The 69,858-nt window shown below is 39.8% G+C and overlaps 8 protein-coding genes across 10 annotated transcripts; 3 read left to right on the forward strand and 5 right to left on the reverse strand.

Moving 5' to 3' along the window:
• Positions 1–4,839: 4,839 nt before the first annotated feature.
• On the reverse strand, positions 4,840–7,539 carry LOC102711368 (sodium channel modifier 1-like). 2 transcript variants are annotated; one of them, XR_005812333.1, is made up of 4 exons: positions 7,300–7,539; positions 6,004–6,489; positions 5,249–5,452; positions 4,840–5,167 (listed from the first exon to the last, which is right to left on the reverse strand). XR_005812333.1 is itself a non-coding variant. In XM_040526826.1 (3 exons), exons 1-3 carry the CDS (start codon positions 7,486–7,488, stop codon positions 5,405–5,407), a joined length of 723 nt encoding a protein of 240 aa, XP_040382760.1. In that variant the 5' UTR covers positions 7,489–7,539; the 3' UTR covers positions 4,844–5,404. The 2 variants fall into 2 exon arrangements, 1 of the variants encoding a protein (XP_040382760.1); XM_040526826.1 differs by having other exon boundaries at positions 4,844–5,452.
• Positions 7,540–9,602: 2,063 nt separating this feature from the next.
• Positions 9,603–11,362, forward strand: LOC107304742 (vegetative cell wall protein gp1-like). The gene has a single exon (XM_015840153.2). The coding sequence runs from the start codon at positions 9,695–9,697 to the stop codon at positions 10,829–10,831; it is 1,137 nt and encodes a 378-aa protein (XP_015695639.2). The 5' UTR covers positions 9,603–9,694; the 3' UTR covers positions 10,832–11,362.
• A 3,501-nt stretch (positions 11,363–14,863) lies between these two features.
• LOC102711723 lies at positions 14,864–20,993 on the forward strand. Of its 2 annotated transcripts, none has more exons than XM_015840630.2 (8): positions 14,864–14,958; positions 16,013–16,172; positions 16,525–16,610; positions 16,700–16,742; positions 17,915–17,971; positions 18,054–18,111; positions 19,507–20,354; positions 20,437–20,993. In XM_015840630.2, exons 2-8 carry the CDS (start codon positions 16,029–16,031, stop codon positions 20,569–20,571), a joined length of 1,371 nt encoding a protein of 456 aa, XP_015696116.1. In that variant the 5' UTR covers positions 14,864–14,958; positions 16,013–16,028; the 3' UTR covers positions 20,572–20,993. The 2 variants fall into 2 exon arrangements, with proteins under 2 accessions (XP_015696116.1, XP_006659500.1); XM_006659437.3 differs by having other exon boundaries at positions 20,442–20,993.
• Positions 20,994–26,802: 5,809 nt separating this feature from the next.
• LOC102699617 (transcription factor bHLH30-like) lies at positions 26,803–27,588 on the forward strand. Its single transcript, XM_040526582.1, has 2 exons — positions 26,803–26,973; positions 27,076–27,588. Exons 1-2 carry the CDS (start codon positions 26,803–26,805, stop codon positions 27,586–27,588), a joined length of 684 nt encoding a protein of 227 aa, XP_040382516.1.
• Positions 27,589–31,330: 3,742 nt separating this feature from the next.
• LOC102712001 (IMPACT family member in pol 5'region) lies at positions 31,331–33,729 on the reverse strand. The gene is made up of 7 exons (XM_006659438.3): positions 33,374–33,729; positions 32,810–32,851; positions 32,614–32,729; positions 32,291–32,396; positions 32,131–32,184; positions 31,767–32,006; positions 31,331–31,632 (listed from the first exon to the last, which is right to left on the reverse strand). Exons 1-6 carry the CDS (start codon positions 33,668–33,670, stop codon positions 31,851–31,853), a joined length of 771 nt encoding a protein of 256 aa, XP_006659501.2. The 5' UTR covers positions 33,671–33,729; the 3' UTR covers positions 31,331–31,632; positions 31,767–31,850.
• A 104-nt stretch (positions 33,730–33,833) lies between these two features.
• LOC102712283 (ATP synthase subunit d, mitochondrial) lies at positions 33,834–36,703 on the reverse strand. Its single transcript, XM_006659439.3, has 5 exons — positions 36,418–36,703; positions 35,711–35,792; positions 34,827–34,891; positions 34,580–34,666; positions 33,834–34,241 (listed from the first exon to the last, which is right to left on the reverse strand). The coding sequence occupies exons 1-5, from the start codon at positions 36,580–36,582 to the stop codon at positions 34,140–34,142; spliced, it is 501 nt and encodes a 166-aa protein (XP_006659502.1). The 5' UTR covers positions 36,583–36,703; the 3' UTR covers positions 33,834–34,139.
• Positions 36,704–39,919: 3,216 nt separating this feature from the next.
• Positions 39,920–41,169, reverse strand: LOC102700174 (AT-hook motif nuclear-localized protein 17-like). Its single transcript, XM_040526668.1, has one exon. It carries the CDS (start codon positions 41,161–41,163, stop codon positions 40,201–40,203), a length of 963 nt encoding a protein of 320 aa, XP_040382602.1. The 5' UTR covers positions 41,164–41,169; the 3' UTR covers positions 39,920–40,200.
• A 6,886-nt stretch (positions 41,170–48,055) lies between these two features.
• Positions 48,056–55,792, reverse strand: LOC102700455 (ubiquitin carboxyl-terminal hydrolase 17-like). Its single transcript, XM_015840155.2, has 11 exons — positions 55,325–55,792; positions 52,506–53,409; positions 52,351–52,433; positions 52,020–52,105; positions 51,771–51,933; positions 51,139–51,259; positions 50,871–51,028; positions 49,800–49,884; positions 49,416–49,631; positions 49,034–49,095; positions 48,056–48,862 (listed from the first exon to the last, which is right to left on the reverse strand). The coding sequence occupies exons 1-11, from the start codon at positions 55,756–55,758 to the stop codon at positions 48,178–48,180; spliced, it is 2,997 nt and encodes a 998-aa protein (XP_015695641.2). The 5' UTR covers positions 55,759–55,792; the 3' UTR covers positions 48,056–48,177.
• Positions 55,793–69,858: the final 14,066 nt, after the last annotated feature.

Genomic DNA, 69,858 nt, shown 5'->3' on the forward strand with positions numbered 1-69,858 from the left:
GCTTCCACTGCTTGTTATCTTATTAATCGCTCACCCAGTTATGCCATCGATAAGAAGACTCCAATTGAGATGTGGTCTGGTTCCCCAGCTAATTATTCAGACCTGAAAGTATTTGGTTGTACCGCTTATGCTCACGTTGACAACGGTAAATTGGAGCCTGAGCTATTAAGTGCATATTTCTTGGTTATCCTTCTGGTGTGAAAGCCTACAAGTTATGGTGTCCTGAAACCCAAAAGGTTGTGATTAGTAGAAATGTCATCTTCAATGATAAATCTTCTACTAATGTTCTTGTTGAGAGTCAGCAGAAAGCAAGCGTGCAGGTGGAGCGCTTGATCAGTTCAGGACATGTACCAGAAAAGGAGAATATTGCTAGTAACCAAGATGCACCGGTTATTGAAGAGTCAGACTCTTCTGTTGTTGAGCAGTCACCAAAATACTCTATTGCACAAGGCAGAGCTAGGCGAAATATTAAAGCCCCTCAAAGATTGATCGAAGAAGCGAACATAGTTGCTTATGCTATGAGTGTGGCGCAAGAAATCGAAGGTAATGCAGAACCTTCTTCATATTCTGAGGCTATTGTTTCTGCCGATAGCAATAGATGGATAGCTGCCATACATGACGAGATAGAGTCACTTGAAAAGAATCATACTTGGAAATTGGTGGAATTGCCAAAGGAGAAGAAACCTATCCGTTGCAAGTGGATTTTCAAAAGAAAGGAAGGTATATCTCCAACTGATGGGACAAGATATAAAGCAAGGTTAGTTGCTAAAGGATATAGCCAGATTCCAGGTATTGATTTCAATGATGTGTTTTCCCCAGTTGTGAAGCATAGTTCAATTCGCACTTTACTTGGTATCGTTGCAATACATGATTATGAACTAGAGCAATTAGATGTGAAAACTGCATTTTTACATGGGGAGTTAGAAGAAGACATCTATATGGAGCAACCGGAAGGTTTTGTTGTTCCTGGTAAAGAAAACCTTGTCTGTAGGTTGGATAAGTCCCTTTACGGGTTGAAACAATCACCTCGGCAATGGTACAAGAGATTTGACTCTTTCATGCTTTCTCAGAATTTCAAAAGATCACAATTTGATAGTTGTGTTTATCTTAAAGAGGTTAATGGTTCAATTATATATCTGCTTCTTTATGTTGATGATATGTTGATTGTTGCAAAAGACAAATCAGAGATAGTAAAATTGAAGGCACAACTGAGTAGTGAGTTTGAGATGAAGGATTTAGGTGCAGCAAAGAAAATCCTCGGTATGGAAATTACCAGAGAAAGACGGTCTGGCAAGTTGTATCTTAGCCAGAAAGGTTATATTGAAAAGGTCCTTCGTCGCTTCAATATGCATGATGCAAAACCAGTAAGCACTCCTTTAGCTGCACATTTCAGATTATCTTCAGATTTTTGTCCACAATCAGAAGTTGATATTGAGGACATGTCTGGAGTTCCATATTCAAGAGCAGTTGGTTCACTTATGTATGCCATGGTATGTTCGCGTCCTGACTTATCACATGCATTGAGTGTTGTCAGTAGATACATGGCTAATCCTGGCAAAGAGCATTGGAAAGCAGTTCAATGGATTTTCAGATATCTGCGTGGTACTTCTAATGCTCGTTTGCAGTTTGGAACGTCTAGAGATGGACTTGTTGGTTATGTGGATTCAGATTTTGCTGGAGATTTGGATAGGAGAAGATCGCTTACAGGTTATGTTTTCACTATTGGAGGCTGTGCTGTTAGTTGGAAGGCAAGTTTGCAAGCAACTGTTGCCTTATCTACTACTGAAGCAGAGTACATGGCTATTTCTGAAACTTGCAAAGAAGCTATTTGGCTCAGAGGCTTGTATACTGAGCTTTGTGGAATTACGTCTTGCATAAATATATTTTGTGACAGTCAAAGTGCAATTTGCCTTACAAAGGATCAGATGTTTCATGAGAGAACTAAGCACATTGATATCAGATATCACTTTATTCGAGGTGTTATTGCTTATGGTGATGTTAAGGTATGCAAGATAAGTACTCATGATAATCCAGCTGACATGATGACAAAGTCAGTTCCTGCCACTAAGTTTGAGCTTTGCTCAAGCTTGGTTGGTGTTACGGTATAGTCCAAGAGACTATTTGGCGCGCAATCAATTTGACCTGTGAGGTGTATATTGGTGATTGATGATTTTTGATGCTACAAGAGGAAATTCGTCTCAAGGTGGAGATTGTTAAATATGTGATCCGAATTGTAACTGGAATTATATCCGGATTAGTTTCCTAGTAGGTTTCTCCCAGTTGTTTCCTACTAGGAGTCGGATTAGTTTCCTAATAGGATTCTTTCGCCTAATCCTACCAGGACTCTTAGATTTTCCCCTTATATATACTCTTGTAGTTTGCACGGGAAGAGTAGAGTTCTCATTGTTTCCCTGCATTGTAATCATATCCTCATAGTGATTATTGCCGGTTAGCGCCCGTGGTTTTTCCCGCAAGGGTTTTCCACGTTAAATTCGTGTCTCGTTTGTGCCTTTGTTTCTAACATGCTGCGTCAACGAGAACAAGTGATATAATTTTGCAACGCGCGCAGATGGCGTTTTGGATCGGATAACATACTGAGGCGTGCTTAAATATTCCCTCCATCCTAAGTGTTTGACAGCCTTATTTGACTACTTCTTTTATTCAAAAAATATATAATTATTAATTATTTTTATATCATTTTATTTATGGTTAAATATACTTTTATGCATATATATATATATATAGCTTCACATATTTGATAAATTTTTTTTGTAAGACGAGTAGTCAAACGTGTATAAAAATGTCAATGGTGTCAAACATTTAGGGACGGAGGCAGTATATATTTGTATTTTCCATCGAACAATCATGAAAATGATAAAAAACATGGGACCAATGTTGGAATGGAAAATGTTCTAAAATAAGACAGCCAAACTGTTTTCACTTTTGCAATTGATTAAACGTTTGATTTTTTTTTACAACTGTTTCGGTTAATTTGCATAGTTTGAATTTGCATAGTTTGCCATCAACAGTCCAGAATGGAGGAGGATGAAGAGAAAAGGAAAAAGGATACGAAAAAGGTTAAAGGAAAAGAGAAAAGAAAATCCTGGGCTGGTCAACCTGGTCACAATCGTTCTGTGGATGGTTAGTTGGGAAAATATATAATTGACGCCCAACTTAGGTAAGAAAACATGTAAATTAACCACGACTAAAAAGTCATCTAAAATTACACAAAGATAACTCATGTAACCATCTTTAGTACGTGATGGTGCCACATCAGCATTTATGTTGGCATGCCACATCAGATGTTGGATCTCTAATTAATTATACATTTAACAACTTTAGAGGTTTAAATATAATTTTTTTTCAAGTTTATAGTTCTAAGTTTAATGACCGCTAATGTATTTGAGTATTCTACATTTTTACTAGTGCCAATGAGCATCACATGACCACATCCACTCGGAGAACTTAAAGAGGATATCAACACAACAATGGAGAAAGAAGAAAAACGGAGGATATATATTGCATATTTGCTACAATAATAGTCTGGTTAGTTTCTATCTGTATTTATTGCTATGCCACATAAGCAATTTGATGATATAGCAAGTTATTTATTAAAGAGGGTGAGGCAAAAATAAAAAAACTAGTTCTAGATTAAGAACTAGTGTCTTCACGTAAAACAAGACTGATTGTGAGAGATGAGTGGGCCATGTGATAACAAGATACAAAAGTTATATGGTAGAAGATAGTTTCTTAACACGATGTCCTATAGTAAAGAAACCATGGTAGTTTCTAGCATTAAGAGTGCCCTAAGCCGCATCCATTTTTTTCTTGTGTTCACTTGGCCTTGGTTCCAAGACAATAAATATAAAAGTTTTGCCCTAAAATTATGTTTTTGTTTTCTTTGTTCATGAGTTGTTGACTTGTAAGCCCTAACCGTAAAAATACCTTCCAAATTGGCCCATTGTTGATTGATCATATATCCTAAATGACTGGGTTATCTAAAATCGCATAAGAAATAGAAGTGCATTCTAGTTCCTTCATATACGAGCACATGTATTAAACTAAGTTATGCTGTTGCGTGGAAAAATTCTGTTATTTTGATTACAAAATTGAACGCATTGTCGGAAGTTATAAACATTCAAAGGATGAGATAATGTTACAAGTACTTGCATCGTTATCGTTAGAAAAAGTCTGAAGGTTCTTAACAAATGAGGGCTTTTTGCTCTCATATTTTTTTTCTTATGCTAATATATACTTATAAGCCAAGATTTAAATTTAAAATTAATTTTGGGTTTTAGTTATCGTAGTTTATGTTCTAGCCTTTGCACTTAGATCCTAAAAATATCATAAATTATTTTTAATTATTAATGAGCCATTTGGCATATACTTATAGAAAACGAAAAGATTAGGCTGACAAAATAGAGCTATGCAGTACCATGTGAACGTGTTTATAACGAGAAACAGATGTAACACCACCGACTAATAAGATGTAAACATAACATTATCTTCTCAAAGTAGAACGCGTGAAACAAAAATATACCCTATACATACAGCTATACGATATGCTGTTATCTTGTGTGTTTTGATTTGTGATAATGATCATACTACATTAGATGAGAATCGTTGTTGTTTATTGACTACTTTGAACCGTGTTGGAATTGAGCACAAAAGAATATTCGAGATTGTTAACCTGATTGTTGAGTGGAAGGTAAAGAAACTAAGATGTGAATGACTATTTAATTAGTTGTTTTCTCTTTGTGTCGCGGCAATTTGTGCTTGGAGATGAAGTCGGTTTGATTTTGACATCAATTTCAGTTTTACAAGTCTATTGATGCAAATAGCAGGCACACTTCCCTTCCTTCACTTCATGAATCACGGCCAAAAAATTCAGTGTTGTACTACTGCGGAAACAGGCAATGACAACATGGTGGCCTAAATAAAAAATGACCCCACAAAAACATTATAAATGCCGGTCATCTTCTGTGATAAATGTATACAGGCTAAGAGCAGGTCCAGAAATGAAAGCCTTCCGAAATTATCAATCTATAGTAACAACAGAATTACACTTTGTTTCTTGAGTTCCATAAGTTCATTACAGAGGCTTTAGTCCACCCGCAAAGACCATAATCAGTTCGGTAGGGACATTATATTCAGCAACTTATGAATGCTGGGGAAAAGTTGGAAATCAGATAATACAACAACAATGGAACAACTAATAATCCAGCATTGAACCTGTTAGACAAGATACCTGTAGTACAAGTAGCCAGAGAGTATGGCAGGCTGACAACACTGATGAGCAACAATCTTTGAGGGACTCAGAATGCTTTTCATCTGGAGTTGAAATAGCAATTTGAGATTAAAGTCAAACGCATTATCCTGTTGCATCCGAAATGCCCTTAAATGGTTAGCCGAGGCATATGTTGGGATCATCTTCGTCCGAGTCAAATTCTACCTGTCATCAACCATTGCATTCTAATAATCAGTGTAAACTAAAAACAAAGATACTGCTATAAATTTGGATTGCACAGCGCAGAGGAGGAATGAGCTATTCCATTTCAGATTATTTGTCATTCTAGAAAATCTCAGGCCAAATAAGGAGCTGTGGAAAATTACATCATTGACCTCATTAAGTACATCGCAATTGTTTTCCCCAAGCAACCATTGACTCTGATTAACAGTGTGGCTGCATTGATGAAGGGCGGAGAGGGAGGTCACCTCTAAAAACCCTTTGGAATATGAAAATGACAAGTATTTTAATAAAAAAAGTTTAATGTTGGAATGAAAAGTAATCCAAAATGGAGAAAGTATCCTCTATTAGGCCATTGGTCAAAGAAAATTACATCTACTGATGCCACATACCTGTGCGCCATAAAAATATGATGTGCATGATGAGGCTTAGTGTGAAAAAGCTTACTAACTGGGAGTCATTCGTTGCCTATATTATTTTTCTTTCTATATTGCCTAATAACAATAACAAAGGAAAAAGAAAAAAATGTTACTCACATTTTCATCCCTGTACCATCTTCCATGGCCATCTCGTTTCCATCCTGAAGCAGTGAATTTGAGCTCTTGCTCCTGGCGTTTTTGGAAATCTTTTTGCTGTGCAATCATTTTGGTTGCAGTTCTGTCACCAACAAAGAGTTCTCCTTTCACAGTATTTCCACTCCATTTTTTGATTGGAGCACTAGGAGTAACATGGGAGTCACTCAGCGAAGAATTTGATGCCCTCTTCAGATCATGAGATTTCTTGTTGACGTGGTCAATGATAAATCTGCTGGATTGTGCTTCCAAAATAGCTTGTCTTGTCTGCTCAATCAATGGTTTTTCCTTCATATCACTAGACCTAACGTCATTACGTTGATTACCACAATATGAAAAGGAAGCTTCTGGAGAAATAGCTAATCTCTTGTTGATCTCTTGTTGCCTTGATACTTCTTTCTCCCTCAGCTTAGATTGTGCTGCAATGTGCCGTGAACCTTTATTATGCATCTGTTCATGTTTTTTCATTTGGAAATGCAAGGCCAATCAAAGAACACGTGGTCATGATTTTCAACAAGGTAGAACCCAAAAGTGATGCATAAAGAATAGATCGTAGACTAACATCTATATACTTTAAACCAAAGGACCAACTTCACCCCAAGCTCCATTTGTCGAAAAAGAAACTGCATAGCATAGTCTATAGAGCCATACCACTCGATATTTGGAGCAAAAATAGCTAACACACACTTTAAAGGTAACATGGACAAACGAACCAAACCAACCATACACACACAATGCTGCTAATTCAATATGTATTCATGACAATCCAGGAAATTTCACAGCAGAGCTTCACAAACAAGATTTTTTACATTATTCTAGACGGCAACAACTGACAATGATTGTGGCAAAGAAATTCAATACGACAGAACAGCTCCACATCACATGACACCATAGCTTCACAGTGCTAGCCTCTTTAATCAAAGCATCCACCTCATCATACTTAACTTAAGGGGTGGTAGATACTGGCTCATGACACCTACTTCTCTCATACCAATCCAAATTCTGAATCGTTCTTATCGATATTTGGAGCAATCTATTCAGTGGACAGTTTTTTATCGATATTTGAAGCAACCTATTCAGTGACAGTTTCCTAAACCATGGTTCATTCAAACCCCCCAAATAATATCGATTGGTCAAGCCTAGATATTCAACGAACCAGTCCTCGTGCTCACGCACCGTAAGAACACTGCGCGCCAATATCAGGTCGCCAACTACACGATTAGAGTAAAGGCAGGAGGGGGACGGAAGGGGATCGCTTACGGAGAGCATGAGAGGGGAGTCGAGGACGGGGCGGTGGGGGCAGACGAGGCAGGCGAGCTTGCCGTTGGAGAGCCTCTTGAACGAATCGGGCGCGGACGAGGACGGGGAGGAGGGGAGCATGAGGTCGTCGAGGCGGCGCTTCCGCTGCTGCGCGTCGCGCGCCCAGCTGTCCCCGCCGAACACGCTCATCGCGGTGGCCGTGGCCGGCGGCCGCCGCCGGGAGGAGAGGCGCTCGCTCGCTTGACCGGACCGGATTTCGCGCTCCGCTTGGGCTTTTTAAGAAGGCTCTGACTTGACTACGATGGGCCGCATCCCGAAGTGGGTGATTTGGGCCGGGCCCATGATGTGTCAATGGCTCAGTTAACTTTTTTTTTTTTGAAAACAGCTCAGTTAACTTAACTGGGTCAGTCTGGTCTTTAATGCTGTATAGATTAAAGTTTTTTTTATTGGGTTAGTGAAGTAGATTAGTGATAAAATCTATAGTTGACTTGCATACCAAAACAGGCTTGTGTTTTTCCGGTAAAACAAAATCTGATTTTGAACTCTAGAAAATTTACTTGTTTATGTTACATGTACGTGAACAATTTCTTAGCAGTTTGTAGATCGTGGCCACACAGATGGTATTCTTCGAGCGATTTTATTTTGAAGTTCCATCCATGCTCATCAATGCTAAGTAGAGGAAATTTAGTGAAAACTAGAAAACAAACTCAAGGAGAAAATAACTTTACATTAACTAGGTGATATCAAACGTCGGCTCGATCTAGCTTGTTAAAACAATAACATATAGTTTGGCTTGGCTCGTTATCATAATGAGTTATAAGTCTCACTCAACTCAGCTCATTTATCTCACGAGTTTGATCTAAATGGCACATGTGCATGCCATCTCTCTCCTCAGGCACATGCAAGTTGGAGAGTGAGCGGTCGACACAACTAAAGCATGCGTAAAACAAGCAGGGGACAAACAGATGACGATACAATGTTGGTCGAATCACATATAAAGGAGCACTACTCTAGATCGGGACATTCGTTTTCTAGGATGGATTAACATGACCCCTTTGAGATTTCCTCGTCGCTAACAACTCATCTGTTATGAGGCCTACCTCCATAACATGATAACAAACATGCGTTAGCACCCATCCTCATAAGGGGATCATGATAGTGGGGTGGGCTCTGCGGGCGAACCTTGTGGATGATTAAAAGCTCATCATTCTTTCGTAGTATTAGAGTCTTATCGATGACACCTCAGACTCTTATACAGAAGGAGAGTACACGAACAACGGTGGGAAGAAGAGGTAGGATTGTGAAGCCTAGGCAGCAATGTAGGAGATATATTTTCTGCTTGTTGTTTTACCTAATCTCTATTTTCTTTTGTTTCACGTCATTGGCTTTTGGATGATCATTGCATCTTATTCAAATATTTTATATAATTACTAATTATTCTGTTATTGTTTGATTTGCTATTAAAGAAACTCTAAGAGCTATATTTTATATATATAAATCAAATAAGATAAACGATCAAATATAAATCTAAAAATCAGTTTATCAAATAAAAACGACGAGAGGCGCGATGCACTATGCTATACCAATGATTGGCTTAATATAGTCAACAAACTACAATCTTACTCCAGCCTAACTCATTAATAAATTCAAAAGAGATGAGCCGAGCCAAGACGAATAATAGGCCATTCTCAGTGGCCCTTTTATTTGACATTAATTAGGTATCACATCAGATTTTTTTATGATATGACAAGAATTTAATTAGGAAAGAGAAGAAAATTCTTTCATCATAGTGAGAGGCTCATGTCGTTGTTTAGTAAATAAAAGCCGAACGATAGTCTATTGAAACCAAACATTTCTTTCATCTAGATCTTATACGGGGTCCACCTCCTATTTTTCGATCATGTAGCAATTTATATGACATATTTGATCATACTCTCCTGCAGCCTGCAGGAATTTAATGGTCAATCAAGTCTAAAAAACCGTGAAATGAAAAAGATCACCGAAAGATATCTTCTATTTTATAAAGCAAAACTAGAACGCTGAAGTATCACATTTTAGAAACTACCGCGTATGAAATAAAAGGGACCTTTGATAATGCCCTAATACCGACAGAATTTATTTCCAGCCCTGCCATTAACCGAGACATTCCAAACAGTGGAGTAGCCTTTTTTTCACGAGGAAAAATAAGGAATGTACGGGGTGGACGGAGCAGTTCATCCCTATACTGCGACACGGAGATCGAAGCAAAAAGCACAAAACCAGAGATGCCAACGAAAATTGCTGGCTGCTGGGTGCACCCGCAAACCCCACCAGCAACGGGCCCCCCCTCCCCCTCCTCCTTCCATTCCATTTCCCCCGTCCCAGTCAAAATCCCCTGTGCGGCGGCGACGAGGCCATGGATCCCGCCGCCGCCGCCGCCGCGGCGCGGCGGTGGATAGGCGTGGCGGAGAAGCTCCTGATGGCGCGCGACCTCGAGGGGTGCAAGCAGTTCGTCTCCCAGGCGCTCGCGGACGACCCGACTGCCCCCGGCGCCGACGACCTGGCTGCCGCCGCCGACATCCTCCTCGCCGCCCAGCGGCGGCGCCTCCCCTCGGGGGGCCCAAACCCCTACGCCGTCCTGGGGCTCGACTATGCGGACCCGGCCTCCCGCGACCCCGACGCCGTCCACTCCTCCTACCGCCGCCTGTCTCTCCTCCTCAACCGCTCCCACCCCGACCGCCCATGCTTGCATGCCTTCGCCGACGCCGCTCGCCTCGTCGCGGAAGCATGGGCGTTTCTGTTTGACCCCGTCCGCAAAGCCTCTCTCGACTCCGACCTCGACGCCGCGGCGGCAGCCGCACGCACGCCTCCCGCCCCCTGTCCGGAGAAGCAGCACCCGCCGGCACCGCGGCAGCCGCAGCCGCAGCCGCGGTCGCCGCCGCCTGTTCCCGCAGCGCCGCAGGCGTCCTCGGCGGTGACTCCGCCGCCGAAGCCAAAGCGCGGGAGGCCGCCGCGCGCTAAACCCCAACGGACGCCGGAGCGGCGGCAGGAGGCGGAGGCGCCGACCCCGCACGCGGCGACGTTCTGGACGGCCTGCCCGTCCTGCTGCAACCTGCACCAGTACAGCCGCTCCTACGAGGAGCGCACCCTGCTCTGCCCCAGCTGCCGCAAGCCGTTCGTCGCCGCGGCAATGGCCACGCCGCCGCCCATCGTGCCGGGCACCGACATGTACTACTGCTCATGGGGTTTCTTCCCGCTGGGGTTCCCCGGAGGCCCCGCGTTCGCCGGACCAACCAGCTCTTCCCCCACGCAGCAGCAGGCGCCCGCCGCCATGGGATTTTATCCAATGGGGCCCTACCTGCCATTGCCAGGTGAAGGCGGCGCTGTCGAAGGCAATACTGCGGTTGGTGCCACCGCGGACGTTGCCACAGTGAAAGCGCCAGCGCCGGCGGCGCCATTGCCGGTGAAGCCCAAGCATGTAAAGGTTGGGGCAAAGAAGCGAGGGCGGCCCAAAGGAAGCAAGAACAAGCATGTGGTGATCGAGATCAATTAGAATTTTGGCCAAATTTTGCTCTTTGCTAAGCTGATGGTTCTGAATCTGTGTGATAGATTCTCGTTTGCTGATGAGAGTGAGAAAGTGAGGTGAAGAGGATTGCAGCTTCTACTCCAGCAATTTTGGTGATGAACAATTTCCCACTTCTTTCAGTTGGTTGTCAGAACTTAGCTCAGCTGACCCGTGGTAGGTTTATTCAGTGTCCATTAGATGGTAGATTTTGTGTTGTGCCAAGCCACCTCGAGAGCAAGATTTGTTGTAAGATTGTCAAATGGGTAATTCGTAGTTTCGCAGTGCCAAATGTACATTACTTAGGATGATGCAACTGCTTTTAATCTCTGCATGTGTAGCTGAAAATGTACACTAGCAATGAGGTTGCGAGAACTCTGGCTAATTCGGCAGTTTTGAGTTCAATGGCTATGTTATGGAGAACTATGATCTCTGTTTCATATCATAAGACTTTTTAATCTACTGATGAATGTATATAATTTATATATATGTCTATGTCTTATGTTGTGAAACAAAGAGAGTGCAACGCAATTTACTGTTTCCAGTTTCTAATACAGAGACAACCAATGGAGCAAATTCATCAAGTATTATGAGCGAAAACTATTCTCGCTGAGTTTTTTATCCTTGTTAGCTATAGAGATCTTGAAAATTACATCAACTATATATTACTAACTTGTATGGGGGTATAAATAGGTATAACATGTTACAAATTATTCATTCCGGTGGAATGACTTGCCTAATCCCTACTAACCAAGACTAAAATGGTCCACGCAAACAAAATGATATTAGCTTGTACAACGGTTAGGGAAAACAAACAGAGTGAGAAAAATGTTGGACATGATCTGGAGCTTAACATTCTGAAAAGTAATAGGAATCGAGAAAAATGTTGGGTTCTGAGCTTTTGGCTTCTACATTTTCTAGATTGTACAATTACATATTCTCAAAATTTGTGTAGCAATATAAACTATTTAGAGAGCTTTTTAGAGAAATTACAGTTGATAGAAGCTCCCTCGGAGACTCAAATAGGGCCTTAAGAGTCTTAGCGTCGTTTATTAGTAATATTTGCTAACATGGAAGAGAGAAGAGAGATGTCATTCCTATGGTTAACAACGGCTTAACAAAAATTCTTATCCTCTATAAAATGTAAACTTGGTTGCATGAGGGCGGGAAAAATGAAATAATAACAATAAAAAATTATTTTTATGTATTAATGGAGTCTTTGTTGTTTTAACTGTTGTAAGGTACAGTCTCAAAATAAACGTGTATCGTCGGATAGATTATATTGAGCTCTACCTTCATTATCTTATAACAACAACTTACAAATCCATACTTCTTCTGTCACGAAAAAACCAAAGGCAAAATTTGCTACAGGGCATAAAAAACGTGTAATTAGTCGGTGGACACCATAAGATCACGAATTTGCTGCAGGACACCACAAAAATATGGTAATTAGCTATAGGGCACTCCGGCCAATTTTTTATTATTTTCAGAGTCAAAAATTTTAAAAATGACGAGATTGCCCTCGGTAGCCAACCTGTTATGCGCCCTCGCCGCAGCTGGGTCGCCGCCTGCTCACTTGCCCTATAGGCTAGGGTTCGGGTGTGGTGCGGCGCCAAAACCGATTGGGTCTGGTTCGACCGAACCTAGTTAGTATAATGGGTTGACCACTGAGGGCAATCTCGTCATTTTTAAATTTTTTTACTCCGAAAGTAATAAAAAATTGACCGGAATGCCCTATAGCTAATTACCATATTTTTCTTATAGCGTCCACCGGCTAATTACACGTTTTTTCGATGCTCTGTAGCAAATTTTTGCAAAAAACAAATGTATAAATTTGAATATGGACATAGCACATAATTTATTTTTTCTTGAACGGACAGAACTGGGTTTGAGAATTATGTAGGCCGCATTCTTCTCATCAAATTATTCTTAAATTTTTACTCGATTTTTGCACACATGTTTTCTAAACGCTAAATTGTGTATTTTTTTTGCAAAAAAGTTATATATAGAAGTTCATCGTTCACATTTCTAAAGTAGACTTTCATTATTACAACAGTTAATTATATCGAAATACCATTAAATAACTATAAAAAATCAGATAATTTTTAATACTTCGTCTAAACCAAGAACATAGTCGTAGCATTTTCAAATATAAAAAACTTAGGAAATAAAGGATGACCAAAATGCCCCCGCCCTATATTTGCCATGATGTCTCGTCACTTCTTTCTCTCACCCCTCTCTCCACTTGGACACTCCTGCAAGCAAGCATGGGTTTATGCCCCAATGTTCTCCTCCACCTCGTCTTATTAAATATAATCTCCGTCCCAAAATAAACGAATATCTGCGATTTTATTTAGAATTTTTGACTCTTTATTTTATTTGAAATTTTTTTATGATTAATATTTTTATTATTACTACTCCCTCCATATTTTTATGTATGACACCGTTGACTTTTAGGATTATGTTTGACCATTTATCTTATTTAAAATTTATATCCAAATATACAAAATTATAATGCATACTTAAAGATCCTATAATAATAAATCATATTATAACAAAATAATTAATAATTATATATTTTTTGAATAAGACAAATAGTTAAACGTGGACCTAAAAGTCAACGGCGTCATATAAAAAAATATGGAGGGAATACATGTTTTAAAACATGAATAGTACTTTTAGGATTATGTTTGACCATTCATCTTATTTAAAATTTATATCCAAATATACAAAATTATAATGCATACTTAGAGATCCTATAATAATAAATCATATTATAACAAAATAATTAATAATTATATATTTTTTTGAATAAGACAAATAGTTAAACGTGGACTAAAAGTCAACGGCGTCATATAAAAAATATGAAGGGAATACATGTTTTAAAACATAAATAGTACTTTACATGTGACTAATTTTTTAATACATTTTTTAAATAAGAGAATGGTCGTACCAAACTCAGAATTTTTTTTTTAGGAGTAGTAAGGTATAGAGACTCGAGCTCACTCAGGGAGGCATGGCGTGGCTGGCCTGCCCCCACCACCCTCCATCTCGGCTCAAATCAGACCGAAGGCATCCACCACTACTTTAGAATACAGATTAGATAGGAGTGGCAGAAACATCCCGGTGTAGGTCCATTTCTCCCCCACTCAGTTTCTTCTGGTGGCGGATGTAAAATTTTATAATTAGTGGTTTGGAAAATTAGTTGGTTTATAACACAATAGATTATATTTTTATTATTAATATTACAAAAGTATTTCAATTTTTTATTTAATTTATTGTTTTACTTCTAAATAGATATTGAAATTAAAATATTTTTGTTATTAATCATTATATAAGATTCGCACTATAAGCCACTTAGTTTTTACCTAAATTAAACTTCACTAAGTTAAACAAAGTTTATTAAAAAACACACCAACGTCTGCAATATCGCATGAGTTCCTTTAAATTTACAACAAAATATGTCGTTATGATGCATTTATTAGTTAATATAAAATATTTATTTTTTCTAGAGCTCCACAACAATGTTAATGCAATTTTCTATTATTTAAAATTTTATAATTAGTTGTTCGTTAATATCTTCTAAGTTTGACTTATATAAAAAAATAAAAAGTACTACCTCCGTTTTATAATGTATCCGTTTTATAATGTAAGATGTTTGATTATTTTGATTGCAACATTTGACCATTCGTATTATTAAAAAATTTAGTACAAATATAAAAAATGATAAGTTGTGTTTAAAGTTCTTTTGATAATAAAGTAAGTCACAAGTAAATTAAATGATATTTTCATAATTTTTTGAATAAGATAAATGATCAATCAAACATTACCTTATGAAACAGAGCGAGCATGAGGTAAGTATATATTTTTTCTGTTCTAACTCACGATTTTTTTGTCAAAAAAACAAAATGCCGACCAAAAAAAAAAATGCCGCCAGCCTTTTCTTTTCTCCGTCTTCTCTCTCCCCTACGTGGCGGGGCAGCCGGCCGGCGAGCTCCACCTCCGCGCTCTCCCTGGCGGCGGCCCAGGACGGCCTCCTCCTCCTCCTCTCCCCTCCCCTCCCGCCGCCTGCGCCGATCTCCCGCGAGCAGGGGCGCTGTCCTCCTTCATCCTCACCGGTGAGCATCCGTCCATCCACATCCTCTTCTCTCATTTCTCTCTACCCACGCACTTTTTCCTCTTCTGGGATCTGCATGATGAACCCTAGATAGGTTCTCTTCTGGATCTGGCTTAATTTTCCTTAATAATAACCTTAAGGGAGACTAATAGCTGGAACTTTTGTTACCAAAAAAATTGGGGTTCAGCTGAACCCCCATGTCCCAAAATAGATCCAACCCTGGTTTCTCTCCGATTTGCTCGATGGATGTTGAGGTGCTATGTACCATTTCATGGCAGTTCGTTTCAGAATAAGAAAGGAGTAGGGTTCAGCGCCCCCGCGTTCGGTCAAACCATGTCATAGTGATTATAGAAGTTCATTCTGCCTGTTGCATTGATGACGTGGCATCTGGCTGGGAAAACTGATTTGAATGAACATTTGCTTTAGATTGTGGTTTGTAGCGTTGATTTTGGTATAAAACTAACCCTTGAGCATGAAGTCAGCAAAATTAGCTTAAGGCCCCATTTGTTTTAGCTTAGGTTTATTGGCTTAAGACTTTTAAGCTGACTTTTTGGTTTGCACGGTTTGTAAGCATCAAGTTTAACGGTGAAGCCCTACCTTGTAGTTTATATAAGCGTAAAAACCTACTCAGACCTTGCTTTTGGCTTAACAATGTAAGAGTGGCTTATGGCTTTAAAAAAGCCCAATGAAAAAACTGATTATTTGTTTAGGCTTAGGGTTTCTAGGTTATAAGCCGGCTCTTAAGCCCAAACAAAGAGGATCTTAATTAGAGGGTGACTGTGGATAATTACATTTTCTGCATTTTAGCTTTGACCAAATTCTGATTTAGCCTTGGATGTCAAGTGTTATGCTCTTTTTTTATATCTAGGATGCAGTGAGCTTTGCCCTTATAAGAATAACTAGCTTTTATATAGGCCTTGAAGCCATGTTGGTCTTCCTTTACAAATGATTCAAGTTGACCTTGTGATATAATAACATCTTTCCATCAAGTTGATCAGCAGTTACTGTGGAAAATCTATATAACAGTTGTTCTTTCTTACTCTGTGCTGGTGCAGGTTTGAACTGATCATCATGGTGAAAGGAAATGCAGAGAAAGATGATGGCATTCATGAATGCCAATCGATTTCTGATATTTCAGAAGATAACTTGAGGCACAATTTCCGATTAGGAGACATTGCATGGGTTAAGCACAATGGCTCATGGTGGCCAGCACAGGTGTGATGCATACATCCTCCAAACTTTTGCTTTGAGTTCCAAAAGCATCATTCTTTCATAAGATAACGTATGTCCAGTTAACGGCACATTAAAAGCTAGAACAATCTTTCAAGGACGTTATGCAGGCTATATTCTAAGACATAAAAGATTAATGTTGGCTGGGATAACAGATTGACATTTTTAGTTATATGGAATCGATATGAACTTATTTTTAAGGTTCAGATGCTAATGCCACCATGTATATGCATATATGATTCAGAAGCCAAGAAGTGGACTTCTGCTGGCTGCTACTTTGTCCATGAGCCTATTTTTCAAATGTGTATATTTACACTGCTTTTCCCCTGAATTCAAGGTCGTTGATAATTCATGTATCAACAGCAAGCGTAAGAAGGCAACCAAATATCATGTTCCAGTTCGTTTGTATGGCACATGTGTATAGTAAGGGATCTTACTAATGTGTTATGCCCTCTTTTTTGTTCTATGATGATATTCTATTGACAAAAGTGTATTTCTTTTACTATTTTCAGCTTGTATGTAGATCCTTGGAAGTACAACATGGAATTCAAAATGGTATGCACAATCTCTAATTATAAGGATGCTGATATACTTTCACCGCTTCTGTGCTGCTCATTGGAGGTTTGGAAAGAAGCATGTGACACAGTAGACCATGAGTTCCATAACTAAATTCATTATTCAACTAATCGACTCCCAACTGCATTTCAAAATATCAACCATAAAATTCCCAACATTATAAACCATGGTTCAAGCTTTTAACTACATAAATAAAACAAATTTTAACTGCAAATCACAACTTTCAACTACACAAAGCGATTGCTTTCAAATCAACACTTCGATTGCTTCCACTGTGATGTTGGATCTAAGGGCAGTGGTAGCATGTGCAGGACATGAAGTAGCAGTATGACAGTAGAGGAAAAAAATGTGCCAGATCAAGTAAGTGTGAGATAAGAGTGAATGGTGTAGGGAATAGAGAAGTGAAAGGAGATTCACGTTTGATCACAGATAATTTAGCTCTTTGGGGTATAGCCCACTGGATGCCTCTAAATCACAGTTGGACTTCTCTAATCTTCTACTTCCTCTGTCCCAAAATAACTTCATCTTTCAACGTCTTATTTGTTCCAAAATAACTTCATCTTTCAAAAAAATTATTGCATTGGAGTTTGTAAAAGTAGGGGAACAAATGTATTGGGACTAGATAAAGTAGGGATAATAGCATTGAAATTTGATAAAGTGGTGGGCATCCTAGTCCTTTTGCTTTTGTATTGGTACATGTAGGATGGGTGAAAAAATGAAGTTATTTTGGGATGTAGGTAGTAAATGTTATTCAAGGCAACCATGAGATCACTAGTTGCTTGCTTAGCTGCTTGTTGGCTTATAAGCTGTAGCCAGAATTTAAATTGTAGAACTTAATTTAGAGTTGATTTTGGGCTTCTTTAGATTTTTCTATTTTTTAGCCTTGGGTTTTGGACCACAAAGAATATAAAAATAGATGTCCTACCCTAAAATTACTTTTGGTTGCTTTATTTATTTTTCCTTGGCTCACCAGGTTATTGCTTGTATGATAGCAAAACCCAGTTTAGAATGGTTATAATTCAGATGCTTGAAAAATCTGGTTTGGGCTTTCAAACTTCTGAGAAAATATGTGCTATTTGTCTTTTCTCTTGGAAGAGCATCAATCATATTGATATCATTTTATATTTCACATATGGGTTTATTGCATGCAGATGCTGAAGCGAGAGAATAAAAGTGCAATGGAAGCATTCCATGAGGTCTTTAAGAAGGTAGGGCAGTCACCTTTGCATTAAATATGTTATGAGGTACATATTGTTAGCTGTTGAAAACATGTTTAATCCCATAATGCAGGAGCTGTCCTATGTTAACCCACCTTGCAATTCTACCGAAGAAGCTGCCAACTTGAAAGGTGATTTTCTGTTTTTACCTGAAGATATATCATTTACAGGTCCTTTTGTGCTCAGCATGGTGGTGGTTGTGGATATGATCCCCTCATTCCCTCTTTACTACTAGAGTAATTTTTTTCTTGTGTCACCCAGAATTTACACATCTTTTTGCTACTACTCTGTCTGTTATACTTTATGAGTTTGTAAAATGACCATTCCAACCCTGCCTTGAAGCTAAGCATTGTAGACCTTCTGTCAGTGGGAAATAATATCCAAGCGGGTGACTGGATGAGATAGTGAGGCTTATAAAACTGATATATGTAAAAGGATTTGTTCCTTTTATTGTTCTCGCCCTTGCCTTGGATTCCCCTCTTTTGCATGAGATAGAAATAAGGAATTGCAGACAAGACATCTCGCAAACAAAAAATAGTCTAAACAAAAAAGATTTCCAAAATGGATCATAGAGAATTCTAGCAATCGCCAATAAATCGCGGCTTTTTACCAACTTGATGGTAAGAAATCCCGGGACCTAGAAATTCATGGGTCACATTGTCCAGGACTCTGTCTGGTATTTTGGTCTTTTCTGGAATCAACAAGAAAATGATAATCAACTACAGAATAGTAGTGGTAAACAGAAAAGAGCCCTTAATATGTTAATTTGGTAATGATAACAATAGATGAGCAAAATTTAGATGACAGAAGAAAGAATAAGTGCTTTACTAGGGAAAAATAAAAATGTATATGTCAACCGTGCTATTTTCTGTTAATAAAACCCTTGTAAGGGTGCTATAAGAACTTGCTGTATGGAGCAGTGTCACTTCAAAGATAATTGTTTTACATGGTCTTCAAAGTTCAAACATCAGATAATATCAAATATTGCTAAATTGGATATCAGGAACATAACATGCGAATCCACTCATTTTTTATGAACTAGAATTATTTTACGTGTCATCACACCATCTATAAAACAAAAGTGTTTTTTTTTTTTGCTTGGTAAAATTGCAAGCATGTGTAAGTTTAAAACTGTCAATAATTTTGATGATGTCAATTGGGTTCTACAGGTCACATGCCAATGGCACATTGGTATCATTTCCAAACTCATGCCATCTGTTTAGTATTAATCAATTTACCCCTAGAAAATAGTTTTGCTTTTTTTTACTCCCTCCATTCCATAATATAAGGCATTACTATTTTTTTTCTTTGTCCCATAATATAAGGCGTGCATGTGAATATGCATTAACTAACACATTTTTTATCATCAAAACATCCAATCACATTACATGCATGCTTACATGCAAGGTAGTCATAACTCTTTCTTGGTCATCGGGTTAGTGGTGGTTGTGCCTTATATTATGGAATGGAGGGAGTACTTTGTACCTAAATTTATTTTCCTGATGGGGTGACTAACTTGGCCACAGAAAAGACCTCTTCCAAGAAAGTCAGAAAGCAAAAGAGCCTAAAGGAATCACCAGCCACTAAACATATGGGAGAAGATACAAGAGATCAACATAGTGCAGAGCAGCACCAAGAACTTGGGTATACTGCAACAACTGGAGTTGCCACTCGCAAAGGAAGAAGAATGCGAGAACGTTTAAGTCCTGATGGTGAAGGTCAAACCAGTGGTAAAAAAGCTTCTATTGAGGGTTCAAGTTATAAGTCAGAAAAACAAGTTGATTCTGAATATGATGAGGAGCCTTATAAGATGATGACAGGAGGGAGTTCAGTGGCTAGAAGGGAAGGACTGAGACAATCTGCTCGCAAACCCATGAAAGCGTATTTAGATCCATTGGAAGATAGAACATCACCGCTCAGTGATACAAGTGCAAGTGAAGATGCAAATGTAGTGGATAGAACACCAGAGAGTTCAAATCAGCACGAAGATGGTTCAACGGTAGATGGAACTTCGGCTTCTCATGCAGAAATAAAGGCTATGGTTAGGGATATACTGTTCAGTGACATTATTGCCAAGCAGCATGCTGCTGAAATGGCATTTGTAGATGAAGTGATCAATGGAATTTGTGGTACTAGTGAACTAAACATAACTGGTGATAATGCCGCTGTTACAGAGGGTGGGCGAGGCGTCAAACGAAGAGGTAGTAGGGTGGAGGCCAAGTGCAGCAACCTTACGCAGAGATCTAGAAAAGGGCAAACAGATCAAGGAGGTACCAATGGAAAGAAAAGAGCCAAGGACACCCAACAAACCATGAATCTTGGCAGCTGGGAGATTGGCAATTCAGACTCTTTGAAAGGGGCTTTTGATAGTACTGTAAGTAGATTCCCTTGCTAACACCCATACTTCGAAATCTTACAACTTCAATTTAAACACTAACTTGACCACAATCCACCAGAGCAGGGATGCAGCGATGGAGGAACTGGGGCAACTTAGTGCGCGCCAAATCAGGATTATGCAGAGTCTCGCACTGATTGCTCCATCAGGATCCCCGTTTGGCAAAAATGGACCGTTTGCATCAACCCATCGATAATTCTGATTTACTTCCAATGTTCTTGAAAGGTTCAGAGCAGTACTTCTTAACATTTTGCAGTCCTTGGTTCCGCGGCATTTTGGATACAGAGAACCAAAAGCGATCACAATTTATTAACTCGAAGCCGTACACCTTACCGGCTGTTCGCTCAGGTTTTTTTTGGGGTACCTCACGTCGCTGCGTGGTCTACTAGAATGTGGTGCGGTTGCTTTTCTCCGCACAAGAATCGACTGAATTTAACTGGGGGTTAATTGTTAAGCACAGCATTGTATCTGTAAGGCCACAAGATGGTCCAAGTATGGTTGGTGCCAATTGAACTCAGGCATGATACAGCCCTAATATTAAGTTACTAGTAGTACTTAGTCTCTAATTAATGTATCCTCCTTGTCTTCAGATATCAGAATGCACTACCGTTTGAACGAGAGGCTGGCATCAGTTGCTCAATAATGCGTTGGTCTACTGGTAAAAGTTCCACAGTGCATGCAAGAGCTTGCTACAGCAAAGTTGCCATGCCTTGCAATGCAAAACCAGTGTTGACCATTGCAGATTTGCATGTGAGAGTTTCACTTGAGCTTGAAGTGACGACTTTAAACCTAGGAGCAGTGTTTACTCTTGTCTGCTCCTTGACCAACAGAGGACTGATGGATGGTGAAAATCTTCTCTTGAGAAGTTTTGGGTGCCGGTGATGAACGTCGTCAGAGGGACTGTTTCCTCTTCATGCAGAACAATACGCATCTGAGAGCCTGTCGGCATTGACATGACGTCACGTCTGCAGATGATTCCTTCCCTGAACGATCAAAGATAACACGTTCCCCTGTTGGCTGCATGGCGATTGTCAGCTCAGGTCTCCTCACCAGAACATTCCAAGTGCTCACGTCCTAACCTTCTATTACTACCTCCTTATTATCAAAATAGGGTTCACAGGTAATACTATGGGTCCAATAGCGTATGGCATTATGAACAGTGGAGGATCACATTACCTCAAATAAGATTATTTTTTATCCATCTTCTTTGTTTTAAAATAAGTTTATTTTTTAATAATCATTATGCCGGAGTTTGTGAAAATGTGAGGTGATTGTTTGGCTTTTTATAAAAAAGTCAGACTGTATTTTCGCAATAATTTGTAAATTAAATTTTTATATACGTATTCTTAGCAAGCTAAAAACCAAGGCTGAAAAATAAACTTCGGTGAAAAAAACCTCAAAATCAACCTTAAATTTACGATTAAAAATTCAAATTTTGGCTTAGAAGTATAAGCAGAAGCAAACATATATGGGTGGGAATAAATACATTGGGAATACAAAAAATAGAGAATATGCATTGAAATTTGATAATATGAAAGGTATTCTAGTTTTTTTTATTTTTTTAAATTAGTATGTAGTAGATGGGTGAAAAATGAAGTTATTTGGGACAGGGGAGTAGAAAAGTCAAAAATGTGTGCAAATTAATAGTTTTTTCTTAAGAGTATAACCTAACCCTTCAAAAGATAAGTTAAAACTCGATTAATATTAAGAGAGAAAATATGTATGGTTGATGTTTTGATATGGTCCACTTTTTTCGCAATCTGATGTGAGAAGAACATCATGCAAAAGAACAACAATGTGTACTCAGAAAAGAAAAGGAAGAAGAACAATGATGGGGGGATACACAAGCTCATCGAGGTATAATACAACTATATGCTTTTGATATTCTTATATGATTATCATAAAACTCCCATAAAAAAATATTTCTCATGCTTCGTATTATAAGACCTTTTGAGCATGTCTAGATTTATTTATGTGCTAATAAATCTAGACACATACAAAACAAATACATTAATATATGAGTGAATCTGGACAAACTCAGAACAATCTTATAATGTAAACGGGAGAAATATCACGGAGTATTTGTGTACGAAAGGTAACCCCTAAAGTGTGGGTGAAATTTTGCAGGACTATCACATTAAACTTAAAAAATAACTAGATTACTCCCAAAGCACATCTGTTACGAAACAAAGTGTTTTTACAACAAAGATGTAAGCCTTTGCTGCCTGGACAGGGGAGAAAGAACTCAAAAAAAACACCAAAAAAGAGAGAAGGGGAAGAAAGTGAAATGGTCTCTGGCCTCGGTTGGCCAGGCCGGCCAGCGTACGCATGAGAAGCCTGACCTGTCACTGCCCCTCTCTCCGACTCTCCCTCTCTTCTCTTTTCATCGTCCGCTGCTGCTGCTGTCCCGATTGCGTTTTTTTTTTCTGTAAACCAAAGGGGGGGTGGTGGTGGTACTGCGTGCTGCGTCGCGAGGGGACACGCCATAAAGGTCACGGTTAACCTGTCCCTTGTCTCTCGGTTAAACCGGAGGCTGCCGTGGTGGAAAAAAGGAAAGAAAGAAAGAAAGCTGCTGCTCCAATGCTCCATCCATCCGGCATTTCACTGGAGCGACGCCGGTGAAAACGGCACCGAAAAAGCTCGAGGAGATGAGAGGAGAGGGGTTTTTTTGACCACTGTTTGGGGGTATGCAGAAGCCCTGTGCCGCTTGTCTTGGACATTATGAGGTTCTCGTGTTATTGCCAGAGGGGGTCGAATGACCACACATCGTCTACACAGCCCTGCACGAGGCAGTAGGTATCGATGGCACGACGGTACTCCCCTCTGTCACAAACATATGTTTTTTTAGGTTGCTAAGAGCAAACCGAGCAGATCATTTATACTATCCTCCATACCTAGTGGCAAATATCATGGTCGATGGTTTGCATCATTAGTAGAAAAGTTATAGGAGAAAAGGCTTGATGCTTCTTATTAATCAAGTGTGATGGGATGCCAGAGGATGATCTAGGTAAGATGGAAAAAAATAAATTCGATGTGGTTGATGGAAAAATAGTTATGTTGAAATCCTTACCTTGTGAATAAATTTTAAATGTTTAGAATGTTAGTATTTGTAGATAGATCAAATAGAAATTGGCTTTTATTATTTTTCACATTGTATATTAGTGTTGACAATATGCTATGAAGTTTATGGGCAATCAAAAATATGCAACTATTGACTATATTGAATATTTTCTACTTTTCCTTCTCACTTCTTAGTTTCATTATCTCTTTTTCTTCACTGGTACTCTAATAACCTTTGGTAAGGGATAGGTGTTGAAGACTATATATGTATCTATGTGAAAAATGTGATTTCTCATGGTTTAGGGTGTAAGTATGTTGACAAGCGATCTGTATATAGGTTATTTTAAACGGATTAAGATGCTAACTCTATGAAAGGAAAATGATTTATAAAGTGTGTTGGCAGGTTAGCTCACCACTCCCCTACTCATGGTAGCTTGGCATGGCATCAACATAGACAAGCTTGTAGTGGGAGATAGATTTTCATCCATGGGTTGGATATCCACTCCTTTGCATCACATCTAAATAATCATAAAATAAATTATATATCACTCTATAAATATGTTAGTTCAAATTCGACTTCTATAATTTTTTAAAAACAAATTAAACTAAAACTACTATGTGTACATTAACACTTCAATTTTTAATAACTATTTATGTAACATACCAGAAGGAGTGGATATCGAATCGAGTGATGAAAATAATTTTCCCCTGTAGTGATAGGATAATTGTGGACAAGCTCACGCTGATAGAAGTCTAGTGAAACAATATAGATGAATCCTCAGCAAAGTTGCACAATCTGGATAAGTTTGCAGGAAAGATGGTGGCACTACCGGTAGCAGTTCAAAGTTGCCTTCTCCCCGTAGAAAACTGGAGATGTAGTAAAGAATAGAGAAATAGGTGTTCTACGTTGCTTTGTACTGCTAATGAAATTAATCTAAATTATTTTTTAATTAAATTTATTTAGACTATCACTGGTATTAGAATATTTTTACTGGTAGTAGTGGTCGAGATTATTGTATCGATGATAATACTGATAGAATAATATTAACGTTAGAATAATACATGGAGTAATTTTGGAGTTGCGGACAAAATTGATCTATAAAGGCGGGAGTGTATCATAAACTCGATGTTAGTTGTATGATCTGACTATTGATTAGATAAATCATATTAATATGATCACAAATCCACAACAGCGTAGACCATGTTAAAAGCATGTATATTCTGCACGGTGTGAGACTCCAGCAAGTATAATAGTAAGCTATAAACCGATTAAATGCTGAGACAGAGAAAAGATAGGAGAAAAGAGAGGAGAAGCGGGTTGTCAGTTTACAACCAGCTCAAGCACAAGAACAAATAAACTCTGTGAGAGATATATGTGGGTCTTGTATATTAATGATGAAGAGTGACTACTTTGTAGGTAAGCTAAGAGAATACTACATAGAGTCTTACAGCCAGCTTGCTGGCTATATTATTAACCTTGCTCTAATACAATCCACTTTTATGATCCCAAATTTTGGATTTGTCAAAACAAGAAAAAGCTACGGCTGAAACCTACTCGATATTGCATAATGAATTTTAAAATTATTAAATCATAACAATTATTTAACTTTTTTAAAAAATATTTAATAACAATAGCTGTGCAACTTATGGATTACGAACTAGTCTAGCTAACAATGTCTTTGGATCAATGTATAGCTTTTGGTCCCTCCGTAAACTAATTGACCCCTAAATGGGGACTGAGACCTGGTGCAGTCGTAATGCCAACTGCAAGTTAAGGACTGCACCGAATCTCAACCGTCCATTTTTCCAACCAAAGGCCACGATGCGATGCTACAGTACCAGTGCGCTACAGTGTCTCTTTGACCGTGTTTTCGTATGAACAGTGCCTCGCACTTTTTTGGACCGTTGGATTAGGATCAAACAACTATATTGTGATTGTGACTGCATAATTTGCAGTCATAGCATAGACCGCATGGGATCCAAATCCCCTAAATGGAGGCATCTTCAACAATTACTCCGTGAAACGTCAGATCATTAATTTGGGGTACGTAATTCAGTTATTGTTTTCTTATTGTCCAACAACTTAGGTCCGTTTAGTTCCTAATTTTTTCCCAAAAATAACACATCAAATCTTTGGATACCTAAATAGAGCATTAAGCATATATGAAAAAAACTAATTACACATTTATGGAGAAAATCGTGAGAAGAATCTTTTGAGTCTAATTAGTCCATGATTAGCCATAAGTGCTACAGTAACACGCATGTGCTAATGCTAGCTTAATTAGACTTAAAAGATTCGTCTCGCGGTTTCCAGGTGAGTTATGAAATTTGTTTTTTCATTCGTGTTCGAAACCTCTTTTCGACATCCGATCAAACATTTAACTTGACATCCAAAAATTTTGTTTTTGCGAACTAAACATACCTATACCTGTGGGAAGGGAGAAACTCCAAATTCCCCTTACTAAAAATAGGAATGTAAAATTATAGTTGGATATAGTATATGCTGAAAGAGAAACAAGTATTTAACATATATTAATAAAACATAGTCGAGTATGACATTGAGAATGTAATATAGATAATCTATCGGAGCACAAATAAATTGATTTTTATAATCACTTAAATAAAAAAAACTAAATTTAGATGAGGCCTTAGAAATGCTGCCGAGCATTTTAGGCCTTGATTAGTTCCCAATTTTTTTTTCAAAAACATCACATCGAATTTTTGAACACCTAAATAAAGTATTAAATATAGATGAATCAAAAACTAATTACACAGTTACAGAAGAAATCTTGACACGAATCTTTTAAGTATAATTAGTCCATGATTAGCCATAAGTGCTACAGTAACCAACATAAGCTAATGACGGATTAATTAGGCTTAAAAGATTCGTCTCGCGGTTTCTAGGCTAGCCGTAAAATTCGTTTTTTCATTCGTGTCCGAAAACTCCTTCTAACATCCGATCAAACATTTAAGATGACACTTCTCTAAAAAATTTTCTCAATCTAAACAGCCCCTTTTCTTTATCGCCGACGCGCGCTTTTGACTGAGCAGCCGACAAATGACGTTCAAAGGAGGGGCATCCCCAGCAGGAATTCTGAAGAAATCCCCAATCCCAAAGGCTGCCACTCCCGTCCCTGACGCCTCGCACCGATCATCCCAGGCGCCATGTCCCTCCCCTGTCCCCCCCTCCTCGCCATTGCCCAAGCTTTCTTTATCCTCTCCATCCATCCATCTCCCAGCTCAATCGCGCCAAGACTGCCGTCGTCCTCCCCGTGTCGGCGCCATGCAGTGAGCGCGGTTTCCCGCCTCCTATCTTTTAAAACCCCATATATACTACGTGCTCGCACCACGTCGCCACGCGCGCGCAATGGTGACGGACGGGGAGTGCTCGGCGGCGGCGGCGGTGGCGAGGAAGGGGGGGCAGCAGCAGCAGCAGGCGGTGGTGGTCAGGAGCCACAGCGAGGCGGAGCGGAAGCGGCGGCAGCGGATCAACGCCCACCTCGCCACGCTTCGCACCCTCGTCCCCTCCGCCTCCCGGGTACGTACGTACGTATGTTGCACGAAACCAGCTACGTAGTACGTCGCTAGCGCATGGCCGGCGCCTGACGTCCAGGTGTGCGTGCGTGCGCCGTACGTGCAGATGGACAAGGCGGCGCTGCTGGGGGAGGTGGTGCGGCACGTGCGGGAGCTGCGGTGCAGGGCGGACGACGCGACGGAGGGCGTCGACGTCGTGCCCGGGGAAGGAGACGAGGTGGGCGTCGAGGAGGAGGAGGATGCGGGCTGCTACTGCCTCCCGGCCGACCGCGGCGTCGGCGACAGGCGGTGGCGGCGTCGCGTCAGGGCGTGGGTGTGCTGCGCCGACCGGCCCGGCCTCATGTCCGACCTGGGCCGCGCCGTGCGCTCCGTCAGCGCGCGGCCCGTCCGCGCGGAGGTCGCCACCGTCGGCGGGAGGACCCGCAGCGTCCTCGAGCTCGACGTCACCTGCGGCGACGCGTCCGCCGCCGCCGCCACCGACAACGACCGTGCCGTCGCGCTGTCCGCCCTCCGCGCCGCCCTGCGCACCGTGCTGCTCAACCGGGAGGAGCTCCTCGCCGCCGCCGCCGCCGCCGAGGGCTACAAGCGCCCGCGCTTCTCGCCGAGGTGTAGTACGTAGCCCCAGCTAGCCGCCGCCGTAGCAACGACCGTACCGGCCACTCGAGCTAGCCACTCTACACTATGCTTAGGTAGGCGGCAAAACGAAGCTAAGCTAGGAGAACAATGGTGATGCTGATACACTCCTGGACACTGCGACTACCGGTTTCGTGTCAGGGCTAGGTTGGCTTTTGTTTTGTTTGTACTACGGTATCCTTGCCTTCCTTCGTGTCTAGTACTTCCAATTCAAGGGTAGCCGTGGATTTTTGTGCTTAACTTTTGACTATTCGTTTTATTTTAAAAATTATAAAAAAACTAAAAAATAGTCACATATAACATTAAAAATACTCTATCTGTTTCATATCATAGGACTTTCCGAGTTTGTCTAGATTCATCTCTTTATCTATATATATATAGTCTGTATATATGTCTAGATTCATTAGCATACGTATGAATCTAGGTAAGCCCAATAAGTCTTATAATACAGAACAAAGGTAATACTAATCATAATTTCTTTTAAAGTCAAACGTTAAGCATAGATGGTACAAAACTGCGATCTTTGTGTGCGGAGGTAGTACTAGGCAGCAGGTAAGTGTACTTAGCAGCCAGTATCAGTCAAGTAGACTTGTCAGCTGGTATACTATTGCACGGTACGTTGTAGTGTTGCCCAAGTTGCAACAGTGGAAATGCCTAGAGCTTGGAAGGGTGTGGTGCACTTTTTGTCCACCAAGTAGTTCCAAGCATTTGGGTCTACTGCACAGCACATGGATTCTTTTGTGTGTTTGCCGGTGTGGTGCAGCCAGCAGCAGGAGCAGAGTGTGTACTGGTACGAGCCTACTACTACAACAACAACGCGGCTAGTAGTGCTGCTAGCTCCTGTTGCTCCGGTGTTAATACATGCAGGAGACGAGATAATGTGATGCAGATGCATGATAACCTAAATGCAATGTTGCAACTGCACGTGCAAAGCCGTAGTAGGAGTATCCGAAGGAAATTGAATGCCGAGGTATAGAGCTGATCGGCTGATTGCTTACCGGAAGAATAAGCAGTAGATCAGCATTTCATTAATTAATTATTAACTACAGAAAACTTGAAAATTGTAATGATAACCATTTTAAAACAACTTTCTTATAGGATTTTTTCAATAAATAATACATAATGTAGCAGTTTAAAAAACGTGCGCACGAAAAACGAGTTAATCAGTGTTAGTAAACGGATAAAAAGAATGCGGGGGAACTAATAAATATTTTGTTGTTAAAAACTTTTACATATCTATAACTACTCAAAAGCAATAATTATAAATAAACTATAAAGGAAAACCTATAAAATCAACTTCAAAATTAAGTTTTAAAATTCAAAATCTAGCTTATAAGTATAAACAGAAACAAAACAATGACGTGTGAATAGGGGTTGTCCTTCTAGCAGAGGTTTGGTTGTTATGGCCAGGTAAAATCATCTTCAACAGACAACCCAAATTAAACCCTCCAAATACCAATTTGGTCACTCCCTATTTCATTTAGCCATTTAAATTCGTTTTTACTCTAACGGTCTCTCCATCCACCCTCTCTATTTTAAGTCTATAACAGCTGGGCCCCATATGTCATCCTCTTCTCCATCTTTTTCTATCCCTCTTCCTCAATCCATTTCTCTCTCTCTTCTTTTCTCAGTCTCTCTCCTTTCCTTCCGGAGGCGGCGGCAGAGGCAGGCCGCGCTAGCGCCAGCGCGATGCGGCGACAGGAAGGCGAGGCGGCGCGACGGCGGGGAGGCCGCGCGAGGTGGCCAGGCACCACGACATCGGGTTGCTCCGCCGCCTCGTGCTCCCCGACTTGCTCCACGACGGCGGCGACCCAGTGACAACGAACCGGCGACGACGACGACCCGACGTGCTATAGTAATAGTGCTGCAGTAGTACTGTTTGTGGGCCCACAGATGGCAAGTTAGAACTGGCTGGCCAAATTTGGCAAGTTGAGGGGCTAGTTTGGTCAACCGAATAGTAAGTCTGTTGGAATGCTGGTTTTGGTCAAAATGGTCAAATTTTGGGTTGAAAAATGAGATGGGGCATTTGTTGGAGATGCTCTAAATGCTTTAAAAATGGCAATGAAATGGCTAGGTAAAAAGCCCACAACATCATTGTTGACACCGTTCTCTTAGTTACTCCACGTATGACATTTAGTTCGAAGTCTATTGATATGCAATTTTGCCAGAGAATGGTGAGCGATTGCTCGTGCAAAAGAGATTGTAGAATGCAGAACGCTCAAAAGTTCACAGTGCAGGAAGTCAAGACACTCCTGCCAAAACTGATGACCATACCACCCCCAACGAGTTTGACAAGCTGAAGTTGGGGTATCAAAACACAGTTCAGAACAAACCCAACTACTCTGCCAGTGCCACCCATCTGTTCAAGAATTAAGCCACAAGTTTCCTAGTAACTCCTTGTTGTACATCTCAAAGTATTGGTGCCACCAATACCACCAAAGTTCAGAGCTACTGAAAATTGGGGTGGTGAACAACCAGGGCCAGGAACTTCAAAAGCTAGCACAGATCAACTACCAATAAGACCATTTCTCCGGTTACATGACCACAGCTTTGCTATAAGTAGCTCTAGCAGCAACTCCTGGCATCACAGGCTCACAAGCAGCAGCATCGCCCAGCAAAAGAAACACAGTAGCCTCCCCAGGGCACACGCACAGTCAATTGCCATGGCTGCTTCTGGTTGTCATCTTCTAGCTCTGCTCCTAGCCTTCACAGCCATCAATTGCAGCTACGCAGCTCGTCATCTTTTGGACACAGCAGCAGCAGCACCAGAGGCCGCCCCAGCTCTGCCTTCCATACCAACAGTCCCAACCACACTGCCTCCGATGCCTTCTATACCGGCAGTTCCCAAGCTGACAGTGCCACCAATTCCATCTGTTCCATCTCTTCCCATTCCGGCCATTCCGACCACCGTACCAACCATTCCTACTGTGCCTGTTACCTTGCCACCAATGCCCTCAATCCCAACTACCATCCCATCCATTCCTACCACAATCCCGACTACTATTCCATCCATTCCTACCACGATCCCTACCATTCCTGGGTTCCAGATGCCACCAATTCCATTCATGTCCCCACCTCCAAAAACCACTATCCCCTGAAGATCGTCAAGAGGATGAGATTGCTATTCATGTCTACTAGTCAGGATTTCGATTAGGCATATGTTGCCATCATATCAGTGTGTACATTTACTTGTTTTCTGTTATTGGAGTTATACTGGCTTGCATTGGTGTGATTGTAAATGCAGCTAGGCAGTTGTACTATTATGTTTGTGAATAAATCATTTCTTGGTTTGCATCAGATATTTCACAAGATATAAGCTTTCTATCACATAAAGTAACACAAAAGAACATGATGTGCCTGCAATTACATGGTTTTCCTCTACATGACATAATTTTACCATGTTATTAGCAGTTTAACACAACACATCAGCAAGAAGAAGACAGAGATGTGCCCATCTCCATCTAGGTCCCATCTATAATTAAAGTGGCTTGATATAAATTATTTGCTAATAGAGACATAATCTACTGATAAGGAAAAGGCTTTACTACATGTAAGTAGTGAGTTATCTGAATTAATTCTTCAGCAACTATTCAAGTCATACAAGATAATGAAGATACCCACATTTATCAGTGCAACAAGATAATTTTCTAAAAGGATTTTGTAAAGAAAGAGAGAGAAAACAATGCATGAAGCCATAAATTGCAAGAAAAGAAATAGACATCAAAATAACACAGGAATCAAAAAAACCAGCCAAATTAATGTCAATTTGGTCATAAAGAACATGGAGAAGTTATTATCATAACATTTCCTTCGATATATCAATGCTACAAGAGTGTAATACTAAGACATATTTATTGGTAACTTACAATAGATGGTAGACAGCATGAGAAGCTAATATATCTAAATTTTTGGAGGATCAATAATCTTAGTAGGACATGGTTTCGCTGTTTACGCTGGGGAACTCCAGTCTGAAGTTGCTGTTAAGAATTGTCCTTAAGCCAATGGCTGAATATGTCTGGTGTAGTAGTGCCTATAGGATGAATGAACAATAAGTCAAATATATTAAAGATCAGATGACAAGGAAAAAATTATGAAAACAGGAAAGGGGGTAAAGAAGAAAGGATTGCAGCTTCTATATGTGATCTAGAATATCTTAATACTTACACTGATTAAAAGGGGCTGCAGTAGGTGCTAGGTGCACAACCTAAACATTGAACCTGCATGTCACACTTATCCCCCAGCTTCCACTTATAGGAGTAGTTCTATTTTCCGGCTGCAGGCTGAATTTACTGCATTCCCAAGATTCTCAACTTTTTCATATTCCAATTTGAACATGACCATAACAGTACCATCTTTCCCAGTGTCATAGTCCTGTTTGATATCTTCAGCTTGGTAATGTTGAAGCTGTTTCAAGGTTGAAAGCAGTCATAATTAGGCTGCAGAAATGAGAATAAAAGAATCTCTGAAAGAAATGCACATACAGTTTCCCTGCATTTTTTTTACAGAAAACGAAATTGACCATTATCACCTGATGATAGATTGTGCCCAAGAGATCAAACGGTACTTCCATACCCACACGAGCCTAAAGTGAAGATATAAATGAAATAGAAATTATAACAAATCTATGCTTTCATATGTAGTTGCAATGACCAAGCAAATGCTTATGCAAAAGAATTAGATATGGTCACCTTTGGTTTCACAAGACAAGTAGGAGCATCTTTTAGGCATTCAGAAGCAACCCCACCGTAAGCTCGTACCAGCCCACCAGTTCCCAATTTTATGCCTCCAAAGTATCTATATGCAATATATAAAATTAAAAAGTGATGTAAAGTATCACACAATCACAAATCATGTGTCTTATCAAAAGTTATAGTTAATGTACACATCTGTCAATTAGCAACAGTATTATATATGAAAGTTGAGTTACTTAACTTAGTAGAACACTAAATAACAAGTTTATGAGTCACAATTTTAAAACCACATGAAATGGGCTTTTTAACAAATTGGTTACCTGATTACCACCACCATGACCATATCAATGCCAGACGAAATGATGGCAGAGTATATTGGCTTTCCAGCTGTGCTCGAAGGTTCACCATCATCATTGTAACGGAATTGCTCTCCCAGCTAAATAGACATATATGCAAGACCAATCTATCATTTACAAACATAAGCATGAATTGTATGCTTGGGATATAGGTACAAACCTTATATGCCCAACAATTATGGGTTGCACGGGGATCGCTGACCTGTTACAAAAGAAACACATAAACCTAATCGATATACTACAGAGAAAAAGATCAACATTCCACATGGATAAGTTTTCTAGAAGCCAAAAGGAAATGCACACATCTTATGTGTACACATACAACTGCAAGCTTAACCTTGCATACACAAGTAACACAACTTGCAAAATGCTACCCCGCATACCTGCAAATCCTAGAAAACGTTTATATCACTCAAAATAGCACACATTCAACTTACCACATGTGCGAGCCTTTCAGTTAGATATGAACACTTAGAGGATTAAGGACCGAGCACTTTACATTGCAGACTATACTGAAAAACTATCGAGTAGTTCTCCCTCCGATAGCACAATTGTTCGCGTTAATTGTGCACGGACGCTAGCATGCTACGTTTGGTGGAGAGGTAGAGGAAAACACTCTGCGTCTAAAGCAAAATGGCGACCTCTTTGGCCGCCAATCAGCCGGAGTCCCCTGCGGCTGGAGGTTAAGACCTGCCGGGTTTGGGGGCGCGGGGGGGAGGCGCACCTCGTTGAGGAAGGACATGGCGGCGCGCTCGTCGGGGACGGGGGCGGCGATGGCGATGAACTTACTCTTCTTGATCTCGCGCTCGCAGCTCACGCGGCCCACGAGCGTCGTGTACGGGGAGGGGGAGACTGAGGAGGGCGACGAAGACGACATCCCGCGCACGGGGGCAGGGGCTACCGCGGCCAAGCTGCCGCCACAGGAGGAGCAGCCGCGGTGGGCGGCGGCGGCGTCTGGTCCGAGGAGCAGGAGGGGAAGCGAGCGGAGGCGTGGGGCTACGCGCACGGCCGCCATGGCCATGGGTGGGAGGAAACCGTGGGTGCGCGCGCCCGGTTCCGTGTAGCCGCGGAGTTGCTGCTGCTCGCTCTATGACAGGTGGGCCCGGCTTGACAGAGCTCGGTACATACGAATACACCGGTATAGCACACGTAACGTATCTTCGTATATAGAGATCAAAATAATCCTTCCAACAATTAAACTGATCATCTTTTATTCATGTAAAACGGGAGAAGAACACAAAACAATGAAACATGACCTTCTTACTGGATCAAACCCTCCAGAAAATGAAGAGGTCCAACACAAGCAAATTCAGTTGGAATGTCAACACGGACACGGTAGATTCAGTTGGGAAGTTCCAACAGGCCCCATCCACATGGTATGGAAACCACCACTGTTGGGATAGTGGATTCCCCTATACATACATCATACTGGGACACAAGACAAAATTATTAGCGCTTCCAATAAAGGGAAATAAGAGTTCCTCCACTCTTCAGTAGCCCCAGTTGTCGTTACGGATTTCGTCGTCGAACTTCTGCTTGAGTTCAGGATGCTTCTCAAAGTATTCGTCGGCTGTCATTGTGCTGATCTTTTTCTGTGCATGTAAACAAAAGTAAATGTTAAAGCAAATGGATGCATGAACAGACATTCTCTGACAAATGGACTGTGGGGCTCATCTTTTGGCTTTTTTTGTGAGAAAAAAACAAATGACATATTTGCAAACAAAAAATAATTATGAATAAAACTTTTATATGCATGTTCTTATTGATCTAAAATCAAAGGTTGGAAAATAAACTACGATGAAAAAACTCCAAAATCAACTCCAAATTTAAGATTGAAAATTCAAAATTTGGCTTATAAGCATAAGCAAGAGGGAAAAGATGACAGTCCGTGAGTCTGTCTTATATGAGTTTCTCCCGAGATCATCCTCACCTTCATCTCCTCCAATTCAGCAAGCTCCTTCTCTATCCTCTCTGACTCCTTCAGAGACTCCTTTTCTGCTTCTTTCAGTTCAACAAGCTACATATGATGTGATCAAGGAAAAGGATATAAGTACATCAGTATCTAAAATGTACATAAGGATAAACTGTTGAAGCAAAAAAAGGAAAAAACTAATTTTAAGGCTGGGCACATAATATAATAGAATGTTAGTTCCAGATAAGGGTGATAAGTTCCTCACCAGCGCATCAAACTTTGGCTTGTACTGAGGAGTCACAGTGTCAACATATTTGGGGATCTCAATACCTGCATTTATTTCACGGTTAGTGTCTTGACAACAAGAAGGCAGACCAAAATTACATGAAACAAAAGAATATCAGCAGAAGTAATAAATGCATGAGGTCAATTGCAAAAAATCAAAGTGTATACTGTAAAGTTGATGTGATCACAGAATTTTACTTATACCCCCAACAACACATTTGCCTTTTCACATCCAGAAAAGGTCATGTGAAATAACATGTACTACCTTCTATTGAGTGAATACGCGGAGTATAACGTGCATGCAAGCTATGCCAAAAACAAGAAAATAAATTTCAGTGCCACAAAGTATTAACATTCAGGCTTACAGAACAACTTAATCCTTTGAATAAAATGAATAGCCAATTTGAATCATTAACATGGAAGACAGTGCTGATTGAGTGCCAGCAACATAGTACGAAGATATAGGGTTCATTGACCTTTGAAGGAACTGAAAACAACATATACATATTAAGGGTACGATCTGAAATGTTTCATTGGTCTAGATACAATCACACCATAGCTAGAAAAGGCATAACAAGGTTGAAATATGTTGATGTAATTATGTAAATCAGTAACTAAAACAATAGTAGTAGATTAGGAAAAAACACCTAGAAATTGACCATAGGATAGCAAGACAAACCGTGCTTCTTATCATTAAAGTTTTGTAGCATCGATACATCACTATAGTGCTTAGAAACATGTTCCAATTCCATGGAGAATGACAATACCAAGACACATTAATGATTGTACCCCGCAAAAAGAGCCTTCTCATATTTAGTACAAATTCATTGAAAGGTGGATAGGTTTGAAGTGTAAGATGCTTACTTTCATAAGCCTCCTTGTACATATCCACAACTTTAGAGCCAATTCCTTTTCTGTAGTACTCCCAGTCAATCGGTTGGGGCTCCTGCCATGTCAAAAGAAAATAAAACTTTTAGACAAGTAACAAAGGGCCTCACAAATTAACAGCATTGAGAAAAGACATGCTGCAAGTCAAAGGAGAATGGATGAATTCAAGATTTATTAATTCTTCCAAACACTTTTCACAGTAGAAAGTATCGAACAAACATGAGCACTTGAATTTGACAAAAACGTAAAAAGGTATATTTAATTGAAACCATATTGATAAAATTTCAAACAAGAGATACGGAGGGATAAATAAGGATGTCAATAAGTAACAATGTTCTTACTGATGATCAAAATCACCAATGAGGTACGGACGTTGGCATAGCAACAACTATATTTGTATAGGTTAACCTATCCACGGGATATATAGTAATTCAAAATCTAACTTGACATCAACGTGCTCACAAAACTATTAGAAGGTACACGCATTACAGAATTCTCAACAAAATAGATCGATTCCACTCACATCTCGCATGGAATCACCGCATCCAATACAACAAAAGAAGGATCCGATATATTGGGTGGCGCCGCCGAAAAAGGGGCAGCGCCAGATCCGGAAACCCTAGGCCCGATCGGGGGAGGCGGCGGACAGAAGGCGGCGTGGTGGGTGGGTGGGGGCGCAATACCTGCGAGAACTTGGTCTGGAGCTGGTGGTTGACGTCGTCGAAGGCGCGGCGGAGGGCGTTGAACTCCTTGCGCGCCGCGTCGGAGACGAGCATCTTGGACATCCCATCCCAGTCGATCGTCTTCCCGGCCTTGAAGGCAAAATCCGCCACCTTCTTCCCGCTCATCTTCCTCGGCTCTCTCCCCTCCCCTCTTACCGCTCGCTCTCCTCTCGCTCGCCGCCGCCGCCGCCGCCGCCGCAGTGCGCTCCGACCACACGGGGAGAGATGGGGAGATCGAGCTACGGGATGGCCGCTCGCGTCGGGCAGGGGCAGTAGTAGTAGTGGTGGTAGGCTTTTCCTAGTGGGCCTCGCAGCGAATCCTATACTCACTATGGGCCTTAACGGGTTGTAACCCGGCCCACCTATCGCTGTAGCATTCGGAAAGTTTACAGTTCACAAAACAATTGCACATGTGGGCAGTGTTCTTTTGGTCCATAAAAAAATATTATCTAATTTTATTATAGCTATATAATATTAAAAATATATTTTATAGATGATGAAATTTTATATAAAAACATTTTGCAGAAAATATATTATTGAACGATTCAGAAAGTATGCCCTCAAAAACCAAAGAATGATCTAGACTAAAAGAGCACAACCATGGTAGTTCGTTTTATCGAGAAGAAATCACTAAATCAGTAAAAGAAACTCATCACAGAATCACAGCGCGATGTCGAAGAGATTACTCGGGATTACCAACTTCTTTTCACCGTGGACCAGACAGGTAAACAAAAGGAAAATGCAGATGCATGGCGCTGTGAGTGAGCGACTGGGTGGGCGGCCATAGGTTCGAACAGATAAAGAAGGAGTATAAAAGCTGGATGGAAGTGTTGAACTGACGAGTTTATATGCTTGGAAAGCAGAGAAAGCGGGGGCGTGCAGTTGGGCCGAGAAAAGCAGAGAAAGCGTAGGTGGCGGAGAGGCTGCTCTTCAGGGTTCGGAACGTTGCTGTCTCTCCAAGTACAGGCCGGCGAACTGCGTGCAGAGATGCAGTCGTCGCAGCAAAACGAACCTCCGGTACGTAGTACTAGCGTAGCGATGGTGAGTTGGTGATCTCATCTCCGCGTCTCGTCGAAGGCTTGCACTTTTGCCTGCTATGGTCCACAAGGCCGGCGGGAGATGGACGCGGAGCAGCGGGGCTGGGTATCTCGGTGTGCTGTACTCAGGGCGAGGTGTCAGTAAAACTACCAGAAAAAAATAAACACTAGACGATATATTTGCGATGTGTAAATAAAATTTTTACACATGGTATAAAAGCAAAAGTTAAAAAATAAGCTACGATAAAAAAAATCTTAAAGTCAATTCTAAATTTAAGACTATAAAAATTAAATTTTGACTTATAGATATAACTAGAACTAAAAAGACGAAGGTAGTGGCCTGCAGAATTAGATGTTTACTTGAGGTGGTGCTTATGCTCACCGGCCATAGGATGAAAAGCTACTGAGAGTATCTCCAGGAGAATGATTATCTCATTTGTCGTACTTAAATTTGATAATTTTACACAAAACTGTTCTTTAAAAGAGTGACTATTTAACTTGTCATGCCATTTGAATGGCTAAACTTAAGTTCTTAATGGCTAAATCTAGCAACTCATTCCCCTACTAGCACAATTGCTATCTATGAGTCCTATATGAGTGGGACCCTCTTGTCATCCTCCCCTTGCTAGGATTTGGAAAGTGGGGATGGATAATCTCCTAGAGATGCTCTATAAATTTGAGTTGTCAAAACTAAAATGAATGGCTAAATTTTGATATAGAGAGTCAAAATTTAACAACTCTCTTGGAGATGCTCTAATGGACTGAGTAGTGAATAAAGTGATGACCTTCCAGAAGCTCTCAAGTTTCCTATTGATTAGCGGTTAGAATCGGAGAATTATACTATCTTAGTCTCAAAATATAAAAAGATGTTATTCAACGAAACATATGCTAGTGTTATGAATATGAACTTTGTAAGCTTGTTGACCTCAATCAAATGATGTAAGGAAAGATGGTCGAATTATGCCACCATAGGTCATCACATCGTATTATTATGATCGGTAGAACAAGAACGGATGTGGGGGTTGGGCAGGGTGGAGAAGAGTTCGCTATGTAGGGGGTGTTTGAGAATTTAGCACTTGTCCCATAAGATATTTGGACATTTGCTATAAATAATAAACATAGACTATTAATAAAATTCATCTATAATTTTGGACTAATTCGCAAGACGAATATATTGAGCCTAATTAATCATGACTAGCATATGTGATGCTACAGTACACATGCGCTAATTATGGATTAATTAGGCTTAAAAAATTTGTCACGTGAATTAGCTCTCATTTCTATAAAATTTTATAATTAATCTACGTTTATTATTTATAATAAGTGTCCAAACATTCGATGTAACTTGGGACTAAACTAAACACCCCACATCAGCCATAGAGAAAGAGAAACTAAAAAACCATTACCAACAATAACATCCAGAACGAACATAACAGGAGTGTGTGTCATATCATGATTACAAAAGAGGAGGACAGTGAGTAGCAAAGAAGAGAGTTTGCCTAATTAGGAAACCGAATTAAGAGCGTAAATAGCTACAGACATCTACCTTACTTTTATTTGGGCAAATACTAGTTATTTACTCGGCGAAAATCCCACAATAAACACTAAGATTTGATTTGCAATGAAATCTTTCATGCCAAGGAATAAAAGAGATTCATGGTAAACCGTTAGTTATAGAGTTCCAAATAGTACTCCCGACAATCAACCAAATGCCTTGCACTAATACTGGAGCTAATCGATAGTTTTCTAAAATGCCCCAAAATATAAACGGGCTTTTGTAAATTCGCCACTGTTTTTTAATTACAAGAATATCACTTGAATGATAATTCTAATGGTATTTTTTAATTTTCTAGTGGTAATTTTGTAATAATATTTTAAACCAGTGATAAATTTGCAATGGTCCTAAATATAAAACTCTGGTAAAAGTTAGGTTTCATGTAATTTTGCAGAAAACAATAAATGTAACTATATCAATTTATTGCTATCTGGCAGAACCGAAATAGGGCGTCAGTCTGGCACTCTGGCTATAATTATCGCTTGAAATAATTGTAAACTTAAATATTAAATCCATATATATTTTTCAAGCTCCACTGGTTTTTCGACTGGAACATGCGCAGTTAGAACAACCATTTTAAAGTTTTTTCAGTAATGTTCTTTATATATTCTATTCTCTCTGTTCTAAAATATAAATATTTATATAATTCAAATTATGTACCATAATATAAATATTTCACAGTGATTTTTTATGATTTCAGTTATTCCAGTAACTTTAGAGTCAATCAGATACTTAGAAAAGGAATCTTGAAGAGACTAGAATAAATTCTTTTGACATCTTTTTTATCTATGCTAAACAAAAAAAATGTTTATATTTTAAAGCAAATGTAGTATATATCTTCTTAATCATAAAAAAGAGTTGGGGAAGGAAATTGGCCGAGAAAACCCATAAACTGAATTAGAATGCAAGATCATATCTGGATTAGTTTTAAGCCGTGCAAGCAGCCCAAAACAAGATAACACATTTCAATATCCTGTGTCCTGCCAAAGAACTGAGGTAAACAAAGTTAAACCCTAATGACTATAGCTAGCTACCAAACATCAAACTAATTAGTAGATAATTCGATACTTCCGTGCAACTCTGCAAGAAGATCACAGGGATTGCCATTGCCTTGACCATGCATGTCACGCAAGCACCGCCTCGAGGCTCGAGCTATTGGTACGGCGGCCGTGGGCTTGCCGCCGCCGGCGTCCACGCCTCTCCATGCTGGCGCGCCGACGGCGACGCGTACACAGGCTGCGTCGTCGTCGCGGGAGCTATGCTGCGCGGATGAAGCGGCGTCAAGTGATGGTGGTGCTCCTGGGGATCCGTTTGGCGCCTCCGGTGTTCGTCAGCGTCGGCGCCGCTGCCGGAGACGGACGCTGGCGCTGGCGCGTCGTCGTCTTCCGCGGGGAGGCGGTGGAACGTTGGGCTGGTGAACGCGGCGGCGACGACCACGACGGTGGTGGCGGCGACGAGCGGGCCTGCCACGGCGCCTCCGACGATCTGGCCGTGGGGCCCGGCGAGCGATATCGAGAGGCCGCCGAGCGCGCGTGGCGCCGCCGCGGACATGGCGGGTGGAAGGAACGTGGCCGAGATGGAGAGGATGTCGTACCGGCCGTGGAAGACGACCACGGCGGCCGCCGCGGCGCCGCTGATCTCCGCGGTGGGGGGCAGCGGGTGGCGGAGCGAGACGTTGGCGACGGCGCCCGTCCCGGCCAGCACGCAGATCCCGAGTCCGCGGCGGCGCGCGAAGCCCGCGAGCGCGCCGGCGACGTCCCCGCCCCCCGGGATCTCCAGCACGTGCGGCCGCATCGCCGCCGCGGGCTCCGGCGCCTCCCGCGTAACGAGCACCGGCGGCTTCGGCTTATTCTTCGACCCCGGCGGCCGCCCCCTCCTCCTCTTAGCCACCGCCGCCTTCGCAACACCCTCACCACCGCCACCGCCGCCCCACCGGCCAGCTCCCGAAACCTCAGCCCCCGCCGCCTCCCCCCTCGTCTCCTTCACCCCAGCCTCCTCACGGCTGTTCACCTCGTCAGAGAAGCACTCCAGCTGCTTCTGCTCCTGCCGCGGCACACCCATGGCAACGTCGACGGCCTTGCCCTCGCCTTCTCCCAGCTGACTCCTCCTCTCCATACCTCCCCTCCCACAGCCGCAGCAGCAGCAGCTAGCTAGCTTGGAGTGCAAGTGTAATAATAACCAGGAGGAGGAGGAGGTGGTGGTCCTCACCTAGCTTGCTTTACGCCGGCATGCGCCGGGCCGGAGGAAGACTTCTTGCCGGGAGCGAGCACGGCGAGGCGTAAGTGTAGCTGAATTGAAGCAAGCAGGAGAGGGAGAGAGAGACAGCAAGACAGGATTAGCCACCGGATCCGGAGAGAAAAGGACATGGAGCTCTCTCTGGCTAAGCTAAGCTAGTAGGGCCGGCCGGCCCCTGCCATGCCGCTGCTTTGATCTCCTTTCGTCTTTAGCCCTTTCACCGCGCGCCTCGTCGTCTCCAACCTTCAGCTAAGCTAAGCTAAGCTAAGCTAAGAGACAGAGACATGTTTGATGCATGGCTGGTGTGTGTGTGTGTGTACGCTATGCAGCATCCACCGGCCGGCCGGCCGCCGCATCCTTTGACGGCACGGCAGAGACAAGCCACCGCCATGCAACCGGCGAATCGATCGGCGACGTACTTCTCGCGCTATCTTTTGCATGTGCGACCGACCGGCGCCGGGCCGCCGGTCGCGATGATCTTAGCATGCATGCAAGCCGGTATATTTTTAATAAAAAATAATTTAAAGATAAAAATTTTATAATCTATAAGCTATAAGCTCAAATCTAAAGTAAAACTACGAGAAAATCCACAAAATTAATTTTAAATTTTAAATTTAAAATTTTAGCTTATAAGTATAAATAGAAAAAAAAAAGTCAAGATCGATGGTATAGACACCGTCGTACATCATGGGACTACTGAATGTTGTTCTAATTATTTATAAAATTTAAAACTCGTAGTTATCCTATTATTCACTATATTACTTATTTGTGTTAACTCTTTTTGTTGTCGTTGATAAGACAAGGACGTTTTCGCTGCATGCCTTATACCAAAAACAATAAGCACGTGGTGTATATACATTGGGGTAATTAACCAGATCGAGGCAGGGGCCCAGGGATCGAGGTAGGCTGATCCATCCAGCTGTAGCTGTAGCTTATCCAATCTTGGTCCTGGTCAGTGATCATCAGTACCTGGCTGGCCCACGCAACGGTTAGAGATGGAGTTAAGACAAAGAATCCAAAGCTAGATGCACTCTGATCTTATCAGTCTATCCGTTCCAACCGTACGCAAGTATCCACGGAAAGAAGGCGATGGTACATGTGGAGGTTGTACTTGCGCAGTCTCCTTCAATTACTAAGGTCATATCTAGTCCCGAAGAAAATATCTAAGTGTTATATTGTGTTTGACCGGATATAAAAAGGGTTTTTATAAGAATGAAATAATGAATTTCATATCTCATCTGGAAACCGCAGACGAATCTTTTGAGCCTAATTAATCCATTATTAGCACATATGATTTACTATAGCACTTATGGCTAATTATGGACTATTTAGGCTCAAAATATCAATCTCATGATTTCTTTCGTAACTGTACAATTAGTTTTTTATCTATATTTAATGTCCCATTTAGGTATCCAAAAATTCGATGTGATGAAAATATATTCACGTATGCGCTATCCCTTCGTACCTTGGCCGCACAATGAGCTAAATCTAGAATTTGAGGAAAATTCTAGCTTTATGGTTATACTCCACCACACGTATCGAGAACATCCACTGCATATACAATACAATAGAGGATATTAACCTGGTGGCACTCTACCCATCATTGTGGTTAAAGCCACAGCTTGATCGAAGTTTTGATGCCCATAACATTACACAAACTTAGTTAAAAATGAGAAAACTAGTTAGATTACCACCTTAAGTAGCTAAAATATACTATTGTTTTCACCAATGACTTACAATACTTCTTACATTTCTTACACCAGAAAAGTATAGTATTTGAAATCAACGGCTAATCCGTACCTCAATCGAGGTTGCTATCACCGTCCGTAAGTGACATCGGAGAGTAACTGGACTGTAAATTAGTCATTCCTCTATCTCCGTCATTACCATTGAGCCCAATTTGACAGGGACATCGTCACAAGAACAACGATGGCGCTCACTCAACCACTAGCCTCCGCATTGCCTACACAGAGGCCAGCCTTTTTCGCTCTCCTTAGTAGCATTCAATTAAGCTCCCCAAACACTTCTTAGAGCAAGTTCAATAGTATAGCTAACTGCTAGCTTCAATTTATCTATAGTTAATCTAATAGTTAATTTATACAATAGCTAGCTACAAAACATTAATACATGGTCCCACATGTCATACACACATTGCGTCTTGGAACCCGTGCTGTAGCTAGCTACAAATTAGTAGCTCACTATTTTTTTCTCTCTTCTCTTATCTCTTTAAAATATGTTTACAGGTGGCTTATAGGCTGCTATTGTACCTACTCTTAACATCTTATTAAGAAGACAAAGGCCCCGTTCGGGTGAGGACGTGATAAGTTACCTTACCTAGTGCGGAAAACGTAATAATAGATTAGTATATGATTAATAATTATTCATTATTAAAAAATATAAAATAGATTAATATGATTTTTTAAAACAACTTTCCTGTAAAAAATTTTTGCAAAAAATACACCATTTAGCAGTTCGAAAAGCGTGCACGCGAAAAACGAGAAGGCTAAGTTAACTTATGCCCTTACCCGAACGCGGCCAAAATTTCATACAACTGCAACTATTTTATTAAAATTATCATTTTTCTGTAACTTTAGCTAGACATTTCAAAAAAACTACAACAATAGTGCATGATTGTATCATAAAGTTGTAAGTTTATTTGTTTAAAAGGTTTCGTGCTCATATGTCATATATACGAACATGTTGGTATAAGTTGGGGCCACGTGTCATAGACACACAAGGAGTAAAGTTGTAGTTTTATGATAAAACTGTTCACATAATTTTGTGAAATATATCGATCATATCTAATATTGTAGCTAGCAAAGTAATAGTTTGACAAAATAATTGCATTTTGTAAAATCTACTCTATTAAGAATGAGAATAACTCGATCACTTCTATATATATCTTGCTTGAGCATCAACATCAGTATAAACTTCTTGTTCAATATAACTCCTCGATCTCTGTCTTTTCACCGCACATTGATATACCATTTGTGCGTGTCTTTGAAATTAAGTAGGGTGGACTGGAAGCTGCAAAGTGGTTGCTCCCTCTCCAGTACAGTCTTCCCATAGTCCAAGCCTTGGTTAGAATTTTGTGGTGGCTTGGTGCAGCAGATAGTGACATATTCTTTCCATCGATCAGCTCCGGTTTTGACCTGGCAGCGGCAAGCAAGCATGCGCGCAAACGGGCTGACCAAACGGAGTTTGCATGGACTGGGTGAATGGCATTATGCATGCAACCCCTCAAGAAAAACCCCAAGGAGAATTCTTTTGTGCTGAATAGATTGAAATGCTGTTATACTGAATAGCAGAATGGTTTGAGATACGGATAAGTAAATTAACTAGCGTTAAATTAAAAGATATTTTAAAGATTTTATATAGAGTTTTTTTAAAAAAATTGTACTGTTAGGTTATAAGGACATGAGCAATATATAAAGACAATGTAGCCTATATGCCACCCTAGATGATATTAGTTATGACAAGTTCTACAATGTTTATGGAATTAGTAGAAAACAAAGTGAGTCTTAAATAAGAAAAGAATATGAAAGCATTTATTTCTATGGGCAACCCATATGACTAAGGGCAAGTATAATAGTATAGACGGTTGTTGTCTATTTGACATACACAGTCAGCTAAATAGATAGCTTGTACAATAACTTGTCTATTTATTTGTCTGCAAAACATTTAATTTATTCTTTGACACGTAAATCAAGGTAATTAATAGTACTAGCGAATAGACGAGACGTAGCGTACAACAGTGCTAGCGGTGTCGGTTTGGTATTGGAGCACGCACCCCTGTCGTCTCTTCGCGAAGAGACGATGTGGTCGTCTGTTAGATGGAGAGAGATTTTTTTTGCTAATTTCGTACATACAGACAGCTTAAAGACATGCGTTGTACATGCCCTAAGAACTACTTTAGTCATTAATGCTATAATGACCCCCTCATAATGTATAAAGACGGCCTAGGCATGTATAATGTCTGTTTTTAAGCCGTCTGTATATTACGAAATTTACAAATAAACCCCTCTCCATCTAACAGGCGACCACAGTGTCTCTTCGCGAAGAGACGGCAGGGGTGCGTGCTCCAAGTCCAAACCGACACCGCTAGCAATGTTGTATGCTACGTCTCGTCTATTTACTAGTACTATTGATTATCTTGATTTATATGTCAAAGGATAAATTAATTATTTTACAGACAAACAAATAAGACAAGTCATTATACAAGCTGTCTATTTAGCTGTTTGTGTGTGTCAAATAGACAATAACCGTCTACACTGTTGTATTTGCCTTAAGATCATTTATTGCATAGTGACTATTTCTGTGGTATATTGTGGATGCCCTAAATCATGCATACTCTTGCTATGTTGCAGCTGAGGAAAATAACATTGAAATACATATATTTATCGTGCTCGACTTTCACGGCTCGTCACATATACAAATCACTGGATACGAGCACGAAGCCGAGAAACACCCTGAACTTTACGTGCACAAGATCACAGCCGAGATGCGAGATACATGTATATTGCACAAATTTCATCCATCGTGCAGTATAGTTTTTCTTAGCATAAGAGGAAGGTTTACACGTTTCCCACGTTACCAAGGAAAACCGAAAGAGTTATTTTTTCTAAGTTTTCTAAATATGGTTGATATATCAGAGTAAGCTGATGTTGAACTTATAGTACCGCAAGAGTTTATTGGTAAATATAAACAACCATAAGAGCAAGTACTTGACCCTTAACACAGAGCCCCAAGATGACACGTAGGATTAAATGGTGAGAAGAAGAGAAGAGAGGAGAGAGCAAATGAGTCACCCCTCAGAGCAGGTATAATAACAGGCTATAAGTTGGCTGTAAACATATTTTAAAGAGATAAAAGAAGAGAGAGACAAGTAGTGGACTATTAATTTATAGCTAGCTGCAGCACGTGCTCCAAGACGCAGTGTGTGTATGATATGTGGGACCATATATTAATGTTTTGTAGGTTACTATTGTATAAATTGGCTATTAGATTGACTATAGATGAATTAGAGCCAGTAGTTGGCTATACTATTGAACTTGCTCTCATATAAGGGGTAACTTCTACACAATCTTCAAGAAAAAAAAAGAAATAGAAAGGGTAGATTGTCTAACTAATGGTTAAAATTAGTATAGTAGAGATAGTATAGAGGTAATGTATTGTATAGGTTATCTCTTAATTAATGAATTACTTGCATGTATAAAATTAAGATATGACATCTACCTCTACTATAATACTCCCTTCGGTTTTTTTGTTTGATGCCGTTGACTTTTTAATTTACGTTTGACCATTCGTCTTACTCAAATTTTGTCCAAATATATAAAATTATAAATCATACTTAGAATTAATTTACTAATAAACCAAATCATAATAAAATAGTCAATAGTTATATAATTTTTTTAATCAGACGAAGGGTCAAACATTGATAAAAAATCAACAGTGTCAAAGAAAAAACAAAGGGAGTACTTGCTTGTCTATCTATATAAGATTTGCTTTTAAGGGTTTGTCTGTCTAGTACCTAACAGTCAAACTTAAAAAGATAAAAAAAATATCTAATTTTTCGATAACTACTTAAAGTATAAATGATCAAATTAACTAAAAATATTATAGACGAAGAACTTTTATATATAAATTCTTTACATGAAACATATCATTTAGGATGCTTTTTTTCCTTAGATTATTCTTAAAGTTTTCCTCGACTTTTACGTACACACCTACTGAACCATTAAACGATGTAAATATATATATATATATGAAAGTTCATCATCTTACTTTTCTAAAATAGTATTTTAACTTTATAGCAGCAATTTTTTATTGTTTACACCATTAAATAACTTTCAAAAATCAAATAATCTCTCATCTTTAGATGAAAAAGAAAATAGCCTTAATAGCTTAGAAATTATACCTGCAAAACTCCAAAATACAACATTGAAAACGGACGGGTCCTGATGAGTGGGACGTAGTCAAATGAGAGGATACGCCTGATGTTAGGAGTGTTTAGATTAAAAAATTTTTTGGGAGAAATGTCGCGTTAAATGTTTGACCGAATGTCGGAAGGAGTTTTCACGGCTAGTCTGAAAAGCACGAGACGAATCTTTTGAGCTTAATTAATCCGTCATTAGCACATATTGGTTACCGTAGCACTTATGGCTAATTATGGACTAATTAGGCTTAAAAGATTCGTCTCAACATTTCTTTTATAACTGTGTAATTAGTTTTTTGGTTCATCTATATTTAATGTTTTATTTAAATGTAAAAAATTTGATGTGATGTTTTTTTAAAAAAATTAGAACTAAACAAGGCCTTACGGAACACACGCATACTGCATAAACACCAGATCGCGTATGTATGCGCCCAATAGAAGCCATATAACGTGTGCGCTGCGTTTATGTGCGTCACACTCGTGAGTCCTGAGGCAGCACACTCGAACACGTGGTTCTGCACACCAGGATTTGAACATCTCGGGATGCAGATCCAAGATGAAAAAACATTAGATTTTTTTTATTTTTAAAATTTTTTAAGAAATAATTTTATTACTAAATCTCCAGAGAAAATATTTCCACCGCATGAACTTTTTAGCCACGCCACCAACATTGGTGTTGTCTTGCCTGTACAGACAACGTAACAGTGTTGTCCTGTCACGCCATCAACATTGACGTGACCAAAAGGTTCAGTTTTGGAAATATTTTCCCCAAAGATTTAGTAATAAATTATTTCTTAAAAAGGTTTAAAAAATTAAAAAAATTCAAAACATTACGCATGCACCGAATGAAATTTCTGCCATTTTCTACGAACTGGGCCATTTTTTTCCTTTTCCATTGCAGGGGGTAATAATACATACTACTACATTATTACACCTCTACAACCCAAACCCTTCACATGTCAATAAAATGTTTGGGCCGTCCTTTCCCTAGCCGATCTCCTCAATAAAACACTACTGGCTTCTCCAGGATCATGCTCAGTCCCATCTAACCTCCCCCTATATTGTTCTGTTAACTTACTACTAAAGTGATGTTTACTTTGGTTAGTATACAAGGAAGAACTTTCATCTCCCTGACTCCAACCCTCCCTGGTACCCTGAAGCCTGTGCTCGTCAGGCCTATACTGATCCACCTCTTGACCCGATGAGCTGGTACCCAAGCTGGATCGTGATCGGGAATACACGCTGCGGTCGCTTTCCCCATGTCCAAACATAGAGCCATCCGAATATGGAACTTGATCTGACTGTCCAAATATGTAGTACTCCATATCCTCACTGGTGGAGTTTCTAGTGCTCTCGCTGCTGTCAGTGCTATGTGACCCTGTGTCTGAATTGGTGAAAATTGATGAACTCTCACTTGGACTAGGAGATTCTGCTGGTGAATATGGTGCATGTCCATACTCATCATATGTATTGGGCAAGTCATCTGTCATGTGATCTGCGTGCAATTGGCCGCCTTGGTGTCTGTTAATGGGATCTACTCCATGCCACCGTCCTGAATTTACCCTTGACTTGGCCTTCTTTACACGTGCTGGATCTTGAGCCATTAACGCTGGCCTTACAGAGCGTGGAGCTCTTGGTGAACACCTGAAATGGTTAACAGAGGATTTAGAATGTCCTGATAAAGATCCAGACAGGCAAAATCAAGTAATTGCCAGTATCTGCTGTCCATGAGAAAAGTACCCTTTTCTGCTCCTTCAAACAAACGATAAAAAGAAAATAAAAAACTTTGCTCTGTATTGAAGCAAGAAAATCTACCTTGCATAGAGCAGCATGTATGCACACTTCGACATGACATTTTCCAGAGATACAGGTTTGACCTGAACAAAGCAAATACCATCGAAGTTAGAATATAAGATTCCTATGACATGCCAGAGGCACATTGGTGCAGTGCATAGAGAAGTCCCATAAACTGTTTAGTATGCCTTTACTAACACACATATTATCTTCAGTAGGATGATGCAAAGTCTGATACTCTCATAGCTGACATTACTTGTTACTTAAAATGGGAAACAGTGCTCCAGAAGATGCAGGAATGAACATAATCAACTTTACTAAATATAGTGATTTAACTTAACAAAACACTGGGCAGGTTAGCAGGTATAGGCAGCAACTACTAATCCAGAAAGAGCCTGTTTACCTGACTGTCATCTGTTTTATACCACTTTCCCTGTGTGTCCTTCACATAGCACACATAATGACCAGAAAAGGCAGCATTCATAACATCGTGATGGACAACCACTGCATAGAGGCTGTAAACAGGGGAAGTGTCATCAGCTTTTGCGCTCATGTAGCGCTTCAAGTTCAGGGTCTCAGGAAATCGGATGGCTTTGTTGATCTTTCCAAACTTTCCAGACTGTAGATAGAGGGAAAGGGTTAGTGAAACACTAAATAAAATTCCAATGCTTGTTGGACATACTCAAAACTAGAAAAAAATAAGCAAAGAAGTCTTGAATAAGTAAACGACAAGTTCCCTCACTGTTGCTATGGAAAGAAAAGCAAAAAAATGCATTGCTGATGATACCTGATATCTTTTCAGGGCAATAGTCAGGACATTTGGTGCTTCCCATATGGTCAGCTTCTTTTTAGCACGCTCATGTGATTTGCATCTAACATTACATAGTAGAGTTAGGATATCAGTATTAGGGACTAGGCACAAAAGAATCAAGACAAGTACACAGAAGTAACTAAAAATCATAAGACATTACAGGTCTAACATAATACATTTATAATACAATGTACTAGATTAACAGGACACTATTACGACACAAACAAAGCAATTTTAACAAGTATCATAGCATTCCATCGTTTATTTTCAAAAGGCCCTCAAGAAAAGATCTTATTTTAGAAACTAAAATATTACTATATGCAGCTTTTGTACGAATATACATGAAAATTTTCTGTAAAACCGATCTTCCATCTCAACAATTCGTCAGATTCTGAAGGCAATACTCATGTTGTCATAGCAAGCTTGGGTATGAGAGTTCAATTATCTAACACATAAACATTACAACAAGCCAATATATCATGACTGCTAACCCAAAAACCCAACTTGTAGTAGATTAAATTATTAATAAACGCTGTGCAACTCAGAGCTCCCCATCTAGTGCACATTCAAATTCAAAACAAGTAGAAAGTGCAATGGCCTGGTGCTCACAAATAACATTTTTGTATTAACTTGGTTTTGGAGCAAGTGTGCAACCGTTGTTTTTTGGTACAAAGCCACCAAGATGTCTACTCCATATTAACAGGTATGTACAAATTATTTTCTTAAGGCCACTGTTGGCCAGCTTTCACAAACACTAGCGCATTGCTATCCTTGTACTTTTCTAAGGTAATGTTCACATTGTTCCTCTTAAATTTTGATTAGATGGCATGGAAAAAAAACAATCAACCAACCCCTCAAATACGACCTTAGAGGCACAGGTGCCTATAATTCCTTTTGAAATCACTATAACTATAGGCCCTTAATTTACTAAGGTTTCAGTGACAAGCATCTCAAGGATTTGGGAATGTGGTGAAAAAAGATAGGAACTGTAATGAACACAAAAGGCGCAAGAGCAGAGAAAGCTAGAGATCAACTAAGTAATATAACCTGCTGCATTGGTATTTATTGTCTCCATCCAAGACTTCTGTAGATGTAAATCGCTCAAGTGCTCCTTCCAGTGAACTGATGTCACCGTCTATTTCAACAGTAAGATCCAACATACGCTCACATTGCTCAGAAATAGCATCACAACTTGTGCATTTTATCTAGAAAAGAAGGAAAAAACATCAATAAGAATAGGGCCTCCTTACACAGCTGGTCTCAGATAACGTGGTACAAATAACAGAAATTTAAGCTGTTCCGTGAAGAATAATACCTTGGATCGCAGATAGCCTCCAAATATTAATTGCATAAGTGTTGTTTCTTCATGCAAACGATGAGCACCATTTTTCCTGGCTTCCTTCATGCATACAGATTGCATGGCATCAATGGCATACCTACAAACACATCAAGTAACGTTGTTCCATGAAATACTACCGTTGAAAACAACTGAGTTTTACAGACATAATTAACTAAGCTAGTCATTCAAAAAGGCATTGGCAATGCCAATTCATACCCTAAAAAATATGTTAAGGTTGTTTCCACCAGGATTACTAATTAATTTCCAGATAGCATATCCAGATGACAATTTACCAATATGAACAACCACCAAAACCCAACAAGTGATCATCCTACAGGAATCACAACCCAGTGCACAGGGGAAAAGGTTGTCGTCACTCATAAGATTATCCATGCAGTGATGCAGACCATATCACAGAACCTAATGAGCAGCTGTCTTACCACCCAAAGGTTCAAGCAGGCTAATTAACTATAGCTTTCTGCACGGCCATGTGATACCCCCTAGCTCATTCCTAGTTGAGGCACATAAATGTTTCTAGCTTCCGCATAAACTAATTCTTAGACTTCGTAAAGTGCTAACTGTCAGTAAACAAAACAAAATCATCTTACCTAAGGAATTCATGAGCATCTTCTTGTTTACCAGGACCAAAGCTACTTCCAATGTCAGGGAGATGGGAGAGTATCCCAGTTGGTGACAAAGCAGGCTTGCCTTGTCTGCCCTCCGCAACAAGTTTTTCAAATTCACACATGAAGCACCACTCCATTTTGGAACCTAGAGAGTATGATATATTAAATGATTACTCAAAGAAATGCATTATGGGAAACAATGCTGTAACAAACACAGTACAAGAATATTACAGTTTTTTGAATGAAGCCCTCCCAAAAGATATGATGCAAGTGGCCGAGTAAACATTAAGCACTGAAGGACAGCATTTGCGTAGCAACTGCAGAAGAAAAATAAACACAGGTGAAACAGGTTATACACCGAACACTGTGCTAAGTCAATTTCTGCATAAACACCACACTTATGATAAAATACCATGCAAGTTGTGTCATAGCCATAGAAGGGTGACGAGAGCTAAGTTTAGATGTTAGGGAGCAAAGTAATGAGCATAAACAAAACAGAAGCACCTATATGTTCCAACTAACATTCCAGTGTGTTACATTTAAGAAATAATCCAAAACTTACCTATTGCCAAGGTTATGAAGACCAAACGGCTGCAATTCAACCTTATCATACAGCTTAATGAAAAGCTCATATGGAAAATGTGTCTGCAAAAAATAAAAACTATTAACAAATAAAAAACTTGTACTAGCTAAACAGAGCAGTTCGGTTTTGCTTACCGGCTCTGATGGATAATGCCTCACAACTTTTGGCACTGTTTGCTGCCTGACAATTTTCTTCAGAGATGTTGCCAGGGTATTTGCTGTTGATATCGCTTTCTCTGATGGTTTTGGATTCCTTTCAGAAATATTATCAGCCCTTTTTGATGAATTAGGTGTAACAGAACGGCCACCAGGTGTGGGAGCAACTTTATTAACAGTCAAGACAGATGGCACCGTTTTTGGCACTCCAGTGTTGTCTGAGACAGCAGCTTTTGTCTTGGAGTGTCCAACTTCCACATGAAGGGCAGTCCTAGATGTTTTAGGTTCTAGGGCAACAGCTTGAGAATTGTTGTTATCTGCATATTTTCGGCTATTACTAATTTGAGAGCAATCCTCGTGCTTCTTGGAATCAATTAAGGACTCTTTGTTGATAAGACTTCCAGAACCACTTATTTTTGGTTGAGAAGGCTGAGATTTACACACCAACGCCTCACCTAATTCCTTTGTGTAAGAACCATTTTCAACAGAAGTTGTAGGTTTCATATTTGACTGTGTCTTTCTACGGTCAAAAGAAGCTACTTCTGAAGAACTTTGAGGGAGTTTAACTGCACTGACAGAATGGCCATCATCAGGAACCTCCATTGAAGTTACTTCTGAGGGCATATCTTTTATTTTATCATTTAAATTCTCCACGGTATGGTTTGCACCAGAAGTTTCAGAGCTGGTTGTAGCTGCTATGTTGGTTTCAGCTATTGTTTCTACCTCAGTCACTATGTTTTCTTCAGAAGCACTTCTTTGCTCAATATTCTTAACCTTTACAACAGAAACTTCAGCACCATCATCATGCTTAACATCAGCGCTTGGTGGACGGCATTCATTTTTATGACCCTGTCTCCAGTGGGCTATCTGGCATTTGAAGGAACTGCAAGAAATGAAGGTGTCACTGAAGTTGAACAAACTGTATGATCTAATTCTTATATGCCACACATAAATTTATGCTATAGTATAGCATGTACCAATAAGCTGACAGAGTATTGATGTATCATACCACATCCAGTAAATAAACTCTATATTTAGTGATACTGAAGTATTGTTGCGTGCCCAGGTTTTCTTTCATTACAGAACACTTTTGCCAATACAAATTATTTAGCTCAAGGGAAAATATAATAAATTTTGCAACGAATGCTTTACCTATTTTGTTATGGATGGTGCTCATAACATATTTTACAGTACCATAAAACTACAAAGTTAGCAATGAATTTTTCATAAAATTATATATAGCAGTTAGAATCTAAATATAGAAGTCATAAAACTCAGAATAAAAATAACCAAATCAATCCAATAATAGTCTCTGTTACATTGATTAACCAAATTAACACAAAAGATTCTATTAATAAATTTGAACCACCAATTGTTCCAAAAGAAGCGGGCTAAAACTCTTTGTTATTACGATGAAAACTTTAGAACCATTTAATCCATAATCATGGGATAACACATAATTTACTCATTATCTGTAGCTAGTATGCAAAATTTTTCAATGGAAATTATATTTTTCTGAATACCTCGCAGGTGGCATGATTGTTCTGATGTAAATTTTAAAATATGTAGTTTTGTGATAACATTGGTGCTAGATCAGTAGTGTTGCGATACAATGGCTTAAATCTGTAGTTCTTTGCTAGATTCTATGCTAAATATTTAGTTTATTGTGGCTTAAATATGTTGTTGTAGTAATAAAATATTAGTACTTTAGTGAAATGTATTCGAGGATATGATTAGAAATAGGTTATGCACATAAAACAAATATTATGAAGAATTGACATTCATAACCAGTATGAATTTCTTCCTGCAAAATAATATGATTTCAGAGTCTCAACTGTTCTATTGAACATGGTTTGACAAGACATCTATGTTCATGGCCTCACTTTAGAGCATCTGGGCATATCATACATCAAAACAAAACCAGTAAATTCCATCACAACAGGTAATATTGCATCATGAAAATGATAGTTTTCTCATCTAGAGAACATCTGAGTCACTACAGGATCCTAATACCTTAAACCAGATCATGTGCCTATGTTCTTTCATCAATAAATAAATTAAAAAAGCTCGGGCCCAAGGGGAGAAACCAGGGTCAAGAAAGGCCACGAAAGCCAGTCTTCAATTATGGATCCTCATTCATGAGGACCAGCCCTCTATAGGTTGATTCTTAACCCATGGTTTTTTGAGGAACCAGCGAGTGACCTTTCTTTGGTGCGAGACCATGATTTGAACCGTGAGCAGTAGCTTCTGAGTGGAAAGCATTTACCACCATGCTACAAGCATGTTCATATTCATAAATAAAAGACAGATTAACATGCGTGTGTGGAACCAATAGAGAGACAACTTTAAGTCAGGGTAAAAAAGTCAAGTTTCGGGACAAAGCATCATAAACAGAAGTAATAGTATTATTGACCCACTACGGCCCTAGTTTGGACTATAACAGATGACTAATTCACAGGCTAATGTCTTCTAAATCTGGTTTCTGTTAGCAATGGCATATATCAACATAAGATTCTTAAAGCGCAATAAACCGGCACAAAGAGAAGACTAAATTCAGAAATAGCCATAACAAATTCAATTACTCAAGATAGTCATGTTACGCGCAACCCAAAATTAGCACAAAGTACAGGCTTTCTTGAATTACTAGCCCACCCAATGGTATGAACACCAAAATTAGTACAACATACAGACGTCCGCACTACCAATCGCAAAACTCTCTTTCCGATTGCCCTTTCAACGGGTGAAATTTCATAAAATGAAAAGGGGATTTACTAAGCAGATGGTTGCAAACCACTCACCAGTACTTGACGGCCTTGCACTGCTTGCACCTGAACGTCGTCGGCCGGAAGCACACCGCGCAGACCCCCTTGGCGCCCACCGACGGCTGCGGCTGCGGCTGCAGCAGGGGCCGGGCATCCATCTCCGCCTCGGCCTCCACCTCCACCTGAGCCGGAACCACCGCCGGCGACGGCCACACCGCCGCATCCGCCATCTCCGCCGCGTGCACGACGCCCGGGAACAGCTCCGAGTAGTACGCGCGCGCCGACTCCCGCTCCGCCAGCTCGGACTCCTCCTGCGCCAGCCGCGTGAGCCGCCGCACCTCCTCCCTCCGCGCCGCGACGCGCCCCAGCCTCCGCCGAACCGCCACCGCCACCGCCACCACAAACCCGACGCCCACCGCCACCGCCACCGCCAGGTAGGCCGCCGCGGATGACGACCCCTCCTCCGCCATCCGCCCCCTCAGCCCGCTCCCCTCCTCCCCTCCCCTCCCCACCGCATAGATCTCCCCTCCGCCCCCACCCAACCTCCTCCACCCACCGGATCCGCCCGCCGATCCCGACCCCCCTCCCCCTCGCAGCAGCCAACCCGCCGAAATCTAGGGCTCCCAATTTTTTCCCCTCTCCCCTCTCCCCTCTCTCTCCTCCGGATTTTGTTTGGTCTTTGGAAGTGACGGAGAGGCATCCACCCAACCCAAGGAAGGAGAGGCATCCCGCTTCCGGACTCCGCACTCGAGGAATATCCCGGCTTGTGGAGGGGGCAAACTGCAAAAAGCGCACCCCGCGCGCGTGACGGAGCGACGTAACGGCCGCCGCGACGACAAGAAAGGAATGGGTTCCCACGGGCCGGTGGGGCCCCGGGCGATACTGCACCGTCCGATCGGCCCCCCTCCGGTGGATCCCCCGCCGTTGGATGGGCGCTGGGATCGCGGGAGGGATGCGGTCAGCAGGTTTCTTCCCGCCAATTAGGTGTGGGGCCCCGCGGGATGACGGGTGGGCCCCGCGCGAGTTGACGTCATGGGCGTAACAAGATTTCACCCGGGATAATAAATAAAAATACTTTACGGTTTGGAAGGTGAAATTGGCAACTGCTCTTACCTGATGACGACGTTTTCCTTTTTAAAATTTGTGGACCTTTAAACAAATATATGGTTTTATCTTTTGTTTTCAAACACATCCATTCATAACGTACATGTATTTAACGTACGTCCGTACCCAGATAGACCGTTTACTGCTGAAAGAATAATTAAACATGAATGCGACTATTTACGTCAAATTTAGAATTTGAACCCACGTGAATTATTTTCACTAAAAGAAAGCTAACCTCTGCTTCACTTAAATATACAGTTTTAGAAATAAACAATTGAAAGCCTATGTTTGAATTTGAAGCCAACGTTATCATGCCAAGAACAGTGGTATAATAATATTATCTACCCATATAAAGTGAGTGTCATGACCAAATGATTCATATTTTTAGAATTGTGTATTAAACAGTTTTTTTAAAAAAATAAAAATATTGTATGCCGAGCAGGTCGCTAGATGGGTCGTATGGAACGTAGGTAATTAGTTCTTTTCATTGAAGGGAATATCGGATCTGTCATGTTAATTATATTGCATAATATAATCTTCGTGACGCTTTTATTTAAGAAAATATGATTTCACCACTCATCAATATTACTAGCTCTCAATAAACCACTACAGATCATAAAATACCTGCTCAGAATATTCGGTGCCATGTAAAAATTGCCATGGGACGAAACAGACATAAAAATACATTTTCTCATGTGACAAAACCATATCAATTTTTCCTGCACGTGAGGAACCAGATTGTCGAGGCCATATTTTTCGTATGAATGGCTGGGAGGAAAAAATACAGACAAATCAAACAAACGCAGCAGCAGGTGCGAACCAGCCGGCAAATGCATGGATCTTTAAAAAAAAACTCTTATATATTCAGTTTTACAACTAAACTTCGTTTGAATTTATTTACATAAATTGGTCGGCGGCGATCACATCTACTTATCTACTCACGGCATGTAGAGAATAGGTTCAGATATTTCTGGTAAGTTATGTCCCATAAAAACCATCGCTTTAGAAATATCAAAAGAGTCATTCGTCCCCCTCTCCATAGCATGTCATGTAGAAACCATTGTTTCCAAAAATATAAAAATTAAGTGGCTTCTTTCTGAAAGTCATTTTTATTATTGGCTTGTGCGGCCATCATAACTTGTATAGACCGTTTATATTTTATGGCACATTGCATTCATTATCAACTGTATATACTGTTTATTTTTTATGGCACATGCAATTCATTATCAGTTGTATGGTACCGTTTTTAGGCTAAAATTTTTTCTTGTAATATATATTGTATAACTGATTATCATCTAAAGTTAACTTGCGGTATAGTATCGTCTAAATTTTAATAAATAATGTTGATACTAAATTGGAAATTAAAATGAAGAAAATGAATGATAAATAAAATGAAACAACAACAAAATATTTATGATTAAAACCTTTTATTTATGTTCTTAACGATTTAAAAGACAACGCTACGAAAATAAACTACAATAAACATACCTTAAAATCAACTCCAATATTAAGTATGTTCATTCAAATTTTGGACAAATGATAGAGCTACAAAACCAATAAATTATAATCTAAATAGTTTCGTAAGTTGATTAATCATAATATTATATTTTTTAGAAAAGAATAAATGTAAAAATCAAAACATGTGAGTATATATATTATGTAATTACATATTATATGAATTACTTCAACCAATAATGTGCTAACAAATCCAATTACAATTCACCTTTATAATAATTATGAAAATAAAATTGTTGAAAATTTATAATAAAATTTATGTAATTACATATTACATGAATTATATCTTATTTGCTGATCAATTATACTAGTCTTGCATGGCTCGCAATAGATAGACACATGGATCACGGAGCCCAGAACAAAATACAGTACTATTTTTAACTCAAATTCGAAAGTCACATATTTTAAATATGAAAACATAGTTAAAAAAATGCGTGTAAATCCGTTTTCTTTTTCCTTTCTCGGATCTCAGCTTGGGAAAGTAGGCATCCGGCGTCCATTCCCCTACGCGATGGCGCGAGTTTGCCGTAACTTTCTACCGCGCACGCGACGGCAGCCACGACGCGCGCGGCAGGTGGGTGTCGCGGCCGGCGTCGCCCCACCACGTACGCGCACGCGCCGGCGCCGACGAAGACGTCACGGCGAGGGATCTAGGCGGGGGCGGGCTGGAGTGGCGACGGGCCGACGGCTCCGTGCGAGTGCGACGCGCCGACATATCATGTAGCTGGCTGGCTTGGCCCTGGTCGGCCGCCGGCCGCCCGGGTTTGGTTCGCCGAGGCGACGCCACGTCGGCGCCGGAGTATGAGTATCCCACAAGGCAGCGAGGGTGAAAGCGGCCACCGGCCACCAAATTCCAGACGCCGACTCGCCGACTGCACCTCTAACACAGAACAATCAATCATGGTTTGGAATGTACTCTGTATATTTCTTTTATAATTTACATTTGACTATTTATCTTATTTAAATTTTTTATCCAAATATACAAAACTATAAATCGTACTTAAAGTTGTTTTTAAGTAATAAATCAAATCATGATAAAATAATCAATAATTATATATTTTTTAATAAGACACCGAGCCAACCGTATATAAAAAGTCGGCGTCCAAAAAATCACAGGGAGTATAAAGTAGGCGATTGTTTGGGTATTTTATAGAAAAAACAAATAACATACTTATAAATGAAAAATAATTTATAAATAAAAAAATTATACACGTATTCTTAACTATTCAAAAACAATGCTGAAAAATAAATTTCGGTAGAAAACCCTAAAATTAATTTAAGGTTGAAATTTAAATCTTGATTTACAACAATAAACATAAGCGAAAAGATCGGGGTAAAATTCTAAAAGATCTCAACGCGTGGTCATCTATCATCTAACTTAGATTTTCTTTTTTATTAGTCAATTGTGAATTCTGGAAAGAATCCATCAGCAGGAGCATTCGATCATGCACTCGGCATATGAATGGACGACTGGAACCAATTTCACCACTTCTCCTCACTCTCGAAGTAGAGATATCTGAGAAGGTCAGTCAACTGACTGCTATTGGCCTGAAGCTTCAACTTTCAGCTGCCTTCTTCTCTTAACCAGTAATTTAGTTTGCAGCACGATCTGCTCCACGAGTTTTTAGTAGTGCGACACCACTACTTGGCGAGCAAGTGTAGCTACTGTTTTATCAGCTGATGCGACGCCAAAGCAACTAATTAGGTCCTGTTTGGATCATCTCAACCTTTTTTTTTCCCTGTCACATCGAATATTTAGATACTAATTAGAAGTATTAAATATAGAATATTAATAAAATCTACCTTATACTCTAGACTATTTCGCGAGACGAATCTATTGACCCTAATTAGTCCATGATTAGCGAATGTGATGCTACAGTAAACATTTACTAATCGTAGATTAATTAGGCTTAAAAAATTTGTCTAAGGAAATAGTCTTTATTTATGTAATTATTTTTGTTATCAGTTTATATTTAATACTTCTAATTAATATCCAAACATCTGATATGACAAAAGACTTAAAAAAAATCCCTGATCCAAATAGCCACTAAAAACTCTCGTACCACCCAATTACCGAACACACCAGCTAATACTCTGCTTAGGAATTCGGTAGTTAACACGCACGATTCTTTTTTTTTTTCCCACAAACACACAGGATTTTTTTTCTTTTCCTTTTTTTTTTGGAAGAACACAATGATTCTGGGTCTACCTATAAAGCTTTGGAGAGTAAATCCCTTTAAAAACTATCAAATGTAATCTATGGCCGTGTTCTCGAGTAACCAATTAGACAAATTTTTCCCTCTTTTTCACGCGCACGCTTTGCGAATTGCTAAACGATGTATTTTTTCAAAAAATATATGAAAGTTGTTTAAAAAATAAGATTAATCTATTTTTCAAGTTTACAAAAGTTAATATCCAATTAATCATGCGCTAATAGTTCTACGGGCGCTAACGTAACAGGTTGTCACATGCGGTTGTGAACTAGCCCTATATGTAAATACGTAACTCGTCAATATAAGTTATTAATTCCCGCGTGGTTCATAAGCTACCGTACTTTCGCGTGCTTGATCCTCCGCCTCGCGCACAAGTTAAACAATTTTCTCCCAAACAAGCACGGATCTTAAAGCACATTCGACGACCAAGAATTCGAAAGTTTCCCCAGCAAAATATATGCCAACAGTTTTTAAGCTAATCCGAAGATTCTTGGGGCAATGTGGTAACTAAACTGATGCCAAACTTGCTATGTTAACCTGAGGGGGTGATTGTTGTCTTTTTTATGAAAAAACCAAACAACATATTTACAAACGAAAAATAGTTTATAAATAAAAAAATTATATATGTGCTTAGCGATCTAAAAAATGAACTTCGGTAAAAAAAAGACTCTCAAAAACAACTTAAAATTTAAATTTTGACTTATCATCTGTACTACAAAAGAGAGCAGTGTAGTGATAAACCTGTGAATATAACATCCAGCACCCCTCCAACTCCCCAAATTTAAATAAATGGGATCACTTGTCATTCTCTTGAAGAGTTTGACAGCCAAAACCCCTATGATTAACCATGAAATTCAAAATAGATTCTTATGTGCTAATATATGGTTTTAGTTTCATAACGAACTTACATGCATTTTATCCGTAAGCGCTAACCAGAAACGAATAAAAATAGGGGTGCGAAAGTCTGAGAGCTGATTCAGCTCTGCTCATCAAGTTCGTACCCGGAAGAAATTTCTCCCGAAACCAATAGCCTGTGGGGTTGGTTTACATGTGCAGAGGAGAATATCTCGCCAAAAGGCCAAAAAGCTTTGCGTTGTTTTCAAGTCGTAGTGCAGGAGCCATTTTTTTCTCAGTGGAAAGTCCAACTAGATACATGTCATTATAATTTTATCAGTTTTGAAATATACCATTATAATTCAACTAATTATAAATATGTCACTATAATTTTAGAACTATTTTAAATATATCATTTTTAGACCAAATTGCTCTTTGCACGTGCCAAAGGCACAATAAACAGCAGATGAACAATATGATCCCAGAAATACACCGAAAGGGTATGGAGTGGCATATTTCTAATAGTTCTGAAATTATAATGACATTCTTACAATTAGTCGAATTATAATAGTATATTTTAAAACTAGTAAATTTATAATGATACAGATCTAATTAATACAGAGTCCGATGATCTGACGGATCCACCGGTTCATCGATTTCGCAACCAATCCGGCTGCTTTCCACGGTTGCGGTCAGTAGATTAGATGCAACGACCGGCCGCGGCACGGCACGGCGATTTGTTTCCGCGATTGGCCAAATTTCACCGAGCCGTCGTCTTCTCGTCCAACTTATTGGGCATGTTAGCTTTAGATTATAGGAAATAACTGTTTGGTAAGTAATTTCTGAGAATCTGAAAAAGCTTATAAACCTAACTTTTCTAACTTTATTTTTCAAAATTTGTAACTATAACTATAAATTCTATAAATTCTTAAGTTATGTACTGTTTAGAGCAGCTTTTGGCAGAAACAGCTCTTTGAAAAAAAAAAAAAAAACTGTTGCCAGGAGTACCAAACAGGCCCATTGAGCGAAAAAAACGGTTGCCGGGAGAAGTACCAAACAGGCCCATTGAGTTATTGGCCGTGTTAGGTGGATAAGAATCGAAGATTTTCAGGCTTGCAGGAGCAACCTCCTTGTTTTCGAAAATTGCAGGCTCTGCAAATAGAGCTGGAGCCGCTAATTTGCACTGCAGTCTTGGAGCATGATTTGGACAGCTCCTCCAAACTCTGAACATATATATCTACTCCAAAAGCACTGTAGTACTCACTTCATCCCAATAAAAATGATTGTTTTGGTCAAAAATTTTGTCCTAAATATCTGACTACTTTAATTAAAGTAAAAGAAAACAGAGCAAATAAGGACGGAGACAATTATTTAAGCTAATAAATAGGAACATAGAGGTTATTTTACATGAGTACTAATTTGTTTAAAGTGGGTTAGAGTATTCCCTTATTTTGGGACCGAGGAAGCAGAAGTTAAATCATTTTTTTTCCAAAAAACTGCTCGCCAAGTACGATAGCACCCTATCTTGTCCGTTCATGTTCGATTGGACAGCCAATATTGAACCAAAATTCCTACGTCCTATGTCCTAAAAAATATTTTTTTGGTTTTTTTATAGTGTTTGATCTCTGTTTTAAAAAATATTGAAAAATAAAAATTGGTCACACGTAAAACACTATTTACGTTTTATCATCTAATAACAATAAAAATATTAATTACAAAATTTTTAATTAAGACAAAGAGTTAAATATTATATAAAAACTAAAAAATATTCTTTTTAAGGACGGAGGGAGTATCGCGCAGGGTGAAATTATTCGAGCTCCTGCTGTGCGTAAAGCATGCATTTCGCTCTTTTCTTCTGTTTTTCTTCTCTCGCAATTTCGAGAGCGATCACCTTGCATTATTTTGATGCTTATACTAATCTGTCCATCGTCTAAGTGCGAGAGAGAATTCTTTAGGATCGCCTGAAATTTTATCTTACTTATGAACAGAATTCCGGCTGGTGAGAACAAAAAAAAGTAGCAGAGAATTCCATATTTTCATCGCTAACATGCGACCGTCACACGATGTAGACATACGTTTTTCCTCGATCTTGATTGTATTTTAAAGTTAGCCGATTCCTTCTGTTTTGTTCTTTGTTTGATGGAGAAGATAATGAAAGAATTTGTTGCGGCTGGGTTTGAAACTGTGGGCCAAACTAATAGGCCTATCTGGCCACTTCGTACTTTTCTGCCGTCCGTGGAGCTGGCACCATTCACGCGTCAAATGATCTCGTCATGGCATGAAGATTAGTATATTGAATTAATTGTATCTTAAGTCGCAAAGGGGTAAAGTTGCATTTTCTATGGGAAAAAAAAACAGTAGGAGGTTGCCAATGCCATCACAATGAACCTATTCAAATATGTTATTTTGATGATTTTTAAAGGTTATTCAGATAGGGAGAAAACGGATAAAAGACGCTTTTGCTACTCAAAGTAGGAGGAGATAGGAGAGAGCTAGGTAGATAGGAGGTCGATTGGACAGTGCTTGATTGGGGAGCAACAACTACACAAAGCGCCAAGATTGTGCTGAGAAGGCCAATGCTCAGGATGATAATAACGGACTTGTTTAATTCTTAAAAAGTTTCTCCAAAAACATCGCATCGAATCTTTAGATATTTAAATAAAGTATTAAATATAGATGAACCAAAAAATCGCGAGACGAATTTTTTTAAGACTAATTAGTGTATGATTAGCCATAAGTGCTACAGTAACCAGCATGTGCTAATGACGGATTAATTAGACTCAAAAGATTCGTCTCGCGATTTTCAGGCGGAATCTGAATTTTGTTTTGTAATTAGACTACGTTTAATACTTTAAATGTGTGTTTAAAGATTTGATGTGATGTTTTTTTTAAAAAAATTGCAAACTAAACAACCCCAAAGTTTTGGTTTACTGTGGCGGCGATGAATCTCTGTGTGGTACAGGATGTTAAAAGGCAAGTAAATTTATGCTAAATGACACTCAGCTTTTGTAATCTGATTATGGAGACTGCAAAAACATCAAAAAAACATCACAGTTGGAAGAAATATATAAAAACTAGTAATATGTCGAACAATATTTTGACCATTATTTTAGTATTTCTAGCCCAAATGATGAGAGAGGAGAAAGAGGGGTGTCTTCCCTCCAATGCACAACGCTAAGTGAGGTGCTTAATAACATAATTAAGTTAAACATTATACGTAAGAGCTAGTATAATGTTTAACTTAATCATGTTGGTAATCATCTCGCTAAGTACTATGTATTAGAGGGGGGATAGACCTAAGTAGGCGCCGATAAATCCACGGGGGCAAGAGGATGGTGATGGACAGTGTCAGTGAAGGGGAACGTGAGATGTAGACCTTTGAAGTGGTTCAGAGGTAAGAACATCGGTGACATATCTGAGGATGATAGGAAGGCAATAATGTAGACTGTGTTGAGAAGCCCGATGCTTAGAGAGAGAATAAGATGATAAAGTTTTTGTTTACTGTAGGATCACGAATCTTAGGGCAATACATGTTGGTAAAAATCAATTATATTTTAGAGCAAATTATGCTTATCAAAAGGTTTTGAAATCTGATCGCAAAAAGATTTTACAGTCATCTAAAGCCGGTAATTTATTGGAGAGCATTTCGACCAATATTTTAGTATGTTCAGCATAAATGGTGAGAGAAACCACATTAAAATGACAAATTTGTTCCTCATGCTTAGATTGGTTTGGTCGGATCAAACCATATATGTCTCGTTCGGTCCCTTCAAAATTTTGAAGTGTCAAGCACGAGTAAATTTCAAATATTTTATAAACTTTATTTTATTGATGATTTTTAATTTTATCCTCAAAAATTTCAAATTTTTCTTGCAAATTTTCGAATCACATGTGTAGCTCTTTTTTTTTGTTTGGAAACAAAACGTGTAGCTCTTGATACGCTCGCTCTAAGTACGTTGCTACCCTGCATCATATTTTTACATTCACTCTGAAGATGTCTTCCAGTCTTGACACGTTTGTATGATATCCATCAGCAAATTACACAAACTCTGAGTGTCAAAAATTTGCCAAATTTGCAAGTATTTCCAAATTTCAAGTGACTGTATGTCTGAACTAAACTACATTTACAATTCGTTTTGCGCTACAATCTTCCCGCCACGACCCGTCTACTCTAGCAATTAGCAATCTACCAACACCACGCCACCACGAGGAGACTCCGACCCTGCAGCCGACATCGCCGGCGCCCCGCCCGCCGGCGGAGGCCACAGGTGATCGTTTCTCGCTCCAACGCTCGCCGGCCTCAGCGAATCCCCCACTGCCGTTCGCCTGTTCCTATCGGGATCGGCCTAGCTAGGCGCCTAGTTCTAGACTCCACCCGCATCACACACATCGCACGCACGATCGATCTCGTCCGCCTCCTTGCAAGTCAAACAGTTGTTTATTGGATCGATCAACTCCTACCAGGCTACCCCCAAATTGTTTAGTCTCCGGATCCACCAGCTTTTGCCTCGATGCAGACTTGCAGAGATTCGGTCGCGTCCCTTTCCGCGCGCACGCGGGGGCCATCCGGCCATGCGCGCGGCGAGGACCACCGACGCACCAAACGTTCTTGAACCAGCAGCCTCAGCGACGGAGGTAGGTTGTTCGGTGGCACTGGGGGAGGGTCTTGCTCGGCTGCATTTGCGGGTGGGTCGGTGTGGGCGGAGGTCTGGCGGGCGAACGCTAGGTGTTCGATGAAATGCGGAAGTGGGCTGAGGTGTTCACGTCCTGAGGATGGGGTGTGGGGAATCCGTGAGGAGTTCGTGAATTGGCTCGTGTAGGTGTTGTTTAGGTGGGATGCGACTCTCGAAGCTTCGATTTGTCCTTAGGAAGAATTCATGGTGGGTGGGTGTATTACTGTATTAGTTGAGGCATGTGGTCGTCATTCCTTTCTTCAGGATGGATTCTACGCATGGTAGAGTTCTTCTTTTTTAATTAAAAGTTATCTCAATCCAGAGTAGCATTGATAGAAAAAGAATGTCGGTGACTAAAACCTCACCTTGTTTAGGTATTCTGGGTAAGGTTGTAAAAAAATACACAGGGCAGTTGTTCTTTCTTAGTGGTCCTATTTTGCTCAATGCAGACATGAGATATGCCATTCCAAAGTTATGTTAGATTATGAATTCAGCTTTGACCCATATGACTAGCTGTCTAGGACCCTTTTTGGAAGTTACAAGAGCTTTTTGATTATTTATCAGAAAGGTAGAGCTCTGACAGAGTAGTTATTAGGTTAATATATTCAGTTTGCACTTGAGCAAAAGGCCATGACATGTCAATTGGCTTGTTTTCTTCATGGTGTTACTATGCTTGTGCACAAGCTGCATATCCACACGCTTTGATGGTACCCTTTGAATACTGCTGTAGCCTGGAGGATGTGAGACGTTCAAGATTTTGCTAATAACTCCGAAACATTTTTTTTTCTGAAAACACACATGTGTCAGGTTTGAAACTAAGAAAGCGCTAAGATTGAAGCTTCCGCTATTCTTTTAAGTACCAGCTGCTTTATTGTCAGATGCTACCAACATAAGGTTGTTGCACAATAATACACTTCTTTTCTCATGCTGACATACTTATTTTGAATTCTCTCTTGAATATCACCCTTCAATATTAATCTGTTATAATTGCAAGTTGCAGCCAACCTTTTTCTGAAAACCTTTGCAGCCACCTTCAATATGGCTATTTTTTAATCTCTGGTGATTGTACATGTGAATATGAATGCCAATAGAAGTTGATGACATTCGATCTGAAATGTTCTTGACCTGTTTAATGTACCATTGTTCTCTGGCCTTCTAGCTAGCAACATTGAGAAGCTATCTCTATGGTCAGTACAGAATTCACCAGTATGTCCTTGGCATAAACCTTTAAACATTATGGTGCCCACATTTCTGTATACCATTATGAAAGTGCGAATTAACGTAAGGGTGTCTTATAAGGTTAAGTAGGGTGCCTTATATTATTTAAAGTCACAGATGGCATAATAAATCAGTCTTGTATGAGTAATTTTGCTATTTGATATTCATGCATTTTGCTTTTGCTTGCATGCCCATATATTGCACAATTGCACACAAATTATCATGTGTGCTCTGGCTTTTATGTGAAAAATTGAAATAGTATTAACCTTTGCTCCTCAACTTTGAACCTTTTAAAGTGGTCTATTTGACTTAATGATATTAGCATGTTAGAACTCTTTGAATAAGTGTCAAATTGCCTACCCAGGAAAGTTGTAACCGGTAATAAAATATGAGAAGTTGAATAGTTGTTTAGTAAGTAATAGGCGTCTGTAAGACAAGACTAGTTGATCTTTCGTCTGGATGTCAGGTGTCTGGACTATCTCCAGCAATCTGGCATGGGCTCCTGGCAACTGAAAACATTTTAATGGGCCAAGTCCATCAAGACAACACGTTGTGGAGGCCAATTTTAGGCTTTTAGCCCATAATGCGATTCTTCAAGAATTCTGTTCTCATGATTGCATCACATGCAGCGATAATCTTGTAGCTCTTTTAATTCCCCTCTTCACTTCTCCTGTATGTTCTGGTGAAAGTAAAACCTGACACTTCTTTTATGCAAAGTTAAAATTTAACTTGCATTTGTATTTCTCATTTCAGCATGCTTTCTTTGGAAACCCTACCCGTGCCCACAGTCTGTAGTTGAAAATTTATTGGGTTTAGATGAGGAGCACTTGCTTCTTTCTGATAGTTCCCCAGATATACAGTTTTTGAATCTTACTGATGCGTCATGCATGTTCATCATCTTACCATTCAACTCTGAGGATCATGTTATTATGGTCGTGGTGTGGAAAGATAAAACTAATCAAGGATCATAATTGGCTCACAAGTGCACAGAAACTTGTTTGGAATTGGCAGGGGAATCCATCCAGTAATTATTTAGGTACGCATCTCTATCCCTTATAAAAAACGTAGGCTATTAACACATGGTGTGAACTCAATTTCTACTGGCTCAGTGGCTCACACATAGAACGTCTATATATGTGGATAAGACTTCATGTCACTAACCTTCTAATAGTTTGATAGATTGATAGAGACAGATTGGACTTATATTGTGAAGTAACTCTTCCAATCTGGCTACATCCTATTTGCATCGAATTGTCATTAATAAAACAATTTCCTTCTGTTTGGCAGCTTAGTGCATAGTTATCATCGCTAGATATTTGTGAAGTTCACTCCAATTATGCTGTATAATTGTAGATCGTGGCTCTCCTTTTTTCAGATATATGCCTAAACCCAACTTCCTAAGCAATTATCATAAACATAACGCCAGATTTGTTACAGATTTTTAAATAAATCAATGTGATATAGGATTAGTTATAGATTCCTGGTCGTTATCACTTATCACTTGATTTCTGAATACTGTTTTATTGGTCCTACATAATCTACATCAGTCATATTCATGTGTAACTGAGATTAGAGAGAGTTCATGCCCTGAATAAATTATCTCATATCCTGCCAAAAAAAATCCATCTCATGCTCCTATTAAACAATACATAAAATATATTTTTAATAAGCTTATGAATACAATTTGTATGGAATTGTTATTGGCCATATTCCAGCTTAGAGCTTAATGAATGAATCGTTGCAGTACAGTCTTGTCATAACTTATAAACCGTAAGTAATACTGTTATATGCTGGATAACATGCCACTTGCTGAAGCAAGCTGTTTATCAAGCCAAAACTGTCACATATGTTGAGTTTGACATATTTTGTAATATGTTGAGTTTGACATTTTGTGATGTCAAGTGACGAGCACGAATGCTCTAGTTGGAGTTCTGTTGTGATTCTAGAATGTTACTTTATTAAAAATAAATAAAAGAAAAGAAAAATTGCCTGGAAAATAGTCATCAATAAAACAGATGATTATCCAAGTTGATCCTAGGACTTTAAACACCTTCCTTCCATTGGCAGTTAACCTGTTCATCTTATTCCATAATCTTGTTACATCTTGTTGATAAATATTCCTCTCAGTTCACATCTGTCCTGATGGTGTCTTAAAAATCATAGAAGAACCGAAACAGATAATCTTAAAAATATTCGGGGCTCAGATGCCTGATGTAGTACTGTAGTGCAGGTGGGGTTGTAAAAATGCAATTGTGAAGGTCCTGGGCTTGATAGCACCCAACCATACTAAGGCTGCGTTCGGCCCCTCAGGTTAGATAACTTATCTTCCTCATTTTTCACGCGCACGCTTTCCGAACTGCTAAACGGTGTATTTTTTGTAAAAATTTTCTATAGAAAAGTTGTTTTAAAAAATCATATTAATCTATTTTATTTTTTAATAATTAATAATTAATTAATCATGTACTAATTTATTACTATGTTTTTCGCGCTGGTTAAGTTATCTTACCAACGTTTCAAACGAACGCAGCCTAAGGCCTTGACCCTGTTTAGTTTTTAATTTTTTTTTCTAAAAACATAACATCGAATTTTTTGATTCCTAAATAGAGCATTAAACATAGATGAAACAAAAAAAGTAATTGCATATTTACGTGAGAAATCATGCGACGAATTAATTAGGCTTAAAAAATTATGATCTCCTACAGTAACCCACCTACGCTAATGACGGATTAATTAGGCTTAAAAAATTGTCTCGTGGTTTCTAGGCGAGCCGTGAAATCCGTTTTTTTCATTCTTTGTCCGAAAACTACTTCCGACATCCGGTCAAATGTTTGATGTGATACCAAAAATTTTCATTTCCCAACGAAATACCCCCCTAATGCGAAAACGCCTTGTTAAAGACATGTAATAGTGAAATCCTAAATATTCTTGATGATTCCCAAAAGCTATTGGTCTGAACACACTGTAGGAGTTCCAAAGAGATATGGTCAATCAAAACACTGCTGCTAATGTCTTG

The sequence above is a fragment of the Oryza brachyantha genome, chromosome 8 (genome assembly GCF_000231095.2).
Source record: "Oryza brachyantha chromosome 8, ObraRS2, whole genome shotgun sequence".
Lineage (NCBI taxonomy): Eukaryota > Viridiplantae > Streptophyta > Magnoliopsida > Poales > Poaceae > Oryza > Oryza brachyantha.

What these genes read in the sequence shown, in the direction of transcription:
- LOC102711368 (XM_040526826.1), bottom strand. Translation starts at nt 7,488, where the DNA reads ATGAGCGTGTTCGGCGGGGACAGCTGGGCGCGCGACGCGCAGCAGCGG. An exon ending in ACTCCCCTCTCATGCTCTCC is followed by an intron (nt 6,490 to 7,299) that starts GTAAGCGATCCC and finishes AAACATGAACAG; the next exon opens with ATGCATAATAAAGGTTCACG. An exon ending in GATGGTACAGGGATGAAAAT is followed by an intron (nt 5,453 to 6,003) that starts GTGAGTAACATT and finishes GGTTGATGACAG; the next exon opens with GTAGAATTTGACTCGGACGA.
- LOC107304742 (XM_015840153.2), top strand. Translation starts at nt 9,695, where the DNA reads ATGGATCCCGCCGCCGCCGCCGCCGCGGCGCGGCGGTGGATAGGCGTG.
- LOC102711723 (XM_015840630.2), top strand. Translation starts at nt 16,029, where the DNA reads ATGGTGAAAGGAAATGCAGAGAAAGATGATGGCATTCATGAATGCCAA. An exon ending in GCTCATGGTGGCCAGCACAG is followed by an intron (nt 16,173 to 16,524) that starts GTGTGATGCATA and finishes CCTGAATTCAAG; the next exon opens with GTCGTTGATAATTCATGTAT. An exon ending in AGAAGCTGCCAACTTGAAAG is followed by an intron (nt 18,112 to 19,506) that starts GTGATTTTCTGT and finishes ACTTGGCCACAG; the next exon opens with AAAAGACCTCTTCCAAGAAA.
- LOC102699617 (XM_040526582.1), top strand. Translation starts at nt 26,803, where the DNA reads ATGGTGACGGACGGGGAGTGCTCGGCGGCGGCGGCGGTGGCGAGGAAG. An exon ending in TCGTCCCCTCCGCCTCCCGG is followed by an intron (nt 26,974 to 27,075) that starts GTACGTACGTAC and finishes CCGTACGTGCAG; the next exon opens with ATGGACAAGGCGGCGCTGCT.
- LOC102712001 (XM_006659438.3), bottom strand. Translation starts at nt 33,670, where the DNA reads ATGGCCATGGCGGCCGTGCGCGTAGCCCCACGCCTCCGCTCGCTTCCC. An exon ending in CCATGTCCTTCCTCAACGAG is followed by an intron (nt 32,852 to 33,373) that starts GTGCGCCTCCCC and finishes CTTTTGTAACAG; the next exon opens with GTCAGCGATCCCCGTGCAAC. An exon ending in ATAATTGTTGGGCATATAAG is followed by an intron (nt 32,730 to 32,809) that starts GTTTGTACCTAT and finishes ATGTCTATTTAG; the next exon opens with CTGGGAGAGCAATTCCGTTA.
- LOC102712283 (XM_006659439.3), bottom strand. Translation starts at nt 36,582, where the DNA reads ATGAGCGGGAAGAAGGTGGCGGATTTTGCCTTCAAGGCCGGGAAGACG. An exon ending in GTACAAGGAGGCTTATGAAA is followed by an intron (nt 34,892 to 35,710) that starts GTAAGCATCTTA and finishes AAATAAATGCAG; the next exon opens with GTATTGAGATCCCCAAATAT. An exon ending in CTGAATTGGAGGAGATGAAG is followed by an intron (nt 34,242 to 34,579) that starts GTGAGGATGATC and finishes TTACATGCACAG; the next exon opens with AAAAAGATCAGCACAATGAC.
- LOC102700174 (XM_040526668.1), bottom strand. Translation starts at nt 41,163, where the DNA reads ATGGAGAGGAGGAGTCAGCTGGGAGAAGGCGAGGGCAAGGCCGTCGAC.
- LOC102700455 (XM_015840155.2), bottom strand. Translation starts at nt 55,758, where the DNA reads ATGGCGGAGGAGGGGTCGTCATCCGCGGCGGCCTACCTGGCGGTGGCG. An exon ending in CTTCATAACCTTGGCAATAG is followed by an intron (nt 52,106 to 52,350) that starts GTAAGTTTTGGA and finishes TTTCTTCTGCAG; the next exon opens with TTGCTACGCAAATGCTGTCC. An exon ending in GAGGCTATCTGCGATCCAAG is followed by an intron (nt 51,029 to 51,138) that starts GTATTATTCTTC and finishes CTTCTTTTCTAG; the next exon opens with ATAAAATGCACAAGTTGTGA.